Source organism: Calypte anna, chromosome 18, assembly GCF_003957555.1.
Source record: "Calypte anna isolate BGI_N300 chromosome 18, bCalAnn1_v1.p, whole genome shotgun sequence".
Classification (NCBI taxonomy): Eukaryota; Metazoa; Chordata; class Aves; order Apodiformes; family Trochilidae; genus Calypte; species Calypte anna.
The window spans coordinates 9,780,097-9,842,558 of NC_044263.1; the positions used below are offsets into that span (position 1 = coordinate 9,780,097).

Sequence of the window (62,462 nt, forward strand, 5' to 3'; positions counted from 1 at the left end):
TGACTGGAAAGCATTTCCTTTGGGTTTCATCTTTAAAAAAACAAAACAAAACAAAACAATACTTCCTGAGCCACTCAGGACAGAGGTGTGGGGTCCTCTTCTGCCTTTGGCACCACCCAACAGGGATTATTTCTCTTCAGCTCCCTCAGAGGAAGGTGGAGCAAGGAGGACACAGCCTCTTCTCCTTGGTGCTGTGGCAGGACCAGAGGACATGGAGGCAAGCTGTGCCAGGGCAGGGTTAGGCTGGATATTAGGAAACATTTTTTCTCTGGAAGGGTTGTCAGACATTGGAATAGTCCACCCAGGGCAGTGGTGGAGTCACCAACCCTGGAGGTATTTAAAGAGTGTGCAGACCTGGTCCTTAGGGACATGGTTTAGTGGTGGCTTCACAGTGCTGGTCACAGGTTGGGTGATCCTGAAGGTCTCTTCCAACCAGAAAAAGCCATCCTGTGGTTTTTGCTGCTGTAATCCCAGGGCCTTCTGGGGAGGGGCTGCTGAAGCTGTGTCCTCCCCATCCTCTCCCCCCCTCTGCCCATCACAGAGGCCTGGATGGAGAAGCCTTCCTTTGGGAAGCCCCTGGAGGAGCACCTGGCTGTCAGCGGGAGGGAGATCGCCTTCCCCGTGGAGGCTTGTGTCACCATGCTGCTGGAGTGTGGCATGCAGGAGGAGGTGGGTCCCACGGCTGGCACCACGGGAGGGAACATGGGTGTCTCCAAGGATGGGGGACGAGGAACCAGGGAGCTTTGGGGACATCTGGAGTCACCAAAGCTGACCCAGCACACTCCCGTCCTCTGCCAAGGGTCTCTTCCGAGTGGCTCCATCGGCCTCCAAGCTGAAGAAGCTGAAGGCTGCCCTGGATTGCTGCGTGGTGGACGTGCAGGAGTACTCAGCTGACCCCCACGCCATCGCAGGTAGGGGCTGTGGGCACCCAGGGGTGGTTACAGAAGGTGAAGCCTGGGGGGTGATGCTGGGTCCTGGTTGACATCTTCATTAGTGACCTGGCCGATGGGGCAGGGCAGGGGCTGGGAGGTGACACCAAGCTGGGAGGAGCTGGGATGGACCAGAGGGTTGTGTTGCCACCCAGAGGGACCTTGGAGACATGGGCTGAGAGATCTCCTGATGTCCAGTGAGGGGAAGTGTCTCTGCCCCTGAGGAGGAGCAGCCACAGCACCCAGGGCCACCCAGCTGGGAAGCAGCTTGGCAGAGATGTCCCCAGGACACCAAGCTGACCGTGAGCTGGCAGCATGAAGGCAGAAGGTGTCCTGGGCCACACTGGGAGGAGTGATGCCTACAGTTCAGGGGAGGTGATGCTGCCCCTCTGCCCAGCACTGGTGAGACCACAGCTGGAGTCCTGGCTGGGCATTAGAGGAGAGCCAGGGACATACTGGAGAGGCTCCAGTGAAAGGCCATGAGGATGACAAAGGGCCTGGAACATGTGTGTGTGTGTGTGTGTCCCTCGTGTCCTGGGAGAAAGGCTGAAGGAGATGGGGCTCCTGTAGCAGAGAAAGCTCAGGGGGATCTCATTGATGGATAAACCTCCAGGGAGGGTGCAAAGATGACAAAGATCTTTCCAGTGCTGCCCAGTGCCAGGACCAGGGGCAATGGGCACCAAATGAACCCTGGGAGGTTCTCTCTGAACATCAGAAGATGCTTTGTCATGGTGTAGGTGACCATACACTGGCACAGGACATCCAGGGAGGTGGTGGAGTCTCCATCCTTGGAGATACCAAAACCCTTCAGGACAGTCATGGGCAACACCTCTGGCTGGAGGTCCTGCTGGAGTAGAGGCCTGGACCAGATGGGTTCCAGGGGTCCTTTCCCACCTCAACCCCTCTGCAATTTGTCCCAAAGCCTTTGAACAGCCATAACTGAAGATGGGGTGACAAGTGCAGGCAGAGGTGTTGGTGGAAGTGGCGCAGTACAGGAGGTACCATCCACCAAGGAGCAGAACCCCAGACCTGCAGTGTCCCCTCCCTGGCCAAGGGCTTGAACACAGGTTTGGTCACAGGCAAGGGATAAACCAGGGCTGTGTCCCGAGGTGCCCTGGTGACACTAATGAGGGTGATGCTGATGAGGATGAGGCTGCTCAGGAGGAGGGAGGAGTGGGTGGGAAGCTTCACACATCTTCTTGCCTTCTCCCTGCCTCTCCTGCTCTGAGACCTCCTCCCAGCACAGCTCTGAGCTCCTGGGGCTGCTCTGAACCATTCTTTGTGTTTAATGAGCTGCACTCCCTGCTCTGGGCTCCCCGGTGGGGGCAGGATTGGACCTGGGGTTTGTACCCACCTCCTGGCCAAGGAACATGTCCCTTGTATGTCACAGGAGCCCTCAAGTCCTACCTGCGAGAGCTGCCAGAGCCCCTCATGACGTTTGAGTTGTATGAGGAGTGGATCCAGGCCTCCAAGTGAGTCTGGGGCATCTCCCACATTTCTCTGTGATATGGGTGGTGGCACCTTGGGTCCCCATGGATGGTTTGGGGGCAGTTTCTGGTGTAGCTCCCAGCACCTGGGATGTCCTCTCTAGGGTCTGAAAGTCAGGAGGGTTCCTGCAATGCTCCTTGAGCATCATGGGTCCCAGCACCAAGGGTGACCTTGATGTCCAACAACCCTGATGTCCCCACCATAGTCCAGAGCACCCTGGCCAAGGTGGCTGAGCTCTCCCAGCATCTTTTGTCAAGCTCCTGGGTGCCTTTTCTGGAGGGATGTGCAAACCCTGGGGGACAGCTGGCCAAGAGAGCTCCCACCTGCTTCACTTGGGTGCTCTGCACCCTGAAACCCCCAAACCCCAGCAGGACTGGGCCAGCTGAGGTGGCATCAGATCTGCCTGGGAGATGTTTGGGATAGGTTGGAGGGAGGTTGGACAAAGGGCATCTCCTTTTAGGGTGGGAACCTCTTCAGTGGTGCCCAAACTTAGGTCTGAGCACATCCCCCACCTGCCTTGGGTGCGTGGCAGGGATGTGGTGGTGGCTCAAGGGAGGGGACAGTCCCTAAGGGTGGCATATAGGACGGCAGGTCTGTAATGTTGGCAGCAGCCCCAGAGTCTCACAGGGTCCCTGAGGGCAGAGCTGGTGGGGTGGGGATGGTCTTGACCCTCTTCCAACCTCCCTGCAGCATCCCAGAGCAGGAGAAGAGGCTCCATGCCCTATGGAACGCCTGCGAGAAGCTGCCCAAAGCCAACTACAACAACATCAGGTGAGCCTGGGGAGGGGACCTGGGGAGGGGACAGAGACCCCGGCACACCGGCATGGCTCGGTTCTGCTTTCCAGGTACCTGATCAAATTCCTGGCCAAGCTGACTGAGTACCAGGACATGAACAAAATGACACCGAGCAACGTGGCCATCGTGCTGGGGCCCAACCTCCTCTGGCCGCAGGCGGATGGGTAAGGGGCCCAGGAGGGGGAGGGAGAAATGCTGGGGAAGGGGTCATAAAGGGGAGGTCTGGGGGCAAAATCCTTCCAGGGATAAAGCCAGGCTGTGGTGGAGTTGCTGAGCTGCTGGCCACCTCCCTGCAGGAACATGACAGAGATGATGACGACGGTGTCGCTGCAGATCGTGGGCATCATTGAGCCACTCATCCAGCACGCTGACTGGTTCTTCCCTGGAGGTGAGATGTGCCCCATGGTGGGGCAGGGTGGGCTTCAGCATGGGTCCCCTCCCCAGCCTTCCCTCGGGAGGAGATGCTGGGCTCCTGTCTTCATTTTTGTCAGCCCCCTCTGCTTGGGGGTCCTCGAGCAGAGATCTGGCAAGGCTCATCACAGGGCCTATGGGAAAGCTGGGGAGGAACTTTGGGCAAGGAGAGATAGGATGAGGGGGAATGGTTTCAGCTAGAAAGGGGAGATTGAGGTTGGAAATTTTACACAAGGGTGCTGAGGATGGGGGAAAAATGGTTTCAGAGCAGAAGAGGGGAGATTGAATTGAGACATAAGGAAGAAATTTTGTATAATGAGGGTGCTGAGCCCCTGATTGCCCAGAGAAGCTGTGGCTGCCCCATCCCTGGCAGTGTCCCAGCCCAGGTTGGATGGGGCTTGGAGCACTCTGGGCTGTGGGAGGTGTCCCTGCCCATGGCAGGGGTGGCACTGGAGGAGCTTTAAGGTCCCTTCCAACCCAAACCAGTCTGGGATTCAATGAAACCCAAATCCCTGATGCTTTGCACACCCAGCTCAGATACTGCTCTTTTCCTAGCCACCCATCCCATGGTGGAGATCAGGAGATGTGCTCTGGGTGGGGGTTACATTTTGGGCTGCTCTTGGTAAATCCTTTCCAGTGGCCCCTGCTGAGGGTAGCACCCTGGGCTGTGGGAGGTGTCTGTGCCCATGGCAGGAGAGTGGAACTGGGTGATCTTTAAGGTCCCTTCCCACCCAAACCAGTCTGGGATTCCTCCTTCCACCCCAGACATTGAGTTCAACGTGACGGGCAACTATGGCAGCCCCATGCACACCAACCACAATGCCAACTACAGCTCCATGCCCTCCCCGGACATGGACCACGCCGACCGCCGCCACCAGGACCAGGCCCGGCGTCCCCTCAGCGTGGCCACTGACAACATGATGCTGGAGTTCTACAAGAAGGATGGGTGAGGCTGATTGTGGTGATGGCATCCGGGGAGAGGGAGGCCACCTTGGTGGCACTGAGCTGCTAGAAGTTGGGTGGTCCCGGGGTGGGAGGACCTCCAGCTCTTCGTGATGGCTTCTTGGGGATGCTCGGATGAGCCTGGAGCTTGATGCCTGCCCACAGCCTGCTGAGGTGGCAGCAGGGTGACACGGGGCATGGCACTGGGGCTGCACCATGTGGGGTTGGGTGCCCTGGTGTCCCGAGGGTCTGTGGGTCCTGGGAAAGCTCCCCACTCCCAGCCTGTGTGTGCCCTCCATGTGTAGGGACCATAACCAGTCAGGCAACAGCCCCCCAAAACACCCATTGGTTTCTCTCCATCTGCAGAAAACACCTTCAGGGGTCCTCCCACCTTCCAAGAATGGTCTCTCCTCCAAAAAAACCCAACTTCAGAGTCTAGAGTCTTCTCTGTCTCCAAAAAACACACCCCAGGGTTTCCCTTATCTCCAAAAATACATCCCCAGAGCTCTCCCCATCTCCAAAACCGTCCCAAGCTCTCCCCATCACTGGGGTAGCCTGGTCCCTGCTGTGCCCCTCCTGCATCCCCCCCATCTCAAAGCCCCTTGGCCTGGCAGCCCCTTTCCCAGCTTTGGGCTCCCCCCCTCTTCTGCCACGCCAAGTTTTAGGGTCTTTTTTGCACTAATAACCATGTATCTCTGCCCATGCAGCCTTAGGAAAATCCAAAGGTACGGTGGTCTCTGCAGCAGTGCTGGGAGGGTGCTGGGAGGGTGGTGGGAGGCTGCTGGTGCCTGGGGGGAAGTGAGAGGTGGCCGTAGGGTGACACAAGCCCCCCCCCCTGTCTATCTCTCCTCCCATTCCCTCGGAGGAACATTCCCAGCAGCACCCTAATGCAGGAGGTGTTTTTAGGGACCGGGCACCCACAGGAGCGGGGCTGCGGGGCCTGGGGGTCCCCCCGCAGCAGGGGGGGTGCTGAGAACCTTTCTCTGTGTGTCCCCCAGCATGGGCGTCAGGGTGATGGACACCTCGTGGGTGGCTCGGCGGGGCACCTCGGCGGGGCGCAAGACGTCCTCTACCCTGCCATCTGCCCAGCCCCCCCTGCCCCCCTCCGAGCTCCCCGGAGCCCCCCACTCACCCATCCCTGAGCACTCACCGGACGTCATTTCAGCTGCCCCTTCCCCACCTCCCACCGCCTTCGGCTTCCCCCCGCCAGCCGAGAGGACAAGGTAAGACCACTGCTCCCCCCACCCCCCCTCCCGGGGTGTCCCCTGCCTGGGAATCCTTCCCCTCGGTGAATACAGCGGGGAAACAACCCCACAGCCTCTCCACAGGCACTGGGCCAGGGTGCTGAGCATCCCTGGGAGAGGATCAGGTGAGGGTGCTGAGCATCCTTGGGAGAGGATCAGGTGAGGGTGCTGAGCACCCCTAGGAGAGGAGCAGATGAGGGTGCTGAGCACCCCTAGGAGAGGAGCAGATGAGGGTGCTGAGCATCCTTGGGAGAGGGGCAGGTGAGGGTGCTGAGCATCCCTGGGAGAGGAGCAGGTGAGGGTGCTGAGCACCCCTGGGAGAGGAGCAGCATCCTGAGGACAGCAGGAGAAGCTGATGCTCAGTATCCCTAGGAAAGAAGGAGCATCCCTAGGAGAGGAGCAGCACTGTAGGGATGGCAGGAGGAGAGGTTGCTGAGCAGGCCTGGGAGAGGATCAGCATCCCTGGGAGAGCAGAAGGAGGGGGTGCCCAGCATCCTTGGGAGAGGAGAAGCTTGCCAGGGACAGTGGGAGGAAAGGGTGCTGAACATCCCTGAGAGAGGAGTAATATTCCAGGAAGAGCAGGAAGAGAGGGTGTTGAGCATCCCTGGGAGAGGAGCAGCATCCCTGGAGGGATGGAGAGGATGCTCAGCAATGCTGGGAGAGGAGCAGCAGGAACCTCGGGGGCCTCCAGTGATTTCCCTGCCGGGGGTCTGCTGGGCTGGAGCCAAATTTGGGCTGGAGGTGACAGGAAAATCCCAAAGGATCCCTGTTGCTCCCCGGGGCCCGTCTTCTCCGGGGGGGCCGACTTTAATTTGCAGCCCTCCGGTGGGAGGCAGTGCCGCGATTCCCCAATTCTGCCCCAAAAAGTGGGGCCGAGCTTCGCAGAGCACCCACTCTGGGGGGGTCGTGTCCTGCCGTGGGGCCGGGTCCTGATGTAATGGGATGAAGTGGGGGGCCTGGAACCCCACGGGGGCTCCGCCTCCTCTCATCCCTCTCTGCCCCCAGCCCCCCCTTCCCCCCCCTCCCCAGCGCTTCTGCTCTTTTATTATTATTTTTTCCTCCGCTTTACTTTTGTTCTGTGTTTTTGCCTGTTTTTCTGGTGCTTCTGGACATTTTGCGCAGGGGTGTCCTGGCGTCTGCTTGGCCCTATGGCGGCTCCGCCTCCCCCCGCCCCGAGGAGGAGCGGGTCCCCTTGTCCCCCTTTTCCTGGGCATGTCCCCCCCCTTGGGCTCAGCCCCCCTGGCCGGGCTGCAGCCGGAGCCTTCCTCTCCCACCCTTCTCCTCTTTCTCACTGCACACCCCCTGCCCTGCCGCCCGGCTCTGCCCCCCCCGACGCCCCCTTTCCCCCTGGGACCCCCCCGGGCTCTCCCCCCGCCCCGCACCCCTCCCGCTCCCCCGGGGCAGCCGCCCGCCCGCCGGACCCGGCCCGGCCAGGTAACGGGGAGGGGGGGGGGACACACCCACAGCGGGGAGGGGGGGCCGAGGGGTCGTCACCACGGTTCCGGGTGGGGGCTGAGGCCGGGGTAACCCCCAGGACCCCCCCCCAAACCCTCAGCCCGGGCCGGGGGGCGAGGGGGGGGCAGCGGGAAGAGTGGGGGTGGGAGAGAAAAGACAAAAGGACATCGGGGCTTTCTCTTCTGTTTCCTCATCTTTAGATTTCCCGTTGTATTTTTAATTCTTGTCATGCTAATCTTAGAATCAGTTTCTCCTTATTTTTAAATTTTAATTTTTGTTTACTCTTCTCCTTCAGTTCTTTTTATTTTATTTTTATTGTAGTTTTATTTTTTCGCATTTAAAATTTTTTTATTCATTTTTCCATTCTGAATAATTTCGGTTTTATTCCATGCTTCGTATTTCGCTATTTTAATTCTTTTTTTTTGCACTTGCTTTCCTAATTTCGAAATATTTCATTCTACTCCAGCTTGCCTTCTGTTCAATTGTATTTAAACTTTCTTCTTAACTCCCTGAACTTATTTTTACCGCTCGTTATTTTTGCTTTATTCTCTATTTTTCATTTTCTTTTTCCTAATTTCATTGTTCATTTTGATTTTTTTTAATTATTATTTTATTTTTTTAAATCTCTCCTAGTTCATTCCCTCTCCTTTCTCTCTCTCCCCCCAGCACTTTAAAGCCCAAGGAGCCGCCCCCCCAGCCCCGAGGCAGCCCCGGGCCACCCTCTGCCCCCCTTTCTCCCGCCGAGCAGAGCCCGCACTCCCTGCGCAAAGGTAGGAGATGGCTGCGGGGGGGGGGGGGTGCGGGGATGGGGGGGATCACCGGGTCGGGGTGACATCCCCCTGACCCCCCCTTCCCTCTCTGTCTCGCAGGGGCCAAGAAGCTGGCACCCATCCCGCCCCGGGCGTCCCCGGGGGAGCCGGGGGGTGGGCAGCCCTCCCCCGCCAGCCTCTCGCCCACCCCCCCCAGCACCCCGTCTCCCTACGGCCCCCCCCCGGGGCCCTGCCCTCCCCCTGCCCAGCTCTCCCCTCCTCCGCCTCCTCCTCCTCCTCCTCCCCCCGCCACTGCCGCCCCCAAATCCCGTCCCACCCCGAAGCCGCGGCCGCGCCCCACGCTGCCCCCCCCGCCCCAGCCCCCTCCGGCCTCCCCCGGCCCCCCCTCGACCCCGGAGCCCCCCCGAGTGGACGCTGCCGGCCCTGGGGACGGCGCCAGGACAGGTAACCCCGGGGGGAGGCGGGGGGGACACCAGGGGGCACCCCTGGGTGTGGGAGCTCGACGGGGAGCGGTGACACTGGGTCGGGGCAGGGACACACACGCAGGCTTGGTGGCCCAGGGTTTGGTGGCTGTAGCCCTGAGAAGGTGGCAGTGAGCCCAGGAAGTGACACCCTGGAAAGGTGGAACTGTCCCCAAGAAGGTGTCAATGTGGCATCCTTGTCAATGTGGCAGTGTCCCCCCTGGCAGCACCAGGAAGGTAGGGGTGTCCCTGAGAAGGTGGCAGTGTGCCCAAAAAGAGGTGGCAGTGCTCCTGAGGAAGGTGACAATGTCTATGGAAAGACAGAACTGTCCCCGGGATGGTGGTGATGTCCCCAGGAAGGGGGCAGTGTCCCTGAGAAGGTGGCATCATCCCCACGAGCCTGTGACACTGTTCCTGCTGTCCTGCCCTCCCTGTCCCCTGGTCTGGTTGATGTGTGTGTGTCCCCCAGCACCTCGGGGTCCCCACAGCAGGGTGGGCTGCCCTGTTTGTGGGGTCATAGTGATGCTTCTGAAGTGCCAGGTGGCATCGGGGACATTGGGGGACTCACCTGGAGGAGTGTGTGGCCAGGCAGGGCTGGGGTCCTGGGCTTTGCTCCTCTGAGTCCCCATCCTGTGGGACAGGGGGACACACAGGGTGGGTGGCAGCGAGCTCCCAGGACCCTGCCCATCGCGGGGTCCCCAAGCCAGCAAAGAGCCTGGCAGGTGGCAGGTGCCACCTGGGGGTGTGTTCCTCTGCTCTCAGCAAGGGACAGTGGTGACACCATCTGCCTGGGGCTGGGGGTCACCCACCCACCCGTGTCACCTCACACAAACTGCCTCTCCCTGCAGGCCCTTGGGAGAGGGGACAGCAGTGTCACCAGCCCTTGGTGCAGGGGGACATCGTGGGGACAGGCAGTGTGGGGGACAGAGGGACTGATGTCCCAGGCTGGGGTGGGGTGGCACAGCGCAGGCAGCAGCGGTGGCACTAACAGGGTGGCAGCCTGGGTGAGGTGTCCCCATCACTGTCCCCCCTCTCTCTGCAGGTCTGCTCCGGTTTGAGGTCCCCTCCCTCCATGTCCCCCCCGATGCCACCCTGTGCCGGGACCCTCCAGAGGCACCGCAGAGACTCTCGGGGCCTGAGGAGGAGGAGGAATCAGAGAGCACAGCCCTATGACACTGTCCCTGTCCCCAAGCTCATCCTTGTGGCACCCGAGGGCCACCGGCACACCAGTTTTGGGTGGCAAAGCGCCCGGTTTGGGGGCAGTCGCTCTTCTTTATTTCGTTTTGGGTTTCGCCTTATCCAGACTTTGCCTTGTGGCCGGGGGTCTCTGCCCCCCCCCCCCCACCCTGCAGCACCCGTGATCCTGGGGTGATGCCACCATCACCTCCGTGCCCCCGGGGCAGGTGCCACCTGGGTGACAAGGAGCTGGCCGGCGCTTTGCAGTGGGATTTCTTTTACTTTGGCTTCTTCCCCCTCTGCTTATTGGCCGGAGCAGGATGGGACCTGACCAGCAATAACCTGGGGGTGCAGGATGTGGCCCCCCCTGGGCTCTCGGGGTGCCAATGGGTGTCTCCCATGGCTTGGTGGCTTTGGTCGTGCATGTGATGACAAATTAACCTTTTATCCTTCCCAGAGAGATGAGAGAGCTCTATACATCTATCAGCAGAGATATCTATGTATATATATTATATATTTGTATAGAGAGAGAGAGATAAAATAGAGATTTGTTTTATTTGGAGCCATTCCTGCTCCCCCCCCCCCCCCCCAGCGCACAGAGGGAGGATGGAAATGGCAGCGCTTGGCCCCCCCACCCTGCTCGCCCTGTGCCCCCCACCCCAGGTGGGCACCCCGGGGGCCCCAGCACCCCAAAGTGATCAATAAACCCGTCTGCCACTGACTGTCACCCCCTGGCACCTCCCACCTGTGGTTACTGCCCCCCAGCACCAGCTGGGGGGGGTGGGGGGGGATATGATGTGGGGAGGGGGACCGTGGGAGTTGGGGTGGTCAAACGGTGGGGTGGGGTCTCCATGAGGTGTCAGGGTCCTTGTCCTGTGGTAGTGGCAGGGGTGGGGTGGTCTCTGCCAATTTTTGGGAGGTCCCAGCCTGGAGTTTCTGGTGGCCTGAGCCGGGATTTGAGAGGCACCAGTCTGGATTTGGGATGTTTGAGCCTGGTTTTGGGATGTTTGAGCCTGGTTTTGGGGTGGTCCCGGCCCAGATTTGGGGTGGCACCAAGCTCTGGGTGGGTTTGTGCTGGGTCCTTGCCTGTATTTTGGGACCAAGCAGTGTGTTGGGAGGTGAACCCTGCTCGATGGGGCTGGACAGGCAGTGGATGGGGTTGGATGGCACCAGGGGCTCCCCCATCCTGGAGGGGTGGAGGCTGGGACCTCACTTTGTAGGACAGGGAGAGGCATGTCCATGGGGCATGGGGAGGGGATGCTCTGGGCATGCTGCTTTCTGGAAAGTAGTAAGGTGGTGTGGGGACACTTCTGGGCCATCCACCTGCAGGTGCCAGAGAAGGTGAGGTGGGGAGGGACAGTGGCAGCTCTGGGACCTGCTCCAGGAGGGTGTCAGGGACACTTGGGTGCCCTCTGCACTGCAGGAAGCCAGAAGGCCTCAGGTGTTCAGGCTGGGTCATACAAGTGATGTCCAAACCTCCCACCCAGCAGCATCTCTCCAGGGCAGGGCACCGAGCACCCTCCAAAGCCAGCATCCTCTGGCAGTGGTGACAAAGCATGGCTGTCCCTCCCCAGTGGCCTCCTGCCCTTGGCACAGCACCCCAGTGACACTGGCAGACTGTGGCACTGCATGGCTGGTGACATCCCATCATCAGGGACATCCCAAGGCCCCTTGGCCTGTGACCAGTTCCCTGGGGAAGCTGCTGTGCCCAGCATGCTGCTTGTCTGGGCACCACATGGGTGCCAAACCCACTTCTGTCCCCTGCTGCACAGCAGGGTCACAGCCATGGCACCAGCAGTGGCACAGCAAGGGCTTGAGCCTGGAGAAGCCCTTCACCTTCATCTCCTCTTCTACCTCAACCCTGTCCTTGCTTCCTCCATCTCTACTTCCATCACCATCTCCTCCTGCTCTCCATCTCCAGCTTTGTCCCAGTCTCCATCTCTGCACTTTGATCTCCCCTCATCCACCTCTGCCTCCACTTCTACCTTCACCTCCTCCACACCCACACCCACCTCCATCTCCCCCACCCTGACCCCACCTTCCTGTTTGCCTCCAGCGCTCTCCCCCACTTCTGCCCCCTCCAGCTGCACCTTGATCCCACCTCCATCCCTGCCTCCTGCTGCAGCCATCCCAGCTCCAGACATCCCCTTTCCTCTGCCCTGGTGGCCACAGCTCCGTGCTGCCACCACTCTGATGCTCCTGTTGCTGCCACCACCCCCTCCCCAGCCCTCCAACCAACCACACACCCACCCTGGGGCAGATTTCCCCCCCACCACCAGGATGATCCTCACCACCCCAACCCACAGCAGCACCAGGGACACCACCGAGAGGATTGGTGAAGCCCTTCCCACCCCTGGAGAAGTCCCCTCAGGTGGACACTGTCACCAGGCTTCTTTCACGTGTCTTTAATAGAAAGGGGGAGGAGGAGGGCAGTGGGGCCTCAACCCCCTCGTACAAAAGCTGGCTGGAGGAATCGTGTGTTGCATAGACTGTGGGGTGGGGGGACCCACCTCCTCCCCCCCCAAAATAGTCGCCTTTTAGAAAACAAAAAGCGTCTCTGAATAAAACTCTCCTGGTATAATAAATACTCTGGTAGCTCAGAGCTGGGGGGGGGGGCACAGGAGCCCCCCACCCGCTCCTGGGAAGAGCCGTGTGGGTGGGGTGAGTGGGGATGCCCCTGGTTCGGGATACCCTGTTGGGACTCTCTGGTTTGGGATTCCCCCAGCTGGGACTCCCCAGCTGGATATGAGGTCAGGGTGCCTTGGATGGGGGTGTCCCAGGGTTGGGACACCCTTGGTTTGGGGTGTCCCTGGTTTGGGAGCCTCCTGTGCAGGACAGCCCTGGGCTGGGGTGCCCCCAATTCAAGGATCACCCAGTTCAGAAGGAGACCCAACATGGTGATCCCTCCCTCCCCAAGTCTGGGACAGTCCCTGTTTGGGGTGGTCCCAGTTCAGGACAGTCCCGCCTTGGGGCGATCCCAGTTCAGGTGGTGGCAGCCGGCAGCCCCCATTTTGGGGTGCCCTGGGGTGCCCAGGCTCAGAAGCTGGATTCGGGCACGGCCGTGGGGCGCAGGGAGCCCACCAGCTGCCGGCCTCGCTGCAGCGTGGCCCCGGGGGATGCCCGGGGGGGCAGGGGGGTGCCCCCCGCACCCCTGCCCAGCGATGCTGAGCGCCGCAGCCCCCCCCCGGGACGGGGGGGCAGACTGGCCGAGCTGTGCGACCGCGCCATGGCCATCGGGTCGGGGGACAGCTGTGCCGAGGGGACCCCCCCTTGCCTCCCCGGCCGCCCCCCCTCCCCGCTCTGGCTTTTGGGGGGCAGGCGCAGGGTCCCCTCGGCTCCGGCGCTGGCAGCTCGCCGCAGCAGGGGCCGGCGGGGGGCTCTGGGGGGTCCACCTTCCTCCTGCCCTGTGCCGGGCTGTTTGGGGGCTCGGGGAACCGGGGGGGTGTCGGGGCTGCTCTCCCCCCCCGAGCTGAGCGGCAGGAGGGGGCGGCGGGTGCAGCGGGGTCTGCGCCCCGACTCCAGGTAAGCCACCAGCCCCCCTGGTCCCCCCCCGGCCCCGGCGGCAGGAGAAGGGGGGGGGCTGCAGCCCTGGACCCCCCGCACCGAGGGTCTGGCCTCGAAGCCACCTGCAATTAACCACGGGATAAATTGGGAGAGGGTGGGCGGCACCCGGGGGGCAGGGGGTGGGGGAGCAGGAAAGGGGAGGGGGGGCTCAGCATCACCTTTCTCCGGGGCTGCGGGGGTGCCGGGGGGGGTGGCCGAGGGACAGGAGGAGGCGGTGTCCCATCTGCTGTCACCCAGGCGGGACAGCCAGTGCTGGGGGAGCGGGGAGGCGGCGGGACCTGCGGGAGAGGGGGCTGGGCTGGGGGGGGGGGGGTCGCAATGTGCCCCCCAGGAGTGGGCACCGGGCTGCCCCCAACCGCTGGGAACAAGCACGTACATGTGCACAAGAACACGTGTGTGCAGAAGCAGCTGGTGAGTGTGAGCACAGTGTGCTGCACGCTGAGCTTTAACCACACATCTGTGTGCACCCCATGCCACGTGTGCCAGCTGTGCTGCACGACAGCACGGGCACAGCACAGCACATAGCTCCATGCACACGTGTGTGCATGTCTGTGCACTCAGCTGAGCTGCATGTGCACAAGAGTGTGTGCACCCCTGCATGGTGTTCATGTGCATGTGTGAGCACTTGGCTACATCATGTGTGTGTGCACACGCCTGCTGGACACTTCACACGCATCCATGTTTGTGCATGCACTCATGCTCTGTGTGTGCCCCGTGCTGCTTGTGCACTTGGTTGTGCCACCTGAGTGTGCACGTGCACCTTCATGCATGTGGTTGTGCAATGCCAGTGTGTGCTGGACTGCACACCTGTGCTGTGCTCTATGTCTGCCTGCTGCCCACACTGCCTGTGCACTCGTGTGCACTCGTGTGCACAGAGCTGAGCCACGTGTGCACACTTCATGCTCTCTGTGTGTGCTGAATGCACACGTGTTGCGAATGCCTGTAATATCCCGTGTTACACGTGTGCACCTGCCCCCATGTTCACGTACACGCACATGCGTGTGGCTGTGCTGCATGTGCAGGGCACTGTGAACGTCACTGTGCACAGGCACCTGTGTGCATGTGGATGTCCCTGCCCTAGTGTCCGTGCATGGGGGTGCACAAATGTCCATGTGCACAAATGTGTGTGCTGTGTGCTCACACCACAGCGTACACACACACAGACTCACACACAGACACACACACAGACTCACACACACACACAGACTCACACACACACACACAGACTCACAGACAGACAGACACACAGACAGACTCACACACACAGACACAGACACAGACACAGACACAGACACAGACACAGACACAGACACAGACACAGACAGACACACAGACAGACACACACACACACACACAGACTCACACACACACACACACAGACACAGACACACACACACAGAGACAACCCTGCAGCCGTGCCCCACACACAACCCCACACTGCATGCCCTCAATGCACACACGCGTGCATTGCACGACGCAGCCGGCAGTGCCGGGATGGTGGTCGGGGTGGGGGGGTATATGTCACCCCATCCCGGGGGTGTCAGTGCCTGCGGGGGGGTGGGTGCTCACCCCCGGCGTTGCGGCGCTGGTAGAACAGGATGTATGCGCTGCGGGTGCTCACCTCCTCCTCCCGCACCCCCTCCACCCGGCTGTCGTCGTAGCTGTACCAGCGCCCGTCCAGGGCGTTGCAGCAGTAAGCTGGGAGGGCAGAGGGGGTGACAGGGGACACAGGGGGTGACAGGGACTCTGCCCTGGGCCACCAGGGTGCAGTGAGGAGCACGAGCCCCAGGCTACGGGGACAGCCTCGGGGTGCGGGGTGCCGCTGAGGGCACGTCCCAGTGCTGGCACACCCCGTGTCCCCCGCGTCCCCACGGGGCTCCCCTCTGCTCTGCCCCACAGCGGACCCCTCCGGAGGTGCCCCCCGACTCCGTGCTGTGCCGCACACAGCCTCAAGGCCCCCCCAAACGCACGCTGTGCCCCACAGCACATCCGCCTGAGATGCCCCACCCAGCCCCACGTTGCACCTCCCAGCACATCCCCCGCGGTGCCTCCCCCCCCGCCCCACACCTCATTCCATGCCCCCCCCCTGCAGTGCCCCCCTCCTACCCCGACCTCACACCTTACCCCATGTCACCCCCCCCCAACAGTGCCCCCCATCCCTACACCTCCCCCCATGGCACCCCCCGCAGTGATTTCCCAGCCCCACCCCTCACCCCATGGCACCCCCCCCAACAGTGCCCTTCCATCCCTGCTCCTGCAGTGTCCCCCATCCCCACCCCTCACACCATGTCACCGCCTCCCAACAGTGCCCCCCATCCCCACCCCACACCCCATGTCACCTCTCCCAACAGTGCCCCCCCATCCCTGCCCCTGCAGTGCCCCCCATCCCCACCCCTCACCCTATGGCACCCCCCCCACAGCGCCTCTCAGCCCCACCCCCAAAAGGCCTCCCAAGCCCCACTCCCACCGTGCCCCCCCTCACCCTACACCTCATCCCTCAGCAGTGCCCCCCCAGCCCCAAACCCCCCCCATGCCCCCTCCCCAGCTCTCACACTCCACAGTACCCCACCACCACCACCACGCCCCAGTGCCTCCCCAAATCCCCCCACTTCACCCCGCAGCACCTCTCCTCAATGCCCCCCATTGTCCCCCAGTGTCCCCGCACCCCCCTCACCGGTGTAGTGCCCTCCCTGCATGCTGCCGTGGTGGTTGCAGACGGCGTAGAGGTCGTAGAGGTAGTCATGGGGGGAGCAGCGGGGGGGCTGCCAGGACCCCCAGCGCCCCAGCAGCTTCCCAGGGCCCTGTCCCCGCTGTGCCACGTGGGGGGCCATGTCCAGCCCCCGCAGGGGGAACCTCACCAGGGTGCTGAGTTTGTGCCGCTGCTCTGCCACCTGCCGGAACCGCTTGAGGTGGATGATGAGGATGTCGGGCAGGGTCCAGAGGCTCAGCTTCACCGTCCCCTGCTGGGGCACCTGGCAGCGGGGACAGCGCCAGGCGTCGTCTGGGGCCAACTGGGGACAAACGAGACGGGACCGTGGAATCGCCGTGGTTGGAAAGGACCAGAGAGATCAAAGAGTCCAGCCACCAGTCCCACAGCCGCTGGATCGGCTCCTGAAGGGCCACACCCACCCCTTTTTTGAATCCCTCCAAGGATGGATACTCCACCACCTCCCTGGGCAGCCTGTCCCAAAGCTTCATCACTCTTTTGGTGAAGAATTTTTTTCCTAATACCCAATCTGAGCCTCTCATGGTGCAACTTGAACCCCTTTCCTCTTGTCCTGTCACTGCTCACAGGGGAGAAGAAGCCAACACCCACCTCACTACCCCCTCTTTTCAGGGAGCAGAGGCAAATAAGGTCTCCCCTCAACCCCCTCAACCACCTGCACAGCCCCAGCTCCCTCAGCCTCTCCCCATCAGATCTGTTCTCCAGAGCCCTCAGCAGCCCAGTTGCCCTCTGCATCCTCTCCAGCACCTCCGTGTCCTGTCCTGTGGTGCCCAAACAGAATGCTCAAGGTGACAGGAGGAGAGGCCATGGCCTGAAGCTGCCGCAGGGGAGGTTTAGGTTGGATGTCAGGAAGCACTTCCTCGTGGAGAGGGTGCTCAGGTATTGGATGGAGTGCCCAGGGAAATGGTGGGGTCACCATCCCTGGAGGTGTTCCAGGAAAGGCTGATGTGGCACTGGGTGCCATGGACTAGCCAGGGTGTTGGGGTCAGGTCAGAGGCTGGGCTGGATGAGCTCAGAGGTCCTGTCCAGCCTCGGTGACTCTGTGATGCTGTGGCTCATGCTCAGCCAGCTCCCAACCAGCACCCCCAGGGTGTCACAGCCACCACGTGCCACCCCCTGACACCTCCGGAGCCACCACAAACACGTGCCACGGGCAGAGATGGACCTTGGCTGGGTGCTGGCTGGATGAGGGCTGGGTGAGGGCTGGGTGAGGGCTGGATGTGGGCTGGGTGAGGGCTGGGTGAGGGCTGGATGTGGGCTGGCTGAGGGCTGGGTGAGGGCTGGGTGCTGCCTGGGTGCTGCCTGGGTGCAGGCAGGGTGTTCCATACCTGCTCTTCCTTGGTGTAGAGCTGGAAGCACTCATCCAGGGTGCAGGAATGCTGCTGGCGATGTGCCTGCTGCTGCAGCCTCACGCTGGCCGCGTCCTGCACCACCTCCTCCCGGATGCTGCCGAAAAGACTGGCAGGGAGGGGGAGGAGGGAGGACAAGGGATGTGAGACCACCAGGGGGGGTCAGGGAGGGTGAGCTGGGTGCCCGGGTGTCCCCCCAGCCCCTGGGTGTAAGGGACTCACCGCTCTTTGGTGCTCATGTCCCACTCCACCGTCAGCTTCACGTGGGGGGGGGCCTCCCACCCCGCTCAGCTGCAGGGCTCTGGGGGTGAGGACAAGGTGACAGTCCCCAAACACACACACTGAGGACCCCCCCTTCCTGTGGGGACACCTCTTTGCCCGCCTGCGGTTCCACACTGGGGACATGGGGTGGGGGGCACTGGGTTGGGGACCCCGTGCCTGGGAAACAGGGTGGCTACCACCATGGCCACCCATGGTGACACCACTCTGGTGACACTGCAGCCAGCCATAGGACACCTCTGGCCATTCATGGCACAGGGACACTGCTGGCCACCACCGGCAGCCCACCCCTGGTGACACCAGGGCCACTCAGAGGGACAAAGTGACCATCCATTTGGTCTCCACTGTTCAACCCTGGGGAGTGAGGTGACACCCTGGGGACCACCCTGTCCCTGCAGTGCCCTTACCTGTCGATGGCAGGGTGGCAGAGGGGGCGGGGGTCTTGCGGGGACAGGTAGGGGCAGGGGGAGGAGCCCCCGGCCAGGCGGATGCGGAAGAGGGTCCCTGAGCCCTGCAAGGGGACAGGGGCTGTGGGGCTGCCTGGGGACACAGCCACCCCCTCCAGCAGCACCCCTGCTTTGTGACACCAGACTAAAAAAAAGCCCCCAAAATCTGATTTCTCTGGTCCCTGTGTCTGGACTGGTGGGGGTCCCCATGGGGACAGGGATGAGGGACTGGGGACAGGCTGTGGGGTGGCAGTGGGGTCAATGGGCAGCACAGGGAGAGCAGCACCCCTGGGATGGTGGCATCTGGGCTGGAGTGGCTCTGCTGTGGGTGCCACCTGTGGTGATGCCGTGGCCACCCGCGGTAACACCACTGGCTTCCTGCAGTGTCAATAACCCCCTCCCCAGGGACAGCACGGCCACCCACAGTGACCAAAACCCACAGCCAGTCCCAGGGCCACCACAACCACCACAGCCACACCACTGGTGACCCTGCAGCCAAGCACAGCTCCACCATGGCCACTTCTGTTCATACCACAACCAGTGCTGGTGCCAGTATGGACACCCACAGTTCCAGTATACAGATTTAGGAAGACTCCATGGCCACCCATGAAGAGACCATGGCCACCCGTGGAGATGCCATGGCCACCCATAGCTCCGCTGTAGCCATGCATGGAAACGCCATGGCCATGGAGATGGCCATGGCCGTGGCCACCCACAGCTTCACCATCATCACCAGTGAGAACACCATGACCACCCATGAAGACACCATGGCCACCCGTGGAACATGCCATGGCCACCCATGGCTCAGCCCCCCTGGTGCAGCACCCAGAGGGTGCCCACAGCACGCAGGAGGGGTGAGCAGTGCCCCGGGGCTCACCTGTGCCCGCACCTCTCCCCGCAGCAGAGCCCGCAGCTGGGTCAGGATGCTCTGCTGGAGCTGCTCCCAGGAGATGCCCCGCTCCTCCCGCAGCACCAGCGGGGGCCCAAACCTGGGGACAGAGGGGGACAGACGGGCTGGGAGAGGGCTGGGTGAGGGCTGGGTGTGGGCAGGGTGTGGGCTGGGTGTGGGCTGGGTGCAGGGAGGGTGCGGGGAGGGTGCGGGGAGAAAGGGCAGGGTGAGGGCAGGGTGCGGGGACGGTGCGGGCTGGGTGCGGGCTGGATGGAGGCTGGATGTGGGCTGGGTGCGGGCAGTACCTGGCAAGGCGCGCCCCGTCTCCCGCCGTGTTGCAGAGCAGCAGCAGCAGCAGCCTCCCGGTCGCCCCCCGGTGCAGGCAGTCGGAGGAGCGGGCAGGGGTGGGCAGTGGGCGCGGGGCCCCGGGGGAGGCGGGGAGGCTGCGGGGACACCCTGGGGGCGTGCGGGGCCAGCGCCTCATTAGCATCCCCGGGTAATGAGGGCGATGGGTCCCGACCCCCAGCGATGTCCCCAGGGACCCCCCCCGGCCTCTGCCCGGCCCGAGGCTCCCAACCTGCACACCCAGGAACTCCACCAATCACAGCGTGAGAGAGATGGCTTCCACCAATCACAACAAAGCACGTGTGCGTCCAGCCAATGGCAGCCAAGCACATGTGCCTCCACCCAATCACAGCAAAGCACATGTGCCTCCAGCCAATGGCAGCACAGCACGACTGACACCGCTCCCAGCAGAGCGCTCCTTCCCCCAACCAATCACTGCACAGCCCGCCGGACTCCCTCCAATCCCAGCAGAGCATGCCTGCCTCCAACCAATCAGCTGAAGACATCCCTCTCCCCCAATCCCATGGGAGAGCAGCTGCCTCCGACCAATCACAGCAGAGGGAATCCACCCCCTCCACCAATCAGGGCTCCCCCTGCCCTGCCCGTCCCGTTCCCTCTCTCGGGGCAGAGCCGCCCCGGTACCTGTGCGTGGGGCGGGGGGTGGTTGGAAGGCGTAGAGAGGAGCCCCCCGGCCCGCCCCCCCCAGCTCCTCCGTGTCCCCCAGCGAGCGCAGGAACCCCCGCGGGGACACCTCGGCCAGGATCACCTGCGGGATGGCACCTCCGTGTCCCCAGGGATGTCACGCTGTGTCCCCGGCTCTGTGACACCCCCCCCCCTTCGCCCCGTTACCTGCTCCGGGGGGATGTGTCCCTCCCGTGCCACCATCTCCCGCAGCTGGGACACTGTCCCCAGCAGGGGCACGGCCAGGCCCACCCGCAGGAACCGCCGCTGCTCGCACTGCAGCACCAGGGTGACGTTCAGAGCCCTGGGGACACCCAGAGGGGACAGGGACAGGCTGAGACCCGGTGCCACTCGTGCCCACCAGCACTCGGGGAGGAGGAGGGGGGGGTCCAGGCTCACCGGGTCTGGCGCAGCGGGATGGGCAGGGAGATGCAGAGGAAGGGGTCGAAGGTGTTGCTCTGCTGCAAGCAGTGGGGACACGTCAGGGAGGACCTGCCAGGCACAGCCAGGACGTGTCACCAGGGTGGGGACAGCACCCGTGGAGTCCCCAACCCTGCCACTGGCGCTGCATCCCGGGTGCTGCATCCCACCTGGCTCAGGTGGCCCCAGCATCGGATCAGGGGTGCACAGCCCCCTGCCCAGGTGCAGCACCACAGCCTCTTCTCTCACCCTGACACCCAACAATGGGGCTGGAGAAGCCAGGGTGAAATCCCAGGGCTGGGGATCCCAGATGGAGGGAGGGAGGGAGGGAGGGAGGGAGGGAGGGAGGGAGGGGAGGAAGGATGGATGGATGGATGGATGGATGGAGGGATGGAGGGATTGAGGGAGGGATGGATGGATGGATGGATGGATGGAGGGATGGAGGGAGGGAGGGAGGGAGGGAGGGAGGGAGGGAGGGAGGAAGGGAGGGAGGGATGCACGGATGCGTGGATGGGTGGATGGGTAGATGGTTGGATGGAGTGATGGATGGATGGATGGATGGATGAATGGATGAATGGATGAATGGATGAATGGAAGGTGGGTGGAGAGGTGGGCAGACAGACAAGATGGAATGATGGCTGAAGCCTCTCTGCAGGGCTGATCACTCCTCAGCTCATCCCTCCACTGGCCAGCAAAGCCCCCCAGAGCTGCCCAGGTGGCAGGACCAACCCCCTGGGCAGCCCCCAGCCCTCCCCTCACCTGTACTGTGCCTGGAAATGGCTCTGCACGAAGCTCTGTCCCCGGGGGGGCTGGGGGGCTGGCATGGAGCTGCCATCACCACCACCCCCATCCTCGCCAGGCTGTAGGGGGAAAGACAAGCAGGGTGAGAGAGGTGCTGGGTGACCCCTACCCTGGAGGGGCTCCTATTTCCCCACAGTATAAGGACAGGCTGGTGGTGACACCTGGGGGGGTGCCCGTACCCCATGCCAAGCCCGTGGCAGGTCCTGGGCCCTTCCCCAAGGACAAACAGCTCTTATCTGGGCAGGACACCACAAGGAGCCCTGCAGGAGGGATCCCTCCCTCCATCCTCCTGCTCAGTGCGTGGGGAGTGGGGAAACTGAGGCACGGCCTCAGCTCTCCCTGCTCTCAGCTGGGTCTGACATTGCAGCTGGTGCTAGTGGGCTGCCTGATCCCAGGGCAGGCACAGGATCTTCTCCTCTATCCCCAGGAGAGGCTGTGGGGACAGCCTGAAAAATCCAGGGGACGCTGGCATGTGCCTCACCCCAGGGAGAGCTGGGTCCTCTGTTCCCCTCCATTGGGAACACGGATGTTGGGATGTGCCCCTGTCACACAGCCACACCTGCCTGCTCCAGACCCACCTCCCACCCTGCACCCTGTCCTGCACCCTCCCTGCACTCTGCCCTGAACCCAAGGACCAGGAGGCCACAGCTTCACCCCCTGCTCCAGGTACCCAGCACCTGATGGCACACGAGATGTGACAGAAAAGTGCCTGGGTAGCCTGGGAAAGGCCTGGGCTGGTTTGGGGTAAGATGAGAAGGTTTTGGTGTCACAGTGAGCAAGACTGAAAATCACTGAGAGGTTTGGCCAGGAGGTGGATTTTCCTCCTGCCATCTGCTGGCCCTGGGTCCTGCTGAGCCTGACGTGTCCTCAGGGTCTGCCCAGGGCTGGGCTCCATCTGCTGTGGCAGAGACAGGACCTGGGCAATGTCTGTGCCCCACAGGGTCCCCAGAAACCCCCCAAACCCCAGGAGAACCCCAGCTTCTCCTCCTCCTTCAGCCCTCTCAGGTTTGGTCCCACCCAGGTGGCAGACCCCTCATGGGCATCCCCGGACCAGCCAGAAGGGGGTTTCCACCCCTCCATCCCACCCAGCTCCATCCCCTTGACCACCAACCTCCTCGTTTTCTGCTTCCCACCACCTGAGCTCCCCCCAGCCCTGAGCCTGGCACAGGATGGACCAGGAACAAACCACCCCCCATCCCCATCCTGCCAGAACCCCACCCTCCCAGCCCCTTCCACCCAAAACTGGGATGGGTACAACCACCCCCAGGGGACACCACCTCCCAAGGGACATGGGCACATGGGTGCCACCCAGGTGAGACCCCCACTCAAAATGGGCTGAGACTGTAATGAGGGGCTGGGGGAGGCTGAGCCAAACTGAGGACACTGATGGGACAGAGCAGGAGGGCTGGGCCAGTGGCACTCCAAGGCTAGTGGCACCTGGCACTTAACAAGGCAGTGGGGGGAGATGCCCACGGTGGGCTCTGGGTATTTAAATACCCTCGGGGATTTAATCCTCAGGGCTGAGGACGGCTCAGCTCAGTGCAGGGGTGGCTGCAGCCCCCCAGCCCAGAAGAGCTGGGAGTCCCAAAAAGAGGCTTTGGTGATGGGCACCAGTGGAGACCCCCAACCCACAGCCCTTGGCCACCACAGGGCAAAGGTGGTTCCAGGACCCCCGAGCCCAAGATGGGCACCACCCCCACTCTGGGGACAGGAACGGCACATGGCAAGACACAGACACAGACAGACACACAGACACACACAGACACAGGGGAGGGATGGAGGGGCTGGATCTGCTCCTGACCCAGCAACCCCAAGGACCAGGGTGTCCCCAGAACCAGGGGGCTCAGCCAAACGGGCTCCTCCAACACCCAACCACCTCGCAGCACCCCGGCCCCACCATCCTCCCCCCCAAACACATCCCCTGCATCCCCATCCCACCCCGGGGCTGGGAGCTCCAGCCCACCCCCTCCCACGACCTCTGAGCTTCTCCAGCCCCAGAGCTGTCCCCACCGAGGGTCACCCACCTCCTGGGGGCCGCGGGGCTGCGGGGCGGGGGAGGCAGCACCCAGGTCCTCATGCATGCGGTCCAGGAGCCAGAGCAGGAACTCGAGGGCATCGTGCTGGGAGTTGCCCCGGAACTGGGAGCTGTGCTTGGAGACGATGTTCTGCAAGAGACGGGCAGGGAGGGCGCTGAAGCCTCTCGGGTCTACGGCCGGTTCTGTGGCACCCATCACCAGAACCCAGCCCTGCACCCTGCCTGCACCCTTCTGCCGCCGCTGCAGACACCACGTCTGGCCCGGGGACAGCAGAGTAGTGGGGGTACTGGCACATAAAGTCCGTCACCGCGGTGTCCCGGCTTAGGGGACAGCTTGCTGAGAGCCGGGGGGAACAGGGCACGCTCCAACAGCCCTGTAAGGACAAGCCCATCCCGCAGGGACACACCGGTGTCACCCGCCCCGCACTGTCCCATAGCACCAACCCGGTGCCACAGCCAGGGAGAGGCAATTCCCAGCGCTGGGAATACTCAGCAAGTGGCAGCTCTCCCCCAGGCCCCTCCTGCATGTGCCACTCCATCACCAGCCAGCCCACCAAGTGCCTTCCATGCCTCAGTTTCCCCAGCCAGGTGATGCTGGCAGCACTGGAGAGGCGGATGCTGCCTGCCCTGCCCTGCCCTGCCCTGCCCTGCCCTGCCCTGTCCTGCCCGGGGCTGCTCCTGCTCTGCCCCAGCCCCCCAGGTGTCCCCAGGAGGTGCAGGTGGGGCCTCCCCGGTGCATCCCCAGCTCCCCCCTCCCCTTGCCCCCCTGCCCCCCCGGACCTGCAGCTCCGTGCAGTGCACTGGAATTGGGCCCAGAACAGCACCAGGGGGATGAAACCATCAGGATGTTCCCTCTGAGCTCCTTGTCCCCAAAGCCCCCAGTCTTCAAGTCACCAACTGGAGTGTCCCCCTGCCTCTGTCCCCTCCCTTAATTAGCATTAATTTGACTGTTGGGCACACAGCAGAACACCCTCCCAGGGGGTTTCTGGGGGCTGCTGTGGGAAGAATGTGGCTGGAAATGCCATGGGGATGAGGATGTCTGAGCCAGGATGGGTGCCGGGGACAGGCAGGGAGGGGGTCCCTCCACCAAGACCCACCTGGGTGTCACCCATGGGGGCTCCATCTCCTGCTCCCAGCCCAGCAGTCCCAGGCTGGGGTCACCTCTTCTACTCGAGCACCAACAAAGCCAGGAAGGGTCCCTAACCCCGACAGAGCACAGCGATTCTCTGGAGGTGGGTCCAGGGAGCAGCGCAGAAGTCAGAGCCGAGAGTCCCCAAGGACCTCTCAGCCTGGACTGGCAGCGGCTGCTCGGAGCTGAACAGGTCAGGAATATTTTGGGAGCTCAGTCCCAAAACCAGAGCCGGGAGGGAGCAAAACCCCGCCCATCCGGGTGGATCTGAAGCAGCTGATGCAGCCGAACCCAAACCATCCGTGCGGATTTCAACCAACACAGCGGAACCTGCCGAGACCTGCCGGGACAGGGCTCAGCCCTCCGGCATCGCCAGCAACACCCCGAGCCGAGAGCCCCCCCGGCCCCTGCCCACAGCGGGACGAGCCCCCCGGAACACGCCGAGGGAGCCAGGGCAGCAAAATGAGTGGCAGACTCTGCTCTTCTTTAAAAAAAAAATAAAAATCTTTCTTAGGCAGATCTTTAACATAATTAAATAACGAGGAAATTCCTGGAAGATGCAGCTCACCCTCCGGAGAGAGGAAATTCAGAGCGAAGGTTGGGAATTTTGGGGTGTTTTGGGGTTTGTTTTTTTTTGGTTTTGCTCTGTCCCTAAGGAACGTGTGTCTGTTACCAGAGGGCAGGGCACTACTGAGCCCCTCGCTGGGACTGGAATTTTGCTGCAGTTTAAAAGCACCCACGGCACCCGACAAGTCCCTGCGGGGAGGGTGGGTGCTGCCACCCCCCAGGCGGGTCCCCCCGGGTGGGATGGGGGGCAGAGCAGTGGGTACCCATCCCCAGTCTGCACACAGGAGCTGCCACAAACCCCGAGCCAAGCAGGGAGCCCACAGCCCCCTCGCAAAGCTTCCCGGCAGCACCAGGTCCCGGCTGAAATGTCACCCGTGAAATGTCCCACTCCCTGTCCCCAAGCAGGATGCAGCCCTGCAGCCCGTGCCCAGCAGGGATGTGACCCGCGGCGGGTGACAGGGCCTGAGGACACCGAGTAGGGCTCCTGTGACACCGTGTGACACCGTGTGACACCGTCTCACCCCCGCTGCCAGCATCACCCCCAGCACTGCGGCTCCATGGGGTCGCCAGAGCTCAGATGGGGGGGTGTGGGTGGGCAAGGCCCATGGGGAGGAGGGAGCAGAGGAGTGGGTGACGATGGGTGCTGGGGCGGGGGATGCCAATGGGTCCTTAGAGTGGGGGGATGCTGCTGGGTGCTGGACGTGTCGGGGTTGCTGGGACGAGGGGTGCCAGGGAAAGGGGTGGTGGGGAAGAGGGTGCCAGGAGATGGCGGGGAAGGGGGTGCTGGGGCAAGGGGGCGCCGGTGGGTGCTGAGGCGGGGGGTGGCGGGGTAGGACTCCCCGTCGGGACGCGCAGCCTTGGCGGGGGTCGGCGGGGCCGGTTACCTTGAACTCGGCGGAGAGCTGCGGCGTGTAGCGGCGGGTCCAGAGGGAGCGGACCAGTGTCGCCAGCCGGTGGGTGACCTCGGCTCGGGCTCCCCGGGCACGGTAGCGGCCCAGGGCCAGGCGCTCGGCCAGAGGGGCCGTGTTGCTCAGGCACTGCACCACCGCGTTCATGAAGCAGGTGTTCCCGTGGTTCCGCAGCCCCTGCGCGCCCGGCGGCCGCTCCCCCTCCGCCAACCCCATCACCACCGTCCCCGCCGGGGCCGCCGCCGGGGCCGCCATCGCCCCCCCGGGCCGCCGCCGCCGCAGCCGCTCCCCGCCGGGGCCGCCCCCTCCCCGGAACCCCCCCTCGTCGTCCTCCGGCACGGAGCGGGGGATTCCACGACCCCCGGCCAGACGCGCCCAGGAGCGGAGCAGCCTCCCGGCCAGGCTGCCCAGGGAGCGCAGGGCCCTCCGCCGCCCGCCCCCCCCCGCCCGCCGCCCCGCCGGGCTCCCCCCTCCCCGCTGCCCCCTTCCGCCGCCCGGGGCCGCCCCCCCCGCCGACCCCGCCGCGCTCATGGCCCCGGGCGGCCGCCGCCCGCCCCCGGCCCCTCCGGCCCCCGCCCCGGCCCCGCCGCTGCGAGCATGGCCCCGGGCGGTCGCTGGGCACCCCCCGCTGCCGGTGCCGGTGCCGGTGCGGGGGCCGGAGGGGCCGGGCGGGCGGTTTTGTGCGCGGCCGGCTCCACCCCCGGCCGGGCTGGCTCTGGGAGAGGGAAGGGAGCCGGGAGGAGGCGGAGGAGGAGGAGGAGGGAGCGGGGAGCGGGGAGCTGCTACTGCTGCTGCTACTGGCAGCGGGTGGCACTGGCGGCCGAGACCCGGCTGCCCCGGGGGCTCCAGCATCGTCCCCGGGGCCCCAGCATCACCACGGAGTAGCCCAACCCGCATCCCCCAGCATCACCCCGGGGCTTTGCCAGGAGTCCCATCTGTGTCCTTAAGCATCTCCCACCACCCCCTGCATCATCCCGGCTACACCAGCCCACAGCAGCACCTCAGGGTGCCCCCTGTCCCCTCCATGAAACCCCCCAGGGCTTTCATCAGCAGTCCCAGCCATGCCCCCCCACTACTGCCCCAGGCTGCCCTATTGCGCCCAGCATCACCCCAGGGTGTCCCAGCATCGCTGTGAGGTGCCTCGTTCCTGCCCTCCCGTGGGTGCTCTTAGCTGGGACAGTGGGATGAATCACACCTCTGCACCCACCACGCTGGGATTTTGGGGCTCCACCCCCATGAAGCCATACAACCCGGGTCACCAACCCAGCACTGGGCAGAGCCTGGAGGCTTTGGCCACCTCCTGCCACCCCACACCAGCTGGAAGCTGCCAGGGGGACATGGAATGACCAAAGCCACCAGGTCAACTCTCTGGTTCTCCTCCAGCATTCAGAGAAAACCCACTCTGGTTTTGACAGGCCCTTTTCAGCTGGGTCAGGGCCCTGGTCCTGCCGGATCTGTCCCATGGCAGCACAAGGAGGGGACTGCAGCAGGACTGCTCATTCCTGCAGCCCCTCTCCCTCCACTCAGCAGCAGCATCGTGCTCCTCAAACAGCTGCAGGAGACTCCAATCCCCCAGTCTGAGCCTGGGACCTCCAGGGACCGTTCTGCAACGGGTGTCCCCAGGGTGCTGGCAACCTCAGGGGCTGCTTATCCAGCGAGGAAGAGGAAGGACTGAACCAGCCGGGCTTTTCCTCTCCACTGCAGCCAGCCCTGAGCACTTTGTTGTCCTCCCAGTGACAAGGTAATGAAGGTGGGAAGCATCCCTGCCCCGTGGGATGCAGGTGACCCTCCTGTCACCTGAGGGACTGGCTCCTGGGCTGGGCAGTGCATGGACTGGGCAGACTGGTGGGATGGCACGTGGTGGATCCATGCACCATGCTGGCTCCTGCTCCCAGCCTGGCCAAGGATCTCACTGCCTCGGGCAGCTGGGGAATGACATGGAGGCTGAGCCCGAAAGTCGGGCTGCAGACACCTCCAAGCAAAGCCCTGTGACTCTCAAGCTGCCCAGCTCATTCCTCAGAGCCTGCTGGCCAGAGAGCTGGGAACTCCAGCTTTACAAAGGCAGGTCGAAAAAATGCTCCTTTTGGAAATCCATTCTTAAAGTTAGGTTCTCTTCTATACACAAGTTGATAAAGCAAAGCCCCAAGAGCTCCCAGTGACTCCCTGCAGCTTCCTGGCCCTGCTGACAGCACCAGCAAACCCTCCTGCAAACCCCTGGGAGATGACAACTGGGATCCACCAGGGCATTTGCATGAGAATATGGGGTGGTTTTTTCTATTTGAATTATTTAGCAAAGGCAGGCTGTGCTCGGTACACTGTGGAAGAATGGAGTTTCTTGAATCTGGAAAGCTCCTGGTTAGTTGAAAATACAAGTGCTTGTTGTTTGTCTCTGGTTGGTTTGGGGCTGGACACTCAGCAGCATCTCACCCCAGCCAGAGCAGAGGCGGTGGGAGTGAGAGAGACAACACGAGCTGGGCTTCATGTGGAATTAAGTGGAACCAGAAATCCAAAGCAATTTGATAATGAGAGCAAGGAAAAACGTAGAGAAAAAGTGAGGGGAGCCAGAGGCAGGAGCCAGACTGAGAGAGTCAGATCAGAAACAGGTTCTGGTTGGAAGGGGATGGATAAGAAGGGAGACCTGATGAACACATGAAAGGGAATAGTCTAAAATGAACAGTGAAACAGATTCAAGTGACAAAACCCCAAACCTGCTAGAATTAGAATGCATTAGATAATGAAAGTGGCTCTCCTGGGGTCCCTGGCAGGCTGTGACAAAGTGCAGCAGCTCGACAGCCTCTGGTTCCCAGCTGCCCCCTGCCATGCCAGCGTGGGGTTATTAGCAGCACACGTCAGCCAACGCCTTCAAACTCTGCTCAGATTTTTATTTAGCTGCATCTTTCCAAGCCCTGGGGCACAGGCAGCCTGGGGTTGGCAGGCAGCAGGCAGAGATACCTTCCCGACAGGTAATGCCAGGTTATTCCAACCCAAAGCAACTCACACGCTGGAGTGGGTGCCAGGAATGCCTGCTATGCAACCCTTCCCTTCACCAACCATCCCATCTTTGCCATCTTCCCTCTTCTTCAAATCACTCTCAAGGAGATGCCTCCCTATTCAGGCTAAATGAAATATTTATTGGTGCTGCAGCACTGGGTTGCATCAGCACTTTCTCTCTAAAGGGCCCTTTTTGGGAGCTCCTGGCTGTCTCCAGCTTCCACATTTCAAGCTGCTGCTTTCTGCATGCCAGGCTTGGGCTTAGGAGGAAATTTGGGGTGGGGAAACATCTTAATGTCAAACACAAAGAGAGGAGGGGGGGAATGCCTGCTTGCTTTTATGGAAAATTCCTTGTTGTTACAGCATGAGCTTTCCCGGTGCCTTGGACACCAGCTGAAGGAACAAACATGGAGAGCTTTGGTTTGATCTGGGAGAAGGGCTGAGAGGGCTCCACTAGGAACCTTTCCTCTGGCTGGACAGGAGGCTCTGCACCAGGGAGACACAGGGATGAGCACAAGAAAAAAATCTGGAATAGATCTGAGCCGATTCAGGCCCAGCAGAAATCCATTTGCATGCTGCCAAATATTAATAGCAATTAAAAAAAAAAAAAAAAAAAAAAAAAAAAAAAAAGAAAGAAAGAAAGAGAATCTCTGTACATGCTCACTGGCCTTTGCCATGGGACAATGTTTGCTTTGCTGAAGCCTTTCCCTCTCTCTTGGCAGGGGCTGGGAACTCCTGTGCAGTGGAGTGGAAATGTGCCTGAAGCCCTGCCCGAACACCAGGGGTGACAGTGTTGGGCTTTGCCACGGGTAATGGCATCTCCTGGGTGCAAGCAAGGGTGGTGGCAGCCTGTGATGGGCTCCTGAGAGATTCTTTAAGTCCCAAGGGAATTTGTACTGCTGGGCTGCTGGTGAAATAGATAATTAATTCATCAGGAATGGGGGGTGAGTGCAGAACCCCCAGCACCCCCCATCTAATGGTGACCTCTGGCTCAAGGCAGAGAGTTTCACCTTCAGAAGACACCTCCTTACTGACTCTCTCCAGCCATAATTAAATCATAGACAGCAAACTAAGTTATTTAGTACCCCTATTAAAGATGTATGGGTCCTGCCTTTTTTTGGAGCGTGTTTGAGGAAGAAGAGCGTGGGGGCAGGTAAATGCTGCTTTTCTGGGGATCTTGCTTGGTGCTGCTGAATGGCCAGGACCACGCTCCATTGGTTCTGAACACGACAGCCCAGCAGATAACCCTGAGCTGGGGGAACCTCTGCACTTGGTTTGCAGCAATTTTATTTTGTTTTGAATCCGTTTGCACGGGCCCTGGCTGCTTCACTGAGCAGGTATCTCCGGGCAGTTTTCACCCATTATCCCCTCTGAAGGAAGATGGTGAGTTCTGCACAGCAGGCACTGAAACTGGGGGTGGGAAGGGAGAGCCCAAACTCATAGCTGGGCTCTCCTGGCCCCACATGGGCTTGTGCTGCAGAAACCACCCCCGGGGCATTCCCAGGTGTCAGGGTCAGGCTGGGTTCTGGGTGGGAAGCAGCTCCCACCTTGGCCATATCCAGGGTAAACAAAAGCAGAGCTCTGTGCACTCAACTCCACGTTTGCCCAACCAGGAACTTAGAGGGGTTTGCCAAGAGACTGGGAAAGCCCCGGGTTGGTGCTGGGAGGCAGGACCCCTCTGCTCCTCCAGGTTCTTCAGCACCATCATGGTCCCAGGGGACAGGCTGGACCAGGGAGAACCAGCAGCAATCTGGCTTGGGCCCAAGGGAGGGCTGGTTGTGAGGGAGGATGGTCCAGGGATGATGTTCTTCCAGGAACTCAGCTAAAGGCCAGGGATGGGACTGGGGTGTCCAGGGGGATGAGGAAGGTGAAGGTGCTTTAGGCTGCAGGGCTCCAACAACCCCAGGGGCAGAGCCAGGTATGGACACAGTGCTCTGGGGGCATCTCCATGAAGCCATGGCTTCTGCCCAGCCTTTCCTCACAGCCACCCACAGCATGGCTGGCTGGAGCTGTGCCAGGACAGGAATATCTCCTCTGGAGCTTGGGCACACTCAGAGAGCACCCAGAGCCCAGGCTGGTGAGGGGAGATGCCTTGTTCAGTGCCAGCAGATCTGAGGGGATGTCTCCTCTTAACCTTGGCCCCAAATCCTGCTCTTTAGAGCTGCAGCACTGCCATGGCTTGGCTTTGCTATCTCCAGCAAGATGTCCATGCTCTCACCTTTCCTGGCAAGGTTCAGGCCATCTGAATTCACTGGGGAATAGTGGAGCTCAGGACTCCCCTCTCCCAGCTTGCTCAGGGACAAGATGGGACCAGCACTGGGATATCCATTTCCACACAAGCAGATGCCCTGAAGTGCTGAGGGATGTGCAACAACAACAGAAACATTAACTTCAGATGCCAGTGGGTTAAAAGCCTTCCCAGGAAACTGCTGTGCTGGGGACAGGAAGGCCAGGAGGGTGACATGGGCCTGGCTGCAGGGCTGTACAGCAGCAGAGCCCCTGGCCAGAGCCCAGAAATCAGCTCACTGAGGAGGGGAGGGGAGGGCAGACAGAGGGTTGGAAGCCAAATTGTTGGTGGCTCTGATCCCAGTGTTGTGCTGTGGACTGATGGTACAGCAAGAAACCTGGGACTGCCCTCCAGTCCAACCCCCCTCAACCAGATCAGGCTGCTCAGAATCATAGAATCATAGAATCACAGAATCATAGAATGGGCTGGGTTGGAAGGGACCTCAGAGATCATCAAGTCCAACCCTTGATCCACTCCCCCCGTGGTTCCCAGCCCATGGCACTCAGTGCCACATCCAGGCTCTTTGGAAAGATCTCCAGACACGGAGAATCCACTACTTCCCTGGGCAGCCCATTCCAATGCCTGAGCACCCTCTCCAGAAAGAAATTCTTTCTCAGCTCCAACCTAAACCTCCCCTGGCACAACTTGAGACCCTGCCCTCTTGTCTTGCTGAGAGTTGCCTGGGAAAAGAGCCCAACCCCCCCCTGGCTCCAACCTCCTTTCAGGGAGTTGCAGAGAGTGATGAGGTCTCCCCTGAGCCTCCTCTTCTCCAGCCTCAACACCCCCAGCTCCCTCAGCCCTTCCTCACAGGAATTCTGCTGGATCCCTTCACAGCCTCCTTGCTCTTCTCTGGACCTGCTCCAGCACCTCAATCTCCTTCCTGAGGGGCTGAGGGGCCCAGAACTGGACACAGGACTCAAGCTGTGGCCTCCCCAGAGCTGAGCACAGGGGCAGAATCACCTCCTTGGACCTGCTGGCCACGCTGTTCCTGAGCCAGCCCAGGATGCCATTGGCCTTCTTGGCCACCTGGGCACACTGCTGGCTCCTGTTCAGCTTCCTGGCAATCCAGACTCCCAGGTCCCTCTCTGTCTGGCTGCTCTCAGCCACTGTCCCCAGCCTCTAGCACTGCATGGGGTTCACCTTGGATCTCCTCACTTATGAAAATGTTCCTGTCCTGGCTGCTCCTCCTGGATCCCAGGCAGGGATGGCAGAAGCCTGTCCTCAGCTAAGAGCTGGGCACCAAAGCCCCCTAGCACTGCAGATCCCCATTATTAACCTGGCTGTTCTGCCTGCCTAATGACAGCCTAATTAATATATTCATGCTTTCCAAGACAACGTGCCTGCTGCCAGCAGGCTAACACATCCTGGAATTGGGACTGCAGCTCTCTTTTGCCAAACATAACCCGACTGGTGGGGGCAGAGCAGCACAGGTTGCTCTCCAGGACGTTCCTCATGTAGGTCACATCCAGCTGTAAAGCTCTGGGAGGTCCCTGGGGACCCTGGAGTGTGTGTGTGCAGCTCCTGGAGTTGTGTGGGATGTGGCAGGAGGGGCAAGGCTGTGCTGGGGGAAGGAGTGAGTGCTGCTGAGCTGCTGCTTGGGAAGCAGATGAGCTTCTGGCTTGGCTCTGGGAACCCAACCCTCCCAAAAACAGCAACACTCGAGAGGTCACAGCTACCCCTAGCCTCTGGGGTTACCAGTGGTGCCCTACACATCACCTACCCCTACAGCTTTGTGTGTGGACACCAGGGTGGGGGGTCTGAGGTGGCAGGGTTTGCTCACTGTGCCATCACAGCACACCCTGCATCACCCAGCCATGCTGGAGCAAGAATTCATCCACGGTCTGCTTAAAATTTGGCCTGGGTTTGATAAAGCCAGGCTGCTTCAAGCTGAAAAGAAAAACGTGCAGGACAGGAGTTCTCCAAAGGCTCTGTGATCCCTGTGTGCAAACCTCAAAGGTGTCACTCAGGCCTGAGCCTCCTGGCTGGCTGTCACAAGCAGAAAGTGTGGTTTACCAACTTTTCCTCTTAACATGCCAACTCCTGTCCTCCAGAGCCAGGAGGTGAGGGTGGTGGGTGAGTCAGGACAGCCTGGCTTGCCCTGCTGCCTCCTAGCTGGGAAAAAACTGCTGGAGCAAGAGGAGCACACAGGGCTTTGGTTCTCATGCCCCAGCAGCAGCCACACCAGAACAGCCCTTGGGCTCTTTGGATTCTCCTCCTACCTTCAGGACAGGTTTGGTGTCACGGATCTGCTTTGCTGCTGGACAGTTCTCTGCACCTCAAATCCCCAGGGAGCAGGGGAGGTGGTGGGGACAGGTCTGTGGGATGCTGCCACCTGCTCCACCTCTGGTTTCATTCCCCTAGCACAAGCACAAGGGTTTTGCCTCTCTGCCCCACATGCCAGTGTTTGGATCCTGCCTCCCAAACCACAGCCAGCACTGCTGCAGAGCTTGTCAAACCTGCTGGGGTGTTCATCACTGCAGAGCACCAAGTCTGGACTCTGAGGAAAAAAGAGGAAGGGATGACTTAATTCCTTCACTCCAGGCTCCATTAATAAGAGCAGGATATTCCACCCAGAAGGGAGATGAGCTGCACAGTGTGTGATGGCCAACACACGTGCACAGCTACCCCTCCAGCCAGTCCAAAAGGATCCACCCTTCTTGTGCTATGAGCTGTAAACATTTTTAATGGCATATAAAGAATAATAAGTAATCTTACCCTTGAATTGCTCTCCCCCACTGCCTCCCAGAACAGCTAATGCTGTCAGGATAGGTAGGGCAGTATCTAGCTGATTCTGCCTTTAAATCATTGCTCTAGATAACTGTTTGGAAGCCTTAATTGAAGGAATGCAACATTTTGCTACCATTTTAATTTCTGACACAGGTCTCACAGTCCTTGAGCACCTGCAAAAGCAGTGTTTTCTTCACTGCCATCAGTTCAAGGGCTGGCTGCCTTAAAACAAACAGTGTAACAAACTGCTAACAACAGTTAACAAACAAACTTAAAACATCTTAAACAGTACCTTGAGAGATGTTGTTTGGGACATTTGGTACCAGGTACTCAGACAAAACAGCTAATTCATGCAAATTTGGAGCCTGTTGGAAAAATGAGGCCAATGCCCAGGAATTTGAGTGTGCCTAGCTGGAAACATCCAGGCATTTTTAGAAAGGACTGCTCCCTCATTCTGGAAAACCAGGCCCCTGAAGAGAGTTTTCAATTGTACACTGCCCATGAAAAGAAGCCCTGACACCCCTGTACTCCTTGGAGAACACTGATTTAGAAGCTTGACTCAAAAGAGCTTCCCAGTTAAACGCCTGAGTTGGAGCCAACAGCTTTTTCCTTAATCAGGACCAGACAAATTAAAATGAACACAGAAGACTGAATATGCACAACAAGTTATTCATTAAGGGAAGGGGCAGGAGGGGGGGTAGGGAAGAGAGACCACGTGAGAGCAAGAAAGAGATCAGGAACAAGCAAGCATGCAAGACTGTGCTGGGAGACTGCCAGGAAAGGTGACAAGAGCAACATGTAAGTGTTATAACAACAGCCAAGATGCTTTTCAGAAGTGATGACTCTAAAGGAACAGGAAATTCTTACACAACACACCACCCTCCCCCTGCAAAAACCCAATAGACCTACTTATGCACTGCTAGGAAGGAGATCTGGAGATGGGGCAAGTGCCTGCAAGAGGGTATAAAAATAGTACAAATAGAATAATAGTACAAATGCTTTAAAACAACAACAGTGGTGAGAGAAAGGGACTGTCCAATGGAGCAGCAGCTGAGCAGCTCCCCTGGCAGCTGTTACTGGAAGTCTGGGTAATTCCAGATGAGGATGGCACCATCTGAGCTGACACTCACAATGTACTTGTTCCCAGGGCTGATCTTGACACGGGTGATTTTGCCACTGTGTCCCACTCCCACGTGAGTCACTGCAGCCTCCTGATAGTCCCACAGCTTCACCAGTTGGTCATCACCCCCTGCGTGGGGCACCAAGGGAGAACAAAAAAGGATGACACACAGTTCTGCTGCTTTTCTGCCCAGCTTACAGGCAAGAGAATACTTTGGTATTCATTTCATGTAGGAACATGATGGCAAAAATTTATTTTCAACTGAAATCAGGGAGTCAGTGTCCTGCAGAGTGCTCAGAACCAGCAACTGGCACCAGTAACACTGAGCCTTCAAAAGGCTCTTAACCAACATCTGTTTAAGAGGTTAATCTAAAGAACTGGCACTGACAGCAAACCTCTGGGGTTTTTCTCACTGTATTTCTTAGCTCAGTACCATGGATTTTCTATGCCAGTGCTAAGCTCCCAGAAGAGATGTGACCATGGTGGGGAAGGAGTGGGCCTGAGGCTGGATGAAGCCTTGGGTCATTCCCACCTGCAAAGCAACAGGGACTGCCAGAGTCCTGGAGAAGGGCCCTGGAACACAGCAGGCAGGTGCCTGGTAAACCTCACAGAACTGAGGAGTGGGGCAAGGTGAAACCCTTCCCTTGGAGACACCTGAGCCTCACCTCCACCTTTGAAGTGCATCTTGCAAGACTGAACCACAATATCTTCCAAGTCTGCACCAAAGCCTTTTTCTACCTATTTTTCTTCAGTGATTAACTTTCTTTTCCCCTTTAGCTGACTCCTCCTCTTAATTTTTTCTCTTTGCTGAGCTCCTTGGTTCACTGCCTTCTTCTCCCTGCTCTACAACCTGCTCTTCTCCAGTTCCATCCCCCCCTCACCTGTGACAAAGCGTGTCCCATCCAAGGTGATGTCCATCCCATTAATGGAACCTGATGAAGACCCTTCCACATCTCGGACTGCAGAGCCATCCACCACTTCCCAGAATCCCACCTGGAGAGGAGAGAAGAGCTCAGCTGGGCGTGAGGAGCACACAGGTTCCAGCACTGTCCTGAAAACACAGCCTTTGGCAGAGGTACAGGAGTTCCATCTCAGGACAAATGCCAGAGTTTGTGTTTTGGAACTAATGGGAACAGAATCCCTACAGTTTTGCTCACCTTTCTGTCAGTCCCACCAGTGATTATCTGGTACTCCTCAGGATAGTAACACACACATTTGAATGATGTTTTGACTTGAAACACCTGTTTTCTCACATAACGTCTGCAAAACACCCCAAAACAGGACAGAAAATGAACCTTGATTGCCTGAACTCTCTCTGCCTGTGCTAATCATCAGATCTCTCTCCTTGGATTATTTTCAGGTATTGGTCTGAGTTGAAGGTTCCAAGAAGCCTATTAAGGTCACCAGTTTTGCTCCCCATCACAGCTGCCTTGTGAGACTTTTGATCTGCTCCCATATAAAATCTAGTATTTAAATCCAGACTGCTTTCTAGGTGCTATTCACTGTGCAAACGTTTCCTTAGCTGTACCCCAAGCTCAGAGAGCTTGCAGATCTGCAACACCTTGACAAGAGCAATCCAGTGCTAGAAAACAGAGCTAGTGGGCAAGCTGGGAACTCACCTGCTCCATCCCCTTGGCCAAGCAGAATTCAATAAAAGAACCTGACACAAATGTTTATCACAGCTTCTCTGAGAAGTCTGTACTACTGGATGCTCTGCATTTCCTGACTTGGCTGCTTGTTCTAGTAGTTTTTATTTCCTGATGCTCTTTTTCCCCTCCTCCTCATTACATGGTGACACAAACAGTGACCCAAGGGAGACCTGACCAGGATTTTCAGTGCTGGGCAATTCTTATCTGTCTCCTTACACAATATCCCAGATGGCACACGTCCCATCAAGGCTGGCTGTGACACACTCCTGGTCGTTCTTCTTAATCTTAATGCAAGACACAGCAGCAGTGTGCTCCTTCAGGATTTCCACCAGTCTGCGCATCTTGTCAGCAACGTCCCAGATCCTCACCTGGAAAGCACCAACAAACACCTCCTCTTGTACCCTCTGGGCCTGGCCAAGCCCAGGAGGATGCCTGCAGCTTCCCTGAGCTCTGGGTTTCTCCTGTGACACATACAGAGGCTGAATCTCAGCACCCTGACTCTGCTCCTGCAGCTGACTTGTAAAGCTGAGCTGAGCTCCTGGCTCTAACCTAATGCACTCTAATCCATTTGGTTGAAGAATTCAGGACCACGAACCCCAAACCTTGGTTTTGCCAAGTGCCCACCACCACCCCGTGCTTTAGTTTACACATCTCTTGATCAGGAAAAAGCATCTGGTCCAGGATATATTTTCACTGGTGCTTTCAAGATCAAAAAGTGAGGCATCTGCAATGGAATATAAAAAAGCTCCTTGCTATCTGTGCTACACATCATGCCAGTGAGTAAATACAAACCTGCTCTTGCAATCTTTGATGTGGAGTATGTGCCTGAATGCACCTCTTTGCTAACAGCAAATATCTTTCTACTTTGCAAAAATCTTTTCTACTTTGAAGGCTTGATCCTTGACACCCTGCATCTGCTGTCCCACTGGTGCCAAACTCCATGATTCTGTTCCCTTTTACTTTCTGCTAAGGTCAAATCCTAGGGAACATTTTGAAATCTAGACAGAGACATCACAAGCAAGGAGAGCAGACCTCCCAAGTTTTCAAGTCTGATGCTGAGTTCCCTATGGGATCTGGATGTCCAATGCCCACTTACAGAATGATCAGAGCAACCCCAGCCTTTAAGCAACCCTGAAAGTCACAGCTTTCAGATGACTGATGTGGAATGTTAGCATTTCAGAACACCTTTTTGGGTGCTCTGAAGAAGCCCTGCAAGCCCTCCCCTGCAGTACACATTTCTACTTAACCAACCTTTAGCTTTAATCCTGCTTCAGCTGTTTTTTTCTCCTCAGCTGAACAGCCCAGAACCTGTGCCATTCTGTGAGTGTTGATACAGAATCTGTGTCCTCCCCATCTCCTGCATCCTCCAGCATTAATCATCCATTAAAACAGTTCTTTTATTAGGGAAGGGTTGAAGTGGCTCATCATCCCTAATGTCTTTATGCAGTGAGACAGGGCAGTGCTGCCATCACCTCTCAGCAGGAGAGCTGAGGTGCAGAATGGCTCAGGAAGATGGTTCAGTGATTAAGACATTAGCCTGAGATTTGGAAGACCTAAATTCAACTTCTCACTTTTTTCAAGACTTCCCCTGCCATCCCCAGCACGACACCCTCAGCACCTGAGATCAGGGGATACAAAAAAAAAAAACAGAATAGTTAAATCAGCCAGGAATTCACATGTGAATGTGAACGACTTGTGAGTCAGGAATTCTCAACATCTGGTTCAGAATGCTGGCCAGGTTGCAGAGAAGAAGCCCACAGCAAGGCAAGAAACTGAATGTGAGCCTTCCAAGTCTGATTTTTTTTAATATAAATAAACCCCTCTGTGTTTGAAGTGTTTAAACAGTAGGACTGAGTGTCACTTTTACAGATTGAAAAGGGTCACATCTATAGGAAAGGCACAGAGTAGTCAAAGTACATGGTGGCTGCTTTGTTTTGCCAGAAAAAGCATGTTGATGTGCACAGGTATGATGCCTACAACATATTTTCTGATTTTTATTGTTATTTGTATTGAAATGTTTCCATAATTGCATTAGGAACTGAGTGATTACAGTGTTTTATTAACACCATCACCTAAACCAGACAGTACCATCCCAGATTATTAGCTAGTTACCTCACAGGCACTCTTAATGATGCCAAATGAACTTTGTGTTATTAAATGAATTCACACACATCAATTTGGGCAGGATTAGGCCTTCCAAAGCAATGCTGAAAGAAAGAAGAATCTCTGCTGGAGCTGTTACCTCAGAGGCTTGCAAACAATGACTAATGCAGATAAATCAAATATAGGGGAGAGACAAATGAAGAAGAAGGACTAAGATCATTTCTTGCATCAGAAGGGTTCCCAAGTCAGAAGAAATCAGGGCATTGTTTTACATTCTGCCCTCTGAGAGCAAAAGCTTTGCATATATCAAGAGCTAATACTTTCAAACTCAGTCCTTTGCTCCAGTGAAAGCAGAGCACAGCTCACTGTCTGAGCACTTCCAGACAACCCACAGGCCCTCTGAGGAGAGCAGAAAGCTGCTCCAGGTTTTTAAGCCCCCCATTACCTGTCCTTCCCCTCCTCCACTCACGAGGTGTCTGCAGTCACTGGTGGCTGCAATGGCTGTGACCCCCATGCTGTGGGCATCCTGGATCTCATACAGCAGCCTCCCAGCCCTGGGGGTGAAGGCTCGGATCTTCCCATCACTCCAGCCTGGGGAATCCAAACAAACAAATTATCCATCCTTTCCTCAGGTTATTGTCTCTCTTTCCTTTCCAAATGGACCTGCTTTTTCAGAAGTTCCTTTATAAAGCTCATCCTGCTGGATCACCAGTGTCCAGGTGAAACTGCTGCACTGTAGATGAGCCTGCAGGGCTACAGTTCCAAATAAATTATTAACATTTTCAATACTTTCTGATCCTGGCCATGGAAAAATTGCTTTGGTACCAGTGTGGGAACTACATCACTGTTCTAGGACACAGTTCTGGGACTGCAGATGTTCTGTGTAAGCACTTTGGACATGAGCAGCAGCTCAATGCTCCAAATCCACCCCAGGTTCAGCTGTGCCATACAAGAGGGATTTTAGAATTGGGACTTCTGAACGAGACTGAACAGCACCCTGAAGTGCTGGATGGGATTCACACCTCAAGCAAAGCCTCCAAAATCTCACCTCCCACCTACACCATCACCACAGCACGGGGATAGTGAGCAGAGTTCACTGACCCTGCTGCAAGCCCTTTGGGACAAGCACTGATCTGAACCGGACCCCATGCCCAACGGTGTCCCCTCTTCATTCTGACATCCTGATGCTGATTAAATTGGGTGAGACTGGTCCCAGCCAGGGTGTGGGGAGGCTGTTACCTGAGACGATGCTGTCCCCATCCCTTGTCACCTCCAGGGCATGGCAGGTCAGGTTGCTCTGGACGATGCGCACCAGCTCCTTGCTCTCCGGGGTGTGCCACACCCGGATGTCGTTTTTGGAGCAGGTAACAAACAGGTCAGAGGCTCCACTGGAAGATGCAGAGGAGAGGGAATGAGCAGGGGTACACAGAAAACGCTGCACTTCTTTTGTCAGCTGCTAAATCAAAGCTCAGCTATGTCTAACATGCCACTGTAATCCTCCCAACAGGGATCACCAAGGTTAAGACAAAAGCCTTGTTCATAGGATCCCCTTTTCTCACATCAGATTCTCCTGGCCTACTTTCTACTCAGAGATTCATTTTCAGGAATGTACAAAGTGAAACTAAAAGACTTTTTTTTTTTTTTTTTCTACTTTTTGGAAGCTGTGACTATTTATTTCCCATATTCAATCTCTAAACAACTTCACGTGCTGCACAGACACAAAAGTGGTGTGTAGAGGTGCTGACTGCCCAGATCCAACATCAAGGACTAAGAGCAGCCTCATATTGTAAAGATGTCATTTCTTATCTCACTTACTGGATGATTCCTATTCAGATTTGCTGAAGGCAATAGAAACGATGGCAAAAGCCTGTTTGCAATATACTTGCTATACATGTTTGAATAAAAAAAAAAGACCTCAGCATTTCAAAAGCTATGGGCCTGAATGCTTTGAAACAGGCTCTGAACCATACATCCTGGGGATATGAGAGGCAGTGAAATCAAGAAAGGTTCCACAAGCTTTTGTTCAACATCACCATCAATGCCTGGGAAGATGAAGTTGGAGAGAGAAAACTGGCACAAGGAAAATGCAGCCCCTTGCAAGCCCAGCTTGTGCACGTGCTTTATAAAGCAGGATAATATCAGAAACTGGAGTATTCTGAAATGAGCCAGAGCAGGGAAACGAGGCCTGCATTCCCAGGCATTGATATGCTCTGCTCAGCAGCAGTTAACAAAATACAGATTGTAAACATTCATGCAAAGATGTAGTCCTGTAGTCCTTACAATCATCACTAAACCCAGCTCATCCAGACTCCCCTGATGCAGATGTGGCAGGCAGGTGCATTAGCATCAGATTATCCCAAAGCTCCAAATGACTTTCTCATTAAATTAGAGGAATGTGGATTTTTCAGGCTGGTGTCAAGAGGGAGGAAGGCTTCTTGCACTGTGCCATGATAAGATTTGATCCTTTGTGCAGTGTCAAGGAGTGACGCAGTAACAAATCAAAAATAAAACCTTCCACTGGGATCAAACTCCCATTGTCTATTTGGAGAGGAAACAACTGATCCAGTGTGGGTTTTTACAAAAATGAGGAGTCACGATCCTACTACACAGGGAAGAGGGAAGGTTTGCTGTCTGCTCACAGACAAAAGCAGGCAGAAGACACATCAGCATCTCTCATCACAAGCCTAGAATTTAATATAACATGCCACATTGTCAAACATGAAGTCATAAATGAGCCTGAGAGACCCAAAAAGCCTCTTTGAGCAGCTCTGTTAGTCAGGTTTCAGCTGATGTGACTGGTGGGTAGAAAAGCAGACACCTCTACGAGCTCCAGCTGCCACAGGGAATACAAAAGCAGGCTTCCAGGGTTCCCACTGCTGGCAGACTAAGAGACCTGAGTCTCCTAGCATCAGTCCCAGGAGAAAATGGGGAGGCTCCATCACTGCCATTAACCAAACACAAACAATTCTAGTGTTTTCCTTTTGAATTCTTCCTGCAGAGCAAGGATTTCTCCAGTCCTCACCCGAAGGCTTTGTGCCTCCAGGCAGCTGCTCACTGCCCCCCCTGCACTTCACTGGTAGGTTACAGCAGAAATCATCCTGCAAGGATGTTCCTAGGTGCTGGGTTCCTGTTGGTTAAAAGGTATTTACACAAGCATCCTGACCTTACTTGCAGCTTACTCAAAGTTCTTTGCCTGCCAAGAGCACCCCAGCCAGTTATACTCACAAGGGGAAAACGATGTCGTGGATGGCTTCGCTGTGAGCCACAGCAACCAGCTCCTCCTTAAACTCAGGGTACTGAATGCAATAAATCTGGCACTCATTTGTCCCTACAAAGATTTGGTGACCCTGATCTCTACATGTCAGGGAAGTGACAGCACCATGAACTTCAATTTTCCTGTTAAGAGAAAGCAGACATTTGGCCTGACATTGACCTTGAGGTACTTATATTCCAGCTTCCCTTTTCCCCTGACTTTCCAGAGCCTTGATTTTCCCTCTTTTCCCCAAAAGGCTCTGTATGAGGCTGGGACACCAGCGTGGTCAGGACTAACATTTCATCCCCAGTCACAGGTTCATAGCTCAGAGACTCCTGCCTGTCCCACCTGCCAGGGCTTGCAAAGGCAGTGCTCTGGAGACTGTTTTCTGGACCAGAGCCTCCTGTAACAGCATCTTTGTTGATAATCTTACTCAAGTGCACTTAAATATCCCATATTCAAGACTATTTCCAGACAGTTTAGATCTTCTGCAAATAGCTTCAGTTGAACAAGGCTAAGCTTGCAGAGCTGGATGCTGAAGCTGACCACTCACACAACACATAGTGAAGAGCTGTGAGCTCAGTTCTCAGATCACACACAGGGAAGTGACACCTGCAGCTTTTTATTTTGTATCTGGGAAGAAGCCTTGCATGTGTTGTAAAATTAGCAGAGCCCTGCTTTACAACCCCACTTCCAAACCCTTCTCTAGATGGAGAACACTCCTCTTTCTCAGCTGGTGTCAACAAGCATAATTTTACTGACTTCAACAGACCTGTTTCACTTGGCTTCCATTTAGGATTTGAATCCCAAAGCCTAAAAGGAAACAATGTCCATTTAAATGAAGGATGAGTGGGGCAATTCACTTCTCTGCGAACACGTGGTGATTTCCAGCCTGCTTCAGCTGCATTACCCTGGAACCACACTGCAGGGCTGAAAACCTGAGACTGATTTGGATTATGTCTCTCTGTACAAAGGACGGGTTCTTCTAGAGTGACCCCTGGAGGGGAAGTGTCACCTCTGCACTTCTGATTCTCCCCAGCTACAAACTCACTTCACGGCTCTGCAGTTTGCGCCTGTACAGAGAGCTACAGTCCCTCCTCCGGAGCCGACTACAAACTCTCCTGTCTTCAGCAAGAGCAAAGCTGTGACTCCCTAGGAGAAAACAGGATTAAAACAACACAGTTGGCTGGAAGCAGAGGCTCGGTTGCTGCAGCCATGCTGACCAGCACACCAAAGGCTCTGCCAGGCTCCAAACGACACCGCCTGTGCCCCTCAGACGTGGCTTCCTCGGTGTGCTGACTGGGCTGAGTAACGAGTGGCTGTCCAGAGGGAGGAGGCAGAAAAGCCTCAGTAATTAGAGGTGGATATGAACTGCTGCAGCAAGGAGCCAGTAAACACCCCCACCACTAATCCTTCAGAGCAGCCAGGACCATGTGGTAACCTACACTCCTCACCTCATCCCAGCAACACACACATTCCCCCCCCATTCCTTTCACTGGTTTCTTCATCTATCAGGCATGAGAACAACAAGAGGACCAGGCTCAGCCTCAGTGTCCCATCCTACAGCTGCTTTTAGGACACAGCCTGTGTCCCAGGCTTCTCTTCCTGCCTGCAAGATGGAAACCCAACTCACACCTATGAGTAATAAAACATACTTGTCACAGAAAAGCTTTGAAAATTAGTCAGCCCATCACCCATATGGGGTTCTGCTACTTACTGAGATGAGCAGATTGGCAGGAGGTCAGCTCTTAGGAAAAGGAGAAATGGTTTTCCCTGGATAAGGTACCAGGCTACAGTAAGAAAACCAAACAAAACCAAAGAAAAACCCCCCAATCACTGCCCAATGTTGTGACAGCACCAACAGTTGCATGTTACCATCTTTCTTTCCTGAAGCCCAAGCTCATAGAGCCATTGGTGGTGTTTTTTCTGGGAACAAGAAAACACCTCTAGCATCTAGTGTTGTGAAAGCCTGAAGAAGTGAAATCAAAAAGAATAATAAGCAAGAAGCAAATGAGAGTAATGCTGAATTTATTCTTTAGGAAGAAATAACTGTCATGAGCTTGCCTTGTGGTTTTTGAACAAATACAGGTGTCAGCACCTTAGGATAAAGTTTGACATTTAAGAAGCACCACCCAGCTTGTCTTTTCAAGCATTACTCTGGTCTAACCCCTGGAAATTTTCATGATTAAACACTTACAAAGTATTTAAAATAATGAAAGCCATAAAGTGTTGACTGTCTGCGTGGAAAGGACTGAATATGTAAGGAAGGTGAGAGAGGAAGTGAAGAAAAAAGAGCAAACAAAATGGACGTTTGAGGTACTGAGGCCTGGAGAAGATATTGCCAATGCCACAGACAAGGTAGGATGAATGTAGAAAAATTACTTTGGCTCAATTATCCAAACAAATAGAAGCAAATGATTGTTTTTAAAGTCTTGTTGATACTTTCTGAAGAAAAAAAAAACCAACCATCACCATATACATGAGTGGGATTTTCAGTGCTGGCATTCCAAGCAGCTCTGCATCCACCTATGCAGCAGCTGAAGGACTATTTAACTTCAGGATCAAATAAATGTGGAGTGAAGGGAAAAAGATGGAAAAATATATCCTGATCTGTAATTTAATTGCACTGTATCTCTTCATTAGTCTGTCCCCAGCAGTAGCATATCCAGTCTCCTGTAATATCAGGACTGATCACAGTGAGTAACACAACCTCCAGAGAGGCCGTGCTGCTGTGCTATCACAACACTGCCAGGCAGGAGGCCAAGTTTCATGCAAATATTCTCAGGAAAAGCAGGAGAACAAAGGGATTCTTTTTAATTAGAAATATGATCCACAAGCAGAACTGTTTCTGAACAATGTTTTTAAAATTTTCCTATGAGGTGTTGGCAGCATTTTGCAAGTCCCCTGTTATCAGAGGCCCATCAACTGCCTTTTCATCTGCTGTTTTGCAGGTTTTTTTCCTCTAAAGAAAGGGCTTCCACCTCAAATGCCCTTTGGGTTTAGCATGATGGCAAGTGGTGGCATTAGAAATCACACCTATGGCTACACAGTTCATCTGACTACAGCTCCCTGCCACTTGCTAATAAATTAGGGGGTTTGCAGCATTGCCAAGACTGCTTTGGTTTTCCTGAGGTTTTATTCTCTTCTGCTCCTCAATTTGAGAGGGAAGTGGGTGTTATTAAGACAGAAAAAAGAAACCTGAAGTGGCTAAGACTGATTGCCAGTGTCTCAAAATCACCCAAGTTTGATTTCAACCTTAACTTGAGGATTGTGCTTCTTTCTTTCCAGTCTGTTCTTTGAAGCACCGTGAGTAAACAGAGAGCTTTTTAAGCTGCACTTGTTATTCAGAGCCAAGCAGTTCACATTAACAACAAGATGAACACTATTTTACAGACTGCCAGACCTCTTGTAGATGAAATGTAGAGTCTTGTGTGGGAGGCTAAAAATATCACCATTCATTATTTACTTCTCACAAAAAGAAATCATTGCTTTGAAGTATGATTGTAAATAAAAATACCAGCAAAAATCCAGCCTGCCCATTCCCTTCCCTGCAGGGATACCTGCTCTTTGTCCCATTCTGATCTTCTTGCAAAGCTCTTCAGCACCCCACGACCTCTTCCAATGCACCTCCCTTAAGTATTTTTTTTCTTTTTCACAATGCAAATCACTCCAACTATTTCTGAAAATGTTTGCAAGCACACATCCCACTCTGCATCTGAATGGGTGCCCCATCACCCCTCTGGCAGGGATAATAATGAATGTTGATGTTTATTCCAGTATTTATGGACATTACAGAAATTAACTTCCACTTAATTCCACGTAGAGGGAAAACGAGTTGCTTCGTGGTACCAGTGGAGTATTCTGCCACTCCTCTTCAGAACATAAACAAAGAAATCTTCAGATCATGTCTATATAACAAACACATTCCCTAACATGTAACAAAGTTCCCTAAAAGTTGACCAAACTTATTTTCAATAAACATTTTCTCCTACCCCAAGCAGTATCTAAACTCTTCCTTTAAAGCTCAGCAAGTGGTGGGGAGGCTGTGGTTGGAAGCCAGGGTCAGAGATTCCATGGTATGGCACTGCCTCCTGGCTGAACAAGGTTTCCTAAGGTGCAGGCTCATGTTTGTCCACAAAATCCAACTTTTCAGATAGAAATTAAATGGAATTATGAAAATGGTTCTATAGGGAGGGGCTCTGGGACAATTCCACCCCTGGAAGCTGTACAGCCAACCTCCTAGCAAAGGAGTAGGGAAATGCCTGGTTGGAAGAGGCAGAAAGTGGCACAAAAGCCATGTTTTGGGGTGGTCATGCCCACTCTGCAAGGGAACTGCTCACTCTGTGTGGCAGGGAGAGGTTTTGTTACAGGTACTAACACATGGCACATTTTCAAGAAAGGTACAAAAGATGTCTTGTGAAATACAAACAGCTCTGTGGGGGTGGAGAGATGAAAATCAACACTTCTCCTAGGGTTAGCAATCTGATGCACCAAATTGTGTAGAAACAAGGATGTAAATACTTTTGTTTTGATAAAATGCTGTGGGTTTGACTCAAAAAACAACCAAAAAAACCCACCCCACATCTGCAAAACACCTCTCCTGGCATTGATGGTTATGCTACAACTGGAAATTTCTGCCAGAAAACATGAAGTCCTCTGTGTGCTCAGCAAGGACTTGTTGACAGTCTAGTGACAAGGTATTATTTGTATGCAGAGCTGTGCAATGGGTGGGTGGAAAGGGAATCACAACACAGAGCTAGGAAAGGAGAACTGGAAAGCATGAAAGTAGATCTGACAGTAGCTGGAGATAAAAATGTACCAGCACTCCCTCACTGACTGCAACAACACAGAGTGTGCCCTGGTGAATCCCACGTTTCAGGCATTTGGAAACTGCTTTGGTGGAAGTGAGGGAAGAGAGCAAAGAGGAAGCAAAGTGAGAGGAGAAGGGGTGATAGGGTTGAGAATGTGTCTGACTGAAAGGCCTGTCTGTGAAATCTGTTTTAAGCACCAGGGTAAAGGGGGAGTTAGGAGGGACAAACTGTTATTCCCACCCAAGGGAATGTCTCCTTCTTCTCCCTTCTCCTCACCTGACTACTGGTAGATGTTAAGTAGCTGCCATTAGATAACAATAGATTAACAAACCAAGTTTCAGTCAGATTTATGCCTACCAGCTCAAAACCCACCCACCAGGCTGGCAGGCAGCTGTGATGAGACCTGGATCTTCTCCCTAGCATCTTGTCACTCTCTTGCATAGTCAAAGGTCCTGGTTTTCTTCAGCTTTTCAGTGAGAGAAGCAACACCAGCTGCAGCTCACCATGCTCCAAGGTCTCTGCCACTAGCTGCAGTTCCTACATCTCTGCCTTATGGTAAAACACCTCACAGAGCAGCCTGGGCTCTGGCATCTGCTTTTCTGGGAGAGACCCCAGTCCCTCTTTCACTCCCTGGACTGCACAGCACCCTGCTAATGACCCTGCTTGATGGCTTTGTTAGTGCTGGTCTCAGGTGTATGTTCTGTTCCAGGGGCATTTGGCACCTCTCCTACATCCCTGCAGGCAAAGGTGTTCAGGACCTTGTGGGGCCTCAGCCAGGTTCTCTCTACAAAGCACACACACTGCTGGATGTAGAAGGGCTCAAAGCATGCAAGCACTAAGGAGAGGAGGTGATATTCAGTCACTGTGTGTAAGTGCCAGCAGAGATCAGGCAGGAATGGTCCTGTGTGGATGTAACACCCTGCAGGAGGACTGCTGGGAGACTTCACAGAACAGGGAAAACCACCAGAGACCCAACACACCTTCAGCAAACTGGCTGTCTCCATCAGGAAACCCAAATACCTGCAGCCTTGTCACTGCCTGTGTACACAGAATTCAACTACACACACTGCTACGATGCAAGTGGGAAAACTGAGTAGTTACTCCTGCAGTCTTCTGGAACAGATCAGCACTGAAATACATTTCAAAGAATTCAGTGGCTGTTAAGTTACCCCAGAGATAGGGACCTGCATTTGTAACACAGGAAACACCACAGGGAATGGGCACATCTCTGGGCTGTGTGTGCATGTTGGTACAAGCAAAGTTCAGGAAGCTGAAACAAGTCCAGAGGAGACTTTTCTTTGGGGCTGGCCACTCAATCCATCTTACAGTTCTTGTTAGTCTTGTGCTTGCTCTCAACCAAGAGCTGCTTCTTTGGAATGATTTGATCTTAATGTTTATTTTTAACTTCTCATGACTTTTAGCAGATTTAGTATAACAGGCAGTGGGGTGACCCATGAGGTTCAGGAAAGACCTAAATTCTGAGCCAAACGAAACTCAACAAAGCCAAGCTAACACCTCAGACTTCAGGATCAAGACTGAGACACAAAGAACTATTAGCAAATAAAAAAGGTTATTCTGTGAATCAACTTTATGATGGTGCTCCTGGAGGCTGCCCTACTTTCAGTTACTATCAAAGAGGAGGACAAAGAAAAAAAATCCAAGTCACAGAGCTGCTACTCACCAAGCTGAACTTATTCTTCTGAGGCTCACAGTCAATCATCAGCTTGTTGTTTGTATTTACTTTCAAGATGTCCCCGCTTGATGTGCCAAAATAAAAATGCCTATCATCATCTGCCACCTACAGGAAAGCACAACAAAAAGAGATGATGGTCTGGACAGTGAGAGACTGGTCCCACACCTAGCACTGGGCTGCAAAGCTCTGTTTCAGTGTACTGCCAAGATTTAATCTGATGGGATGCAGCCAGTGTTTTTGTCCTGTCCCTCCCCAAGATCCATAACACTGCTGAATGTGAGACATTTTCTAACCAAACCCAGATAGCATTTTGAAGAAAAAGTGGGATTTCCCTGGGTGCTACAGCCTATGATTAAAATATATGCTGCTTCTCTTCAGACACCTTCAAAACACTCTTCCCTGGAATAAGGAAAGTGTGGGGGAGCATCTGCCATGAACCAACACTGAGTAACTTCACTGCCACTATCCAGTTGTCATTGGCATTTCCAGATTGTGGTTCTTCTCTAGTCTGCAGAGGTATCTTAGTTTAGCCAGGTCATTTTGGCTGAAACTGACCTTAATACACATGGCCACTCTCTTCAGGTTCACTATCTTGCACTCAGTTGGCCAAATCTTCCTGTTTGTCACATCCAGTTCCCACGTTCGACAAGTTCCACTGGAAGAAAAAAAAGTGGGATCAAATCCATGGAGGCAGGAACAGAAGAGCTTCTTTCACTACTAGATGAACTGAAAAGCCTTTGTAAGGCTACCTGGCTCTGAAATTTTAATAAAGAGGAAAAGAACAGTATCAGAGGCCAGAAGTAAACCTCTGTCTTTTCTGCTGTGTCCTCTGGTAAATTTTGCCAGGGAAATCTAAAATTTTAGAGGTTTAGCAAAAAAAAAACCAAATGAGGATGAAGGATGAGAATGTCACAGCTTTGACTCTCCACATCTCAGAGAGACATGCACTGTGAAAATCTTACTTTCTTGAACAGGAAATAAACAGTATGGGACACTTTCTATTATTTTCTGGGACAATTTACTGAGAACATGGGAGCCAATCTAAAATCTTTACCCACAGCAGCCCTTCCATTTCATGAAGTGCTAAAACTGCAAAGGCCAACACTCCTAAGTGCAGCCAAGAGCACCCAAAGCTTCCCATGATTTTAAGGGAAGCACAGGTCCTCAGCAAGTTTAAATGTCAGGCTAGATACACAGGGGCTGTCTCAAATCCCTGTGAAATGTGACTTTTTGTTCCAACTTTTGTTACAATCCAGTGATCAATTGTGCATCACATCTGTTGAGGAGAAGAGATGATCCAATGACCTGCAAGATATCATTGTTTCTGCATTAATTAACCATTGTTCAGAGCCATTCATTGGCTACTTCTCTTGTATAAACACTGGCAACTAAGTATTTAAACACTGCACAGGGAATGCTGAGTATAAAATCCGGCTACCAGGAACAGAAGTGACGCATGCAGCTCCCTGTGTGCTACTCTGAGAACATTGTTATGTGTAGAACAAGCAGAAATGCCTCAAAGGGACGAGCTGATGGGTATTTGAGGGCCAAGAAGAAGAAACCGCGAGCGTCCGGCCGCACAGGTTTCCTTGTATTTAAGAAATAAATTTAAGAGAGGACTCTGTAAAAGGAAACAGGGGCACGGGTTCTTTCCCTCCTTTCTCTCATCTAAATAAAACCTTACTTCCCAGAGGTGATGAAGCTGTGGTCACTGGAGCTGGGGCACACCACCACGGTGGCGTTGCCCGCGCTGCGTGCTGAGGCGGGGCTCCCGCAGACGGCCGCTCGCTTGGCCACGTCCCAGACGATGACGCTGCGGGAGAGGGAAGGGCTTCACATGCACCTGCTGTCTGACACCCCCACAGCACAGGTTATTGACATCCAAGACAAAACCTCTTCTCCTGCAGTCTGCTCCCACCGGGATACACCAGGAAAGTAACTACCCAGAGGTTTTACCCTGGAAAAGCCGTTTGTGTCACTGCAGGTTACGTCCCCTGCTCTGGAAGCAAGGGTGTGTGTAGCAGGGTGATTCCAACCTGCTGAGCAAGGCTCAAATCCTCTCTTAGGCCACTTGTCAAAGTTGATTTAAAGTAACTTTTTACTCCACTCCTGTTTTACTGGATGTCAAAGCAAGCCAGCAGCTTCTTCAGAAGAGTGCATGAAGCCAGAAAACGGTGCCGGCTCCGGAGTGTTCCCAACCAGCTGCTCCCTTCACCATTCCCTCTGCTCTGCCCACAGTGCCCACCCGGCTGTCCCATGGACAGAGCTGGAGGAGACAGCACCAGAGGAGGGAGTCAGACTGCCAGAAGCAGAAGGAGTGAGTGCTCCCCAAGGGCCCTACAAGTTGTTACAGCTCTCGAGCCAAACAGCCAAACCATTACCTGCCGTCATCCTGGCCTCCCAGAGACACCAGGAAAATGTTGTTGGGGGAGAAGGCAAGTCCTTCCACCTTGCCCTTATGGCGGGACAGCCGGGCAAGCAGCTCCCTTTTCTGGAAATCCCAGAGGATGATGTCTGCCTGAGGTACAAAGCAGAAGGGGGTCAAAGCCAGAGCACCAGGAATGACACGCAGGGTTTTTTTTATTAGGTATAAAACCCTGCTCTGGCAGGGGAGTTGTTGGGAGCAGCCAGCTTCAGGTCTGCTCCCACACAGGGTTCCACTGACATGAACATGTCTCACAGGATGTGCTGCAAGAAGCACCATTCCAGCATGCTGGTTGAGGACCTCTGCTTGACTTCTGAATCAGAATTTATCCTGAAAGGCTGAATATTTGACTGAGGTTTTAAAACACTGGAAACATTAATACTTGATTCCTTCCAATGCCTCAGTGTCTTTTCAAATAGGCAAAAAATAAACTCTAAGGAACTGCAGAGGTCTAAAAAATGTGGGTAGGTACCTGTCACAAGCTTTTGGAAGTCCTAAGCAGCTCAGGAACTCAAGTCTCACTTTAAATATAACACCATTTATTAATTAATATCTAATAAGATTTAGGCTGCCACATACTTACAACACTTGAGATAAAAAGGACTGGAACGAAGAAATCCCTCAATCTACTTAACTCCATCCTAGTGAGACTGCTTAATGCTTGACAGAAACACAGAGGCACATTCAGCAATGCACTAGCCACAAATTCCATTCTCTGCAGCACCCTCCCACTTGCAGGCATTTGTTTGCCAACAAAAGAGAATAAATCAACAAAAGGTGTGCCCACCACCAGCAATCCAACTCCAATCCAAATTTCTCTGGTCAGTACAAAACAGTTAAAATTAGAGCATTATCCACCTGGAATCCCATGTAAGTGATCTGTCCAGATGCCAGAAGCTCTCCATTCCTGGACAGGGCAACACAGCTGACCATGTTTGTGTGGCCATATAAGAAAGACTGCTTCTTGGTCTTCAGGTGTTGAAGTACCACAGCACATCCCAAGGGATACAGGATGTGCTCCTCATCAGGGTGGCAGATGAGGCCACAAGGAACGTGCCCTGCAAGAGAGGGAAAGATCTGCTGGCTGGCACACTGAGGAGTTAGGACATAAGTAAACAAACCTACAATTCAAACTCTTCCTGTTCTTAACGGTGTGTTTGTCCTGTGGGGTACCAGGCTTGGGACGATGGACTGGAGGAGTGCCCCACAGTGCCCCATACACCCTCAGCTTCCCCCTCAGCGCCCCATGATTCCCCCAGTGCCTCACACCCCCTCACTACCCCACATCCCCTGACTGCCCCATAACCCCCCAATGTCTCCATCCTCTCAGTGCCCCACACCCCCACAGTGCCCCATAACCCCCCAGTGCCCTACATCCCCCTCACTGCCCCATAGCCCCTCAGTGCCCCACATCCCCTCACTGCCCCATAGCCCCTCACTGCCCCATAGCCCCCTCACTGCCCCACATCCCCTCACTGCCCCATAACCCCTCACTGCCCCACATCCCCTCACTGCCCCATAGCTCCTCACTGCCCCACATCCCCTCACTGCCCCATAACCCCCTCACTGCCCCACATCCCCTCACTGCCCCACAGCCCCTCACTGCCCCATAACCCCCTCACTGCCCCATAGCCCCTCACTGCCCCACATCCCCTCACTGCCCCACATCCCCTCACTGCCCCACAGCCCCTCACTGCCCCATAACCCCCTCACTGCCCCATAGCCCCTCACTGCCCCACATCCCCTCACTGCCCCACAGCCCCTCACTGCCCCATAGCCCCTCACTGCCCCATAACCCCTCACTGCCCCATAGCCCCTCACTGCCCCATAGCCCCTCACTGCCCCACATCCCCTCACTGCCCCACATCCCCTCACTGCCCCACATCCCCTCAGTCGCCCCCCCCACTGCCCTGTGCCCCCTCAGCCGCCCCCAATCCTCCCCCCCTCCCCGTCCCAGCTGCCCCACACCCGCCCCCCTCGCTTCCCTCTCGCCTCCCCCGCCAGCTCAGTGCTGTCCCCCCGCAGTACCGTTGAAGCCGATGGCTGTCCGCAGCTCCAGCTCTCCCTCCCCCGCCGCCATCGCCTCGCTGGGGGAACGCGGAGCCATCGGCAACGGCGCCTGCGCAGCGGCACCCGCTGGCGCCCCGGCCGGTAGGTGGCGCTGTCCCGAGGCGGGAATTGGTGGCGCTCGCGGCCCCCTGGGTGTCACCTCCCGGAGGGGACTGAGGGGAAAGGGCTGAGGGGAAGGGGCTGAGGGGGAAAGGGCTGAGGGGAAAGGGCTGAGGGGAAGGGGCTGAGGGGGAAAGGGCTGAGGGAAAGGGCTGAGGGGGAAAGGGCTGAGGGGAAAGGGCTGAGGGAAAGGGCTGAGGGGGAAAGGGCTGAGGGGAAAGGGCTGAGGGAAAGGGCTGAGGGGGAAAGGGCTGAGGGGAAAGGGCTGAGGGGAAAGGGCTGAGGGGGAAGGGCTGAGGGAAAGGGCTGAGGGGAAAGGGCTGAGGGGGAAAGGGCTGAGGGGGAAAGGGCTGAGGGGGAAAGGGCTGAGGGGAAGGGGCTGAGGGGGAAAGGGGCTGAGGGGGAAAGGGGCTGAGGGGAAAGGGCTGAGGGGGAAGGGGCTGAGGGGAAAGGGCTGAGGGGGAAAGGGGCTGAGGGGGAAAGGGGCTGAGGGGGAAAGGGGCTGAGGGGAAGGGGCTGAGGGGGGGGGCTGGTCCCGGCCCAGGCAGTGAGGGGCAAATCCCCGGGGATGGGGGCTCGGAGACCCAAGGGCCCTCGGGAGCGGCTCCTTCTGGAGGAGAAGAGCGGCAGGGGCAGAGGGGTGGCACAGGCCTTTGGGTTTCCCCTTGTGTCAGGACAGCTTAGGAGGAAAGCCACAGACTTCCCAAGGAGGCAGTGGGGTGAAGGAACCCCAGCCCCACACCACAGGACTGTGTACAAGTGAGTATTTTGTGGAACCTGAGCTGGGTTTATTTTGAAATGAAACTCTTCCCGTGCTGGTATACCCAGTCGTTAAAAAAGCAAAACAATAAAAAAATCTGCAATTCCATCAACCTTTCCCTGTCCTTAGCTGTGCATTTCTCCCTCTGGGCACGGGGAGCATGAGGAGGTGGCGAGGGGACCGGAGGGCTCCTGGGTGTCCCCTCAGCACCATGGCCCCATGTGTTCCTGAACACAGGTTCTTTCCCTCCTCATTTCTTATATCTCAATAAAAGTTTCCTTCCCAAAGGTAACAAGCTGGAGCACAGCACAAGGGGCTCATTGCTGGGGTTGTGTGCCAAGGCAGAGCTCCCACAGACATCCTCTCCATCCCTGATGTCCCACACACCCACGCTCCAGGAGGGACTCCTGGGGCCAGTGCTGGGCAGAAAGTCCAGAACACAACCACGGAAAGAAAGAAATACTGAGGACACCTTAGCAGAGCTTTCCTGTTGAAGGGAAAGAGTCATTCTGTGTTACTGGAGCTCTGGTGGATGGAGGTCAGACCCAGGGGTGTGGAGGGCTTCCCCTCACCTCCTCCTCTTACCTGGGCACCCTTTGAAGGCCACCTCCAATTCCTAGGTCTTGCTGCCATTGCCTGCTCCTACCCTCGTCCTTGTCCTGCTGGCAGCTGGCATCAAGGCTCCTGCTCTGAATAGCTCCAGAAGTGCAATATATGAAAGATGAAACCTCAATGGAAAGTGATTTTGGATGTGTGAGATGGTCTCATCCTGCGTGCAGGATCTGTCTCTGCTCTACAGCCCTGCTGCCAGGGTTGCCTTGCCTGACTGAGCTACACGGACATGTTCACATTTTGTGTGTTCAAGTGGCAGATCTGTCAGTCAGGGCAGGGTTAGGGCTCAAACCTTCTCTGCTGGTAGCCTCACATCAGTCCCTGGTGGGGGATGCTGAGCTGAACGCCTGGGTGAGGAGGCAGAACTGGGGGAGCTGCCTGGCTCCTGGTGTCTGAACACCAGCCTGGAGTTTGGTGATCACTGATCAGCAGTTTCAGCCATAGACTGAAGAGTCTCTGGCACTGTGCTGGGTGGTGATCGGTGGGTGAGCCTGGGGGAGTCCTGGTCACCCACAGGGGCTCCAGAGTTCTGTGTGTGCCTTAAAGGGTGGGTTGGGCTTGGGAGCACAGGGAAGCAGAGGCTGAGAGTGTTTCTGCTGAGCTACCTGCTTCCGTGCTGGGATTTGCCTGTGATCAGAATTCCTACCAAGTGTACCTGTGCTGTGCTGTGCTGGTTTGCTGCCCAGCCCCAAGCCACAAGTCCAGGAGAAAGTGTGAGGAACACCGGAGCGGCTCAGCTCCCCTCCACACTCTGAACTGGGACAGGCTGGGTGGAGCAGCTTGGAGAGGGGACCTCAACTGTCCCTGAAGGCAGCACCCAAAGTCTTGTTCCTGGCACCCTGTGGCCCTCTCTTCACACCACCATGCCCACTGCCTGTGGAGGGGTGGATGGTGAGTGGAGGTGTCAGTGGCGGGGCTGGGCCAGCAGCTGGGGTGGCCCAGTGGGTCCCTGTCTCCTTGGTCGGTGTGGCCAGGGGCAGTGTCCTACAGGACTTTGGTGTTTTGGAAGCCCCACACTTCCAAGAGCTGCACCTTGAAGTTCTCCTGGCAGAGGGGAGGGTTGTCAAAGGTCTCGCAGTGCTCGGTGTGACCCCAGAGCAGGTTGGCATCGAGGGACAGAGCTTGGCCTCCCCCCCCACCTGCAAAAGCAAGAGAGATGGTCAGGATCTGCTCGCCCTCCACTGCTGCTCAAGCAGGGCCATTGGCCCATCTGAGGAGGTCTCTCAGGTCTCTCTGTGAGCTTTTTGCCCTTTGGCCACAGCACAGAAATGCTCTGAGCTGCCACTCGGGATGCCAGCCTGGAGGCACAGCTCCCGGGGAGGTGTCTGCAGGGCAGCTGGCACAGGGCAGACAGTGCCAGAGGTTGCCCTGGCAGCACAAGCTGAATTATTAAACTGTTTGGTAAGCTGGATAACAAGGAAAGCTCCTGGTATCCCAGCAGCCAGGCGTGCCCTGCTCCCCAGGGCTGGAAGGGAGGCAGAGGAGGCTGTCAGGGCTGCAGCCCTTCCTCACTCACTGCTGAGCCCACCCTGGCAGTGCTGGGCACAGACACACACCCTGTGCTCTGCTCTGTGCCTGGCCCTTCCCCAGGGTGATCCCCACCTGCACCTCCTCTCTATCCAGCACAAAGCAGAGCAAGGAGCCAGGAGAGGACTGCAAGCCTTGGGCTGTGGTGCCCCCTCAGCTGGCAGAGCCCCTCTGGGTGCCTCAGGAGCATCCTTGCCCTGGCACAGCTTTTACACTCCTGCTAATTTGAGGAAGAGAAGGAGGGGACTTCATCTCCTCTGACTTTAAGTTCATATCCCAAACCAGGAGGTCTTTGACTCTACCAGCAGCTCAAGTTTTAGTCAAGCCCTTTTCAGGGCAGCAGTGGGTGGGTGGGTGGGTGCCCACCACAGGGTAATTACCAATAACGATGCCTTCCCGTGACCCAGACATGAACATGGAGGCTGTTTTGGAAGGCAGAAGGAAGTGCCTGATGGCCAGGAAGGGGGACAGCCTGCCTTTCCTCTGTGGCACGGGCACAGTGAGATGGTTTGAGCTGGTGCTGCCATCTGGGGAGGAGCAGGCGCGAGGGGAAGGTGACCGCTGGCGGGAGCGTGGCACGGCTTTGGCCAGCTCTGGCTTCTTGATCAACACCCACTCGTACTTCTCTGCCTCGGGACGCACCTGGGGAGCAAGAGAACCGCAGTGAGCCCTGTCCTTCAGGGCATCTGCTTTGCTGGGAAGGATGGTGCTGCCTGGGCAGGTGGGCTGGGGGCCAAATGCTGCGTGACACATCTGGGCCTGGGTCAGGGAGGGGACAAGGCATGCTGGCAGTGCCAGGGCTGCTCTGGAGGTGGCTGTGAGATGTTTTCACCAGTCACTGCCCCAAACAGTCAAACCTGCACTGCCCACGTTCCTGGGGGGATGCTGGCTGGACACCAGTGGGATGCTGGATGGATGCTGGACTTTGCCCCTAAGATCCTTGGACCAACTCATCCTGCTCCCCCTGCGTGCCCCTAGGGGTGCTTTGGGAATGCTCCATCCAGGAGCTGTGCTGAGCAAACAAAGCAGAAACCTGCTGCCATCCAGGAGGGTGCTCTGAGGTCCACCCAGGGTTATTCCATGGTGCTTTGAAGGCTTGGAGCAAACTGGGTGACCCTGGCAGGAGCTGATTTTCCATGTGTTTCCATGTGTTCTCATCCAGCACAGCAGCTTCATTGCTGCTGTCTCCTGCCAGAGCTAAGTGGTAGTGGTAGGACCATGGCAAGGAGGCAGCTCAGTGCCACGATGCCCTGGGTTGTCAGAGGAGTAAAGGAAAAAGTAATTAACAGACAAACCCATAAAAAGAAACCCAAAAATAAAACGTGACTTACAGTGAACACAAAACACTCTCCTGTCCCAAAAAATCCCGATGTTGTCCCGCTCTTCTTCCTTTCACTCCAGTCAGAGGAGAGGAATGCCCCACACACCTTCGGGGGAGAGCACAGGGGGAGTCAGAGGGGGAAACTTGAGCAAGAAACACTGAGCATGTTTTCAGGAGGGCAAGGGCTCTGTGAGGCTCCCAGAGAGCCAAATCCTGCTGTGCCAACTCCATCCTGCCTGGAGAAGTCCCTGATGCTCTGGATGTGAGTCCTCTCAGGCTCTCAGGGAGCAGATTTGGGGACTGCTCTTTTGCAGCAGAGGTGATAGCCCTGAGCCTCCCATTCCTGAGCCAAATCCAGCAATGGAAAGGAGCTGTGGGGCTCAAAGCATCTGAACAGCATTGCAACATACTGTGGGTTGGGGTATAGGAGTCCTTTGTCCTTAGGTGGCCCCTGGAGAGTGGCTAGGTGGTTGTCAGCTTTATGAGTCTTTAGAGAAAACATGATTTGATTTTAAATGGCAAAGACTCAAGTCACACTTTTTTTTTTTTTTAACCTTTTAACCAGTCCCAGGAGTTTTCCACTTGCGGTCAGGCTGACCCTGGTGTGGATGCCCTTAACTTGACCATGGCTGGAGAAGACCTACAGAGAGCTGGGAAGTGCTGCCAGTCCTTGGTGCTAGCTAAGGGATGAAATGAGGTAAAACATGTAAGAAACAACGTTTTGTAAGTCACCTTCTCCTGTCTGCACAAGGCCCGAGGGGGTGGCAGGGTGTTTATCTCCACACCACACTGAAGTGTCAGGCTTGGGAAATTGGGACTGCTGGCTCAATAAATCTTTGGGATGCCTGAGCAATTTACAGAACTTGCCTCTACTGTTTGATGAGGAGTGGAGAGAGAAAACACAGGTTTATGAGCCACTCAGAGTTCCTGGGAAGAGACCTGGCTCAGGGGGGTTTGCAGTTATTTCACGACTTCCAAGCCTTGGAGGAGCTGTCCTGATTTCTCCTCCATTTCCCTTGCGTGGTGGCTCTCACAAGCAGAGATCCTTGTGTTGAAAGCAAGTCCTGGCTCAGGCAAAGCATCTACTGGCTTTGGGGAAGTCTGCTGAGCAAGGACTTGATGATTCAGTTTGTATTTGCAATAAAAGAGCATTGCCCATGGCCTCTCTGCAACTCCTCTGGTTCCCCTCAGACCAGGCTCTGTGGTGGGAGCTGGGACAGACCCCGGGCCAGAGGGACCAAGCAGCCCCATGGCTTCTCCAAGAAGTGTTGGTAGGGACAACCACCCTGTCCCCTCCCCACAGTGGCACCAGCACAGCCAACTTCTGGGAAATGTTTACCTCCCCCTCTGCTGTTTTGATCAGCAGCACCGTCGGTTCGTAGCCTTCACAGCACGTGTAAAACCTGCAGAGATGAAGAAAGAGGCTGGGTTGGGGGGGCATCTGAGGGGCAGGAGCAGAGTGTCACACTGACACCATGGGTGTGAAGGATACCAGAGAGCTGTGGTGGCCCTCCTGAGGCTGTGGCTGTGCTGGCAGCTGCCCCAAGGGAGCTGCTGGAAGGACAGCAGCAGGAAGGAACTCGTGGCTGCAGCATCCTCAGTGTTGGTGGAGGGACAGGGGGAGCTGGCTCAGGGCACTTCTCAACTCATTTTTGCTTGGTGAAGAGTTAGCAGCTCAGGTAAACCCAACCATTAAACCCTCCCACCTTACTCTCGGGCACCAGGAGTGTGGTGTAGGATGCTTCATAGGAGGGTTTACCAAGAGCATGTCCTGAAGTGCCTCATCTATCATTTTTAAATACTTAAGAGCCTCAGCCCTCACCCCTACAGCCAAGAACTGGCTCAAGCCAAGCTCCAGATCTTCAATTAGCCCAAGAGGGTCCCCAGGAGACCTCAGATCTCCCCCCTGGTCACTACACATTGCTTCTTTCTACACCTCCAACCTCTACCCAGTTTTACACCCGGCCCAAACTGACCCAAGGAGCAGATGACATTTTACCTCTGCAGGCTGCACCCATCTTCTGAGGTGGAGAAGGAGCAGCAGTGGGGGGAAAAGGGAGAAGCGCTCCGGATCCAGGACAGATGATCCGCATCTCCTGGGCTGTGACAGTGCTGGAGCTGAAGCTCTGCACGTCCACAGCCAGGTGGACGGGACTGCCTGTGTGAGGGAGAACACCCATTACTGCCAGGATGGGGGCCTGTCTGCTTTTAGGGGTTCAGCATCAAGTTTTGGACAGACTTTTTTGCATCTCTAGCTCTAACTTTACAGCGTCTCCTAGCAGGGGTCCTCTCGGGGAGCCGAGGGGTCCCCCACAGAGCCAAAGCCACTCTCCCCATGCTGTATCTCCAGTGTAACTTGTATTTAGTCTGCTCAGCCCCAAGAGCTGGCAAAGGGAGAGGTCTCCTTACCTGCTCTGCACCATGTTTATGCCCTCTCCATCAACGCCTTCCTGTTGGCCATCTGGAGGAGCCAGATTTCCTTGCGGGAGAAGAAGCCGGATGCCAAAGGCTCTCTCCAGGAGTTTGTCGACGCTGACGTGCTCAGCAATGTTCTGCACAAAAAGCCTGCAGGTCTGCCTTTGATGTCTGTGCCCTCCAGCTCAGAGGAGGTGACCGAGAGCCTGACTGCTTCAGCAGGGCCAGGGGCGATGCGGGTAAAGGACCTTCTGCCCCTCCAGCAGGGTAGACATCAAAGACACGGATGCACGTACCTGAAGGGAGGTCTTGGAAGAGCCAGGAATAACCACTCAGAGTAGACCTCAAAGACATTCTCAGAGGTGCCGGCAATGAGTTTGTGAGCTGCTGGGCAAGTGCTTGTTGGCCAGATCCCCAAAAGTCATACAGGAGGCCTGGTGGGCCAGGAAGGACTGATCGATGTAGCTGGTGTGGGGAGCGTTGCTGGCGAGGAGGCGAAGAGATGTTCTCAAAGCACTGAGCTTCATCCTCGCTGTAGTGCAGCAGCAGAGCCACCAGGGAAGGGAGGATCGGGCTGTAGGTTATGTCAGGGAAAAGGCTGCCAACACAGATGAGGATCTTCTTCAAGGCGGTGACCCCCTCCGGGTTGAGGCAGTACGTGGGCATGGAGCATCCTTCCAGGAACTCGGGCAAAGGGTGGGAGTTCACGCTCAGCTTCCCAAAGAGCCGGCTCACCACGTCCCTGTAGACAGGGGCATCGGGGTGACACGGTGGCACGGGGACCTGCTGGAGCAGCTGGTGGTACACCTGAGCCCTCAGACCATGGCTCACTGCCCAGCAGCCTTCTCTTGCCAGCTTTTTCAGCTCCTTCAGGGGCTTGCTGAGGATGTCCTGGGGGATGTGCCCTTGGTGCTCTGGATCTGGCATCCTGTCCCAATCCACAAACTGCCCGCAGCCCAGACAAGAGGAGGAGTCAGTGTCCCAGGTGTCAGCCTCGGGTGTGATCACGATGGTGACTGGAGATGAGCCAAACATCTCTGTGGGACAAAGACCTTTTATTCAACGTGAGGAAGGGCTGAGGGAGCTGGGGGTGTTGAGGCTGGAGAAGAGGAGGCTCAGGGGAGACCTCATCACTCTCTATAACTCCCTGAAAGGAGGTTGGAGCCAGGGGGGGTCAGGCTCTGCTCCCAAGCAGATATCAGTAAGACAAGAGGCCATGGGCTTAAGCTCTGCCAGGGGAGGTTTAGGTTGGATATTAGGAAAGAAATTCTTTCTGGAGAGAGTGATCAGGCATTGGAATGGGCTGCCCAGGGAAGTAGTGGATTCTCCGTGTCTGGGAGATCTTTCCAAAGAGCCTGGATGTGGCACTGAGTGCCATGGGGCTGGGAACCACGGGGGGAGTGGACCAAAGTTGGACTTGATGATCTCTGATGTCCTTCCCAACCCAAATGATTCTGTGGATTCTGTGCTTCATTGCCCCAGATGAAGGGGTTTCCCCCTGCCTGATGATGCTTTGAACCCTTACAGCAGCATCTTGTATTGCCATGGTTATGTCCCCCTGCAAAGAGGAGGTTTTCAGAAGGCTTTGTCTGGCTGGAGCTGCTGCTTTGCCCTCCCCTGCTCACAGAGGCTCAGAACCCTGCTGAAACTCCTGCTGGGGTTCAGGGAAGTGTGGAACCAGGCACCAGCTGGGGGTCAGAGCAGCCTTCTCCACACCAGTGGGGGGGATTTTGCAGCCCTCAAAAAGCTCCTGGCTCTCTGGAGGACAGGAGGCTCTGTTGCTCAGGGATGGCCATGGGACAGCAGTCTTACAACCACCGAGCATGATGAGAACCTGGATGGATCCCAAACCAGCTCTGCAGGGGCAGAGGGGTCCAGACGATGCTGATGCTGAGGGACCATTTGCATCGTGTCCCCTCCAAGGACAAATCGGGGCAGGAGACAATGTCCCTGGGACAGCCCCGGGACTGGGCCTGCTATGAGCCCAGAGAGAGTGGGCAAAGCTGGCCAGAGGGTGGGTGTCCTCCATCGTCCCGTGTCCTGCGAATGTTTCCTGACCCCTCCGGCGGCTCTGGTGCCAGGAGAATTTTCCAGGGAGAGAGTGGTGGCAGGGGCAGGGGGCTGCTAAGGGCGCAGGGGTGGTCTGCGGGGTGCCCAAGGGGTGTCCTACATGTCCCCATGGAGGCACCGGGTCCAGGCACAGCACGGCAGGGGCTGGCCAGCATCTAGGAAGCTCCTGGGACCCTCAGTGGGACCCCAGCCCTGCGGAGGGCTGTGGGAGCTCCCAGCCCTCCCGTGGGAAGAGCAGAGTTCGAGCTCCTCCTAGAGAATAGAGAGCGGTGTTTCCCTTGGGCTTCCGGGGGAGTTCGGCTCCAAAACCTCTCCAAGGAGATGGGAATTGTCTCCGCCTGGCTGAGCCCTGCTGGGCGGGGGTTAATGGGCAAGGATAAAGGTCGATTAGAGGAGCGTTAATGCTCTGATGTTTGTACCTTGGATGTGCTCAGCTGGCCTGGGCAGTCTCAGATGGATCCGCACCAAACCGAACCTCACCTCGCTGCAAGGTCGAGGGGGACACGGGGGACAGCACAATCCCAGTCCTGTGCTCCTGGATGCTAGAGCTGACCTCTTTCCCTTTCTCTAGTGGCAGTGGAACACATGCAATGGGAATTTTGTGACAAGAAGGGGTCCTGGATGGCTCTGGCTCCCCCTCTCCAGTTCTGTTTGGCCCTGCTCAACTTTGGCAAGCCCAGCAGATCAGGTTCGGTTCTGGTTCAGGGAAGGGGCAGCAGC

General features: G+C 56.3%; 4 protein-coding genes across 4 annotated transcripts in view; 1 reads left to right on the top strand and 3 right to left on the bottom strand.

Moving 5' to 3' along the window:
- ARHGAP44 (Rho GTPase activating protein 44) overlaps positions 1–9,838 on the top strand; it is a 21,610-nt gene extending 11,772 nt beyond the window's left edge. Inside the window, exons 10-20 of the mRNA XM_030461846.1 lie at positions 542–669; positions 800–911; positions 2,320–2,401; positions 3,108–3,188; positions 3,263–3,376; positions 3,509–3,600; positions 4,389–4,569; positions 5,564–5,788; positions 7,931–8,034; positions 8,134–8,478; positions 9,538–9,838. Of these exons, the coding sequence (XP_030317706.1) occupies positions 542–669; positions 800–911; positions 2,320–2,401; positions 3,108–3,188; positions 3,263–3,376; positions 3,509–3,600; positions 4,389–4,569; positions 5,564–5,788; positions 7,931–8,034; positions 8,134–8,478; positions 9,538–9,668 (1,595 nt within the window). The 3' untranslated portion in view covers positions 9,669–9,838. The remainder of the gene's footprint in view (positions 1–541; positions 670–799; positions 912–2,319; positions 2,402–3,107; positions 3,189–3,262; positions 3,377–3,508; positions 3,601–4,388; positions 4,570–5,563; positions 5,789–7,930; positions 8,035–8,133; positions 8,479–9,537) is intronic.
- A 2,869-nt stretch (positions 9,839–12,707) lies between these two features.
- On the bottom strand, positions 12,708–26,340 carry USP43 (ubiquitin specific peptidase 43). Its single transcript, XM_030462123.1, is given in 15 exon segments — positions 12,708–13,297; positions 13,394–13,513; positions 14,805–14,933; positions 15,910–16,246; positions 17,289–17,418; positions 17,532–17,584; positions 17,971–18,099; positions 18,912–19,023; positions 19,229–19,366; positions 19,847–20,034; positions 20,118–20,253; positions 20,349–20,441; positions 21,129–21,229; positions 23,195–23,335; positions 25,786–26,340. Coding segments are annotated over 15 exon segments (2,952 nt in total).
- Positions 26,341–34,601: 8,261 nt separating this feature from the next.
- Positions 34,602–52,968, bottom strand: CFAP52 (cilia and flagella associated protein 52). Its single transcript, XM_030461882.1, has 14 exons — positions 52,897–52,968; positions 51,727–51,926; positions 50,825–50,961; positions 50,128–50,256; positions 48,999–49,098; positions 48,432–48,548; positions 42,991–43,091; positions 41,912–42,082; positions 39,926–40,074; positions 39,132–39,277; positions 36,800–36,951; positions 36,092–36,194; positions 35,816–35,927; positions 34,602–35,063 (listed from the first exon to the last, which is right to left on the bottom strand). The coding sequence occupies exons 1-14, from the start codon at positions 52,946–52,948 to the stop codon at positions 34,888–34,890; spliced, it is 1,845 nt and encodes a 614-aa protein (XP_030317742.1). The 5' UTR covers positions 52,949–52,968; the 3' UTR covers positions 34,602–34,887.
- Positions 52,969–55,393: 2,425 nt separating this feature from the next.
- On the bottom strand, positions 55,394–60,707 carry LOC103533889 (TBC1 domain family member 24). The gene is given in 15 exon segments (XM_030462124.1): positions 55,394–55,548; positions 56,317–56,578; positions 57,268–57,363; positions 58,597–58,660; positions 59,257–59,291; positions 59,293–59,329; positions 59,331–59,415; positions 59,667–59,748; positions 59,750–59,830; positions 59,833–59,910; positions 59,912–59,938; positions 59,940–59,996; positions 59,998–60,066; positions 60,068–60,169; positions 60,171–60,707. Coding segments are annotated over 15 exon segments (1,767 nt in total).
- Between the last annotated feature and the right edge of the window lie 1,755 nt (positions 60,708–62,462).

What these genes read in the sequence shown, in the direction of transcription:
- CFAP52 (XM_030461882.1), bottom strand. Translation starts at nt 52,948, where the DNA reads ATGGCGGCGGGGGAGGGAGAGCTGGAGCTGCGGACAGCCATCGGCTTC. An exon ending in AGCTTCATCACCTCTGGGAA is followed by an intron (nt 49,099 to 50,127) that starts GTAAGGTTTTAT and finishes TTTTTCTTCCAG; the next exon opens with TGGAACTTGTCGAACGTGGG. An exon ending in GCAAACTGCAGAGCCGTGAA is followed by an intron (nt 42,083 to 42,990) that starts GTGAGTTTGTAG and finishes TTCTCTTAACAG; the next exon opens with GAAAATTGAAGTTCATGGTG.